Here is a 56,060-nt window from a genome sequence, read left to right on the forward strand (position 1 = left end):
TGCAGGTTCATAGAAATTTTAGAAATACCCTGTCAATTTCTGCAAAAAGACATCTGCAAACTTAACAGGGATTATGATGAATTTATAGATCAATTCGGGAAGTATTTCCATTTTAACAATTTAAATCTTCTGGTTCTTGAACACAGGATGTCTCTCCATTTATTTAAGTCTTTAATTTCTTTCAGTGATAACTTATCAACATAGAGGTATGCCCCCAAGGGAGTTCCCGTTGTGGCTCAGTGGTTAACGAACCCAACTAGGAACCATGAAGTTGCAGGTTCGATCCCTGGCCTTGCTCAGTGGGTTAAGGATCCCGTGTTTCCTTGAGCTGTGGTGTAGGTTGCAGGCGCGGCTGGGACCCCGAGTTGCTGGGGCTCTGGTGTAGGCTGGCAGCTACAGCTCCGATTGGACCCCTAGCTTGGGAACTTCCATATGCTGCGGGAGCAGCCCAAGAAATGGCAAAAAGACAAAAAAAAAAAAAAAAGTATGCCCCCAAGGGTAACCACTATCCTTCCTCTAACATTATAGATTCATTTGTATACTTTATATAAATGAAATCATACAGTATGAACTCTTTATCTGTCTCCCTACATTCAATATGATGTTTGTGAGAGTCTTCCTTATTGGGTACAGCAGCTCATTCTTTTTCAGGGCAGTGTAGTGTTCCGTTGTATGAATGTACCACAATTTGTTTAGCCCATTCAACTGTTGACAGATGTTTGGGTTGTATCCAGTTTGGGGCTATTACAAATAGCGCTGCTGGGAACATCATGTGGGTGTCTTTTGGTGCATCCAAGTGTATTTCTGTTGGGCATATACTTAGAAGTGGAATTGCTGGGATTTCCATATATTCTACTCATATTTATTGCCTTTTTCCTGACCAGAACGTACGTTCCTCGGCTATTTTATTCACCGTTATGGTCGTAGCACCTAACACGTTGCAGGGCTTCAATAAATAACCTTCCTCAGAACCAGCATTGGTACCAGCTGCCCCATCCTGGGCTCTCGCGACTCTGAACGCAGGCTTTGGGCGTTCAGTGAGTTCGCATAAGGAGGGAGGAAGAGCAGAGCGGATCCTTCACCCACCTGCGCGCTCTCTGTCCCACCCGCCTCCCAAGTCCCTGTTCCTCATCTGGCGAGCAAATGGCTAGGAGGGGCTGGCCCCACGCGCCGGGACACCTCTGGGCCCAGGGCGGGGCAGGGTGGGGCCTCCGAGCCCGCCCTGCCCCGCCCGGGGGCCGCCCCAGCTGCAATTCCCAGGCGCCGGGTTAGAAAAAGCCGGGCTAAGCTCGGATGCAGACCCAGGATGCTGCGCTGCCATGGCCTCCCGCCCGCGGCTCCCGCCGCAGCCCTCGGCCTCGAAGGTAAGAACCGTCCCGCGTCCAGCTGAACTGGTCCTTCGCTGGATTCTCTCGCCGGCCCTGGGGACCGCCTCTCTCCCCCGGACGAGACTCAGGACCTTGCCGGGGGCGTGCCTGTGCGGGGCCGCCCGGCTCCCCGCGCCGGTTCCGCCCGCTGCACGCCCCACCCCCGCCCCCGACGCCGCTGTGGGGCCGCCGACCACGCCCCCTCCGCCCCCCCGCCGCCCCCGCCGCCCCCGCCGCCCCCAGTCCCGAGCCAGCCCTATCTGGTGCCAAGCGACTGGGGAGGCGTCGTGGACGAGCGCCAGCTGGATGCCCACCTGACGCAGGCCCTGGGCCGCGAGGCGCGCCTGTGGCAGGGCGGCCAAATCCAGGTACCGGTCCCCGCGTCGGGCCTTCCTGGGAGCGTGTTCATCCCCGTCCTCACGCGCACACGGTTCGCGGCCGGGTCCACTTGCACCCGCGCTCAGGTGAGCAGCGCCTGGAGCGCGCACCTTCCCCAGGTGCGTCCCCTCGCACCAAGCAAGAGGCGGGATTCGCTGACTTCTCCCACTGAGAGGGTGCTTCGGAAAAGGGCTTCTTTGAGTTGGGGAACTCTTCGTAGGACCCACAACGGGTACGGGAAGAAGATCTGAATGGGGGAGCCGCTGGGCATGAGGGGCTCTTTACTGACCGAGATTGGAAGTTGAGGGGGCTTCTCACCGCCTTTCTGATCAACTTAAGCAGACGGTCCAGCCCCTGGTGGACAGAGACCGGCCACTAGTGACTGTCCCTTCCCTCCCCCACCTCCTCTTTCCAGCAGGTGGAGATGTGCAAAGCCTTCGAGGGAGTCGTGTTGTGGCTCCTGAGAGTTGAGAATATCTTTGGCTTCTCCCAGACCACTTTTAACCTGGCTCTCACTATCTTCAGCCGCTTCATACTTTCAGTAAAGGTTAGGAGGTCCCTGATGGATGGTGACAGGTGTTGGGGGGCGGAAAGGGAACTCTGTTCCCCATTGCTGCCTGAGAGGAGACTCATGCCAGATGTCCACACTGAGCCTCATACGCTAAGTAAATTGTTCCAACTGGAATTGGAGCCCCTCCACCTCCTACACTCTGCCCCGTCTTGCTCAGTATTTTGGGTCCATTAGGGGTTGACTTGGGGAGCCTAAGAGGACCTAGTGGGGAAAGGACTCCCTGTATGATGATGTTGGGTGTGCTTGTCTGGACCCATCCACAGCAGCCTCAGGCCAGGATGAGACTGTGTGTTCCCTAAAATGCTGCCCTATTTCCCACCTCCAGACAGTCCTCTGATAGACGACTGCTGGCTAGTGAGTCATTTGTGGTTCTGAAACCAGGAGGTTTTCACTGATCATGTCTGAAAATGAAACTAACTTCCATGTGGATAAATACAGTCTGCCTTTTAATTTAAAAAGGAAAAACTTGATTTCTTTACTTAAAAAAAAAAAAAAGATACTTTACAGTTAATCTCTGGCATTCGTATTCTGCTCAAGTGTGTTTCTTCCCCACTTCAGGTAAAAAGGCGTTTATTCCATTGTGTCACAATTACTTCCCTGAGACTTGCTGCCAAAGTTAATGAAGAAGAGGAGGTATGGGTCCCTGGAAGTTCATTCCAGGCTACTTTTGAGGGATATGGGTGTATAACACTGGAAGTTTCCTGTAGGGTCTGTGCCCTTGGGAATGCGCATCCTGGAAAAGTCATTACCTTTCCAGGATCTCAACTGTCCCTTCCTTAGGCTCGTCAGATGCTGGGACCCCACAAATGGGGAATTAGAAGAGCTGAATTCTCCTGGTCCAGCAAACCCAGAGGGCTTACCTCCTGGCAGATTTATCTTGCCTCATGGGTTGATGCAGGATGCCACTTCCCACTTAGCAGAAGAAAAAGGCCATATGGCCAAAGCATATGGCCAAATGGCCACCCCCAGACACTACACCTAAGAAAGCTGCTTAAGGACTTGGCTGTGTCCCTGGTTTTCAGGGACTATGGGACCATTCTCCCAGAAGGCCAGGAGGGCCATGTGCAGTGGGTGGAGAAGAAGCCCCCAGAAAGGCTTCACCTTGCTTGAACTTCTGTTTCACTGTGGCTTCTGTTCAGGAGAGAATCCTGAACTTTCTGAGGCCTCTGTCTCTCCCTCCCTCCAACTTCTCCTCCTTTGGGGATATGGAACCCCTGCTATTTCTACAAGGTCTCACCCTGAGATTGGCCAATCTCAGGGTCTAAGCAGGCAGAAAGAGTCTCCTGTGTGTCCAGTTCCAAATCTTTGGGAAAAAAAATTTAAATCCTGTTTGTTAGAATATAATGTAAGCCTCCCCCCAAGATGTTTTGTCCAACTAAAAATCAAGTAAATAACCTTTATAAAAGAACTGTTCCTAGAGGTTGTAGTAAGATTTTGTTAATTGAAAAAAAAAAAGTAGGACGAAGTCTTTGATGCACTTGGTACTTGAATGTTTATTCACAGACAAACTTTTGTAGTCTATGTGGAAAAAAGTCAGTTTTTCTGGGACTGACCTGCCTTCAATAAAGGCAGAAAGGAATGTGTTTGTACCTATGGTGTTGCCAAAACCCTGCGAGGTTTTATCAGCGTCTCTTTCTCATAGAGAGAAAGGCATACCCTCTATGACAAGGAATTACGGTAGGTCTGGAGATGGAGAATGGGTTGAGGCCACAGCTGGAAAGCTTTGAGTGCGTTCTTGCAGCTGAATGGGGGAGACAGCACAGCCCCAGCCTGCAAGGCACCTTCGGGTATGAGCTGGAATGCAGTTGGGGATCAAGACCTGTTGGCAGCAGGCGGCCATGTGATAGTCACTACACATTGTCCCAACGACCTGGGGACTTGACAGATAGCCAAGATCTGGTTTGGTTTTTCTTCTGGAAGCATTTTTCTGTGGTGGGTCACTGGCAGACCACTCTCCTAGGGTCATGGATGCCCAATCCCCAAGGAAAGGAAAACAAAAGCTACCATGACATGGTGTAGGGCTTTGGCCTCTTTATTTTCTTTTTACAGTTAGTTCCGCGCGTAAAAGACTTCATAAAGCACTATGGCTCTGGCTACTCCCCGAATGAGCTGCTGAGGATGGAGCTGGCTATTCTGAACAAACTGCACTGGGATCTCTACACTGGGACACCGCTGGACTTCTTGACCATAGTAAGTATGAGGAGTTTCCCTGGACTCGTCGTGCCTTTGGAAGAGCTGTTCACAACACAGGACGGCAAAGCACACGTCCTTGCACATGCAGCACAGTGAGGTCACCCACAGGGCTCACGACACACGGACAAGTGACATTGTATCTTCAATCCAACAGAGTTCTGCCAGACTCCCACTTCTAAAGACATGAACTTTACAAAGATATTTAGACGGCACTATTAGAGTGAGTTTCTCTTTTAAATACACACTGCAAAAATATGTAACTTTCCATTCTATGAATACTGTACATAAAAATCTGTCTGCTTTTGCTACACTTTACACACATTCATTTAGCTGTCTTTATGCACCTACCCACAATCCTTACTGAGGCTTTAGACCATATTGATCCGGCACTTAAAAAAATGTCATATTAGTTTGTGTTTGTTTTAGTTGGAGGATGATGGTCGTCCTTAAGGATATGGTTCCGTTAGTAAGGCAAAATTACGCAATGTGGAAACGTCATGGGGTTTTGGTCTGTTATGAAGCATGAAGATTAAATCACTAAGCATTTTGAAAACCCGCCACTGTTGCCAAGTTGCAGAGTTTCTTCTCCCTTCCAGCAGATACAAGTAACTTTTCTGTGATCTTAATCTTGAATGGACTGTTTCTCTGTTTCAGAATTGAAACACTGTCAGGCGGGTACTTGAGGCTTCTAATGACCCTGCTGCAAAGCAGACTGTCTTTTCCTCTCCCAGGTTGAAGCTGAACTTGGCCACAGAGTGGGTATTAAGCCTCGAGCCCCTGCGGGGCCATGAATGGGAATGAAAGGGCTTGGGCAACATTTGATGTTCCCTGATGGAAATTTAAATTGTTTGCACTTTGGGTCCTTGGTATCTGAAAAGTATGGGCCTCTCTGACCTAATCTTAAAAACCACCGTCTCCAGTTCCACACCCTGGTGGTCCTGGGCTGGCCCCACGTGAAGGAGCTGCTGCCTCAGAGGAATCCTTCCCTCCACGTCGCGTCCCTGACCAGGCAGCTGCAGCACTGTATGGCGGGCCACCAGCTGCTGCAGTTCAAGGGCTCCACACTGGCCTTGGTCATCATCACCTTAGAGCTGGAGAGGCTCATGCCCGACTGCTGCGCTCCTATCTCTGATCTGCTAAAGAAAGCACAGGTAGACATGGACTTGGCCCCAGACCAGGCTCTCAGTTCTGCCCCTTGAGCTGAGGCACTCTGCCCCCCGAAGGGTACCCGTGGCCCTTCTCGACCCGTGTGGGTTTCAGAAGATGCTCTGGCCATGAGGACTCTGAACACGCATGGTATTCCCTCTGGACCTGAGTATGGGACCCATTCCTTCAGCAGACCAATTAGACAGGGAGAGACGCTTTGTCCCAGCGGCAGCCCCTGTAGCCAAGAGCATTCAGGGACCTGCCCGGCTCAGTGGGATGCAACACTGAGCTTAATATTGGGGAGTGTAAATTTCAGATCCCACCCCCCCACCCCCCCACCCCCGCTATATGGTCCCAGGCACTGGGCTTCCATGAGGCAGGCACTGGGAGGCAGAACTGCTTAGGATGGACAGGGTTAAGATGGAATGTGTTAGACGAAGGACAGTTTTAGGGAGGTGGAAGATGAGATGGTGGAGTTTAGGTTCTTAAGTTGGGTGGTTGGACTTTCCTGAAATTGCTGCCAAGTTGGCACTCAGTTGCTCATTCTTTAGAAGGTAAAAGGGTTCTGCCTCAAGAATGACCACTCTGTTTTAATTACAGGTTGGCATTAGGCAGTGGAACCGCTGCAAAGAACTTGTAAAGCAGCAGCTGATACGTGTGTAGTCACCTTCCTGCACAGACAACGTTCTGTTTCACCTGCCAGCCCCTGTGCCCCTACCCCCGTGCCCTTGAGAGCATAATGGCAATCCCTCCTTGCATGGACTCCTCTATATTCATGGCTTTATGGATCCTATAACAAAGGAAGAAGGCCCTGAAAGAGAAACTGAGAAAATGTTCCTGAATCTTGAGAAAAAAAAATAAGGGGGCAAAAAAGATGGGTCTGGGTCCTTAAAGGGAAAGGGAGTCTGACAGATTGAACCCCTGCCTCCCTTGCCACTCTGGGTCCCAGGGAGAAGGAATAAATGCTCCTGCTGCAGTGCGGTTTTGCTCCTTTCTCCAGCAAGGGCTGTATCAGGGCTGGAATATGAGGCCAGAGGTAGGCTCTGCGGAGGGCTGGAGGGCCAGGCTGGTACTGACAGACACGTTCTAGCTGCTCCACCTGCCAGGGCTGGCCAGGGCCTTCCAGTTCCCTAGGCTTATCTCATGAACATGTGCAGCGCTTCGGGTCCCAGCATCCTGCCCGCCCCTGCAAAAATGGGACAGTCTCTCTCCAGATACCTGGACCTAGCCATGATTTAAGTCTTTTGTTCTAAGGACGTGATGATCAAATAGGCTTTGTTTATGTACAGAAAGTAACTCGATGAAGCTTTAGTCAAATCTCTTTTTACTCCTAAGCAAAGGAGTCTATTAGCTTAACAAGGGGAATTTTTGAGTTAAAGAATGACACCTCCAGTTACCCTTAAGCTGGGAAGGCACAGCTCCCAGACGCTGGTTGAGGTGAGCAGGTTCAGAGGCTGAGTCTGCCCCCAGCCCTGCGCTGCCAGCAGGAGGAGAGGACTCGCAAGGCTGTGAGGGGAAAGCCAGCTGCCCTCGGATGCTGTGACACTGCAGAGCCATTCTCTAGGCAGGGGCATCCAGTTGACAGAGATGCCTGCGGGGGCTGTGTCAGTAGTGCTGGGGATGTCACGGACTAAGCCACACACGTAGAGGTGTTCTGTGAGGTCCCTCCATGGAAGTTTTTTTGGGTAAATGTGCTAAGCCATAGGGCGTGTGATTTGCTACGAGGTTCAAAACAGTCAAGGACCAGAGATAATAATAGTGTCTGTACGGTAGTCAGTTCACATCTCTACCATTTGTTGCGACATAGCTACTTGCTGGGGCTTTTGGTAAAATACACTTTGATTCCTTTCAACCCCATCTGAGTCTTATTTCACATGGATACCATGCATGTGGACTTTATGATAGAGTCAAACACACTTGAAATTCCATCTCCCAGGTCCTATCAGGAACCGTCCTCTAGTCCAGCCCGGAGCAAGACACTGAGTGGCAGCAGGCTGCTTGTGGCCACAGCTCCCTCTGCCCCCCTCCTCCCACTGTGAGGGGGCACTGTCGTTGGTGGTGGCTTGTCCTACAGGCCCACGCCAGCTCAGGCTGTCCCTGACATCAGGACACTGCTGACAGGTACCCAGACCCCTTAACCCAGTAGCTCTGGATGTAAAGCTGCATCCCTGGAGGTAAACCAGCTCTCAATCCCTTGGAGAAAGAAGGTAGAGCTGTGAGCCACAGTCCTGGGATAAGGGACCGCCTTGCTGCTTCATCTTTCTGTAAATAACCTTCCCCTTCTTTGGGGAGGCAAACTTCCGTATTGCCCAAGTACCACTCGTGAGGTGGTGGTTGTTGTTTTGAGTTTCTGTGCTGTCCAAGCTTGCCTGGGGGTCCCAGGTCCCATCCTACTCTCCTCTAACACTTTTTTTCCCCAAGGTTAGGAACTCAGATCAGAGATTGGGGGGGGGTCACTGTGGTGGCAGAAATAAGGACACACTCCATCCTCCTACAGGGGCTAGGGGCTGGTGAAGGGCTGTGGCTGCAGAAAAATGGAGATGGGAGAGGGCTCAGAGGCGGAAGGGCTAAGAGAAGAACAGGGTAGATGAGCATCACAGACCTGTCTGAAACTTTTCAGATATTTCCTCCCCCAGTTGTGTGAGCCAAGTTTTATAATGTTTCTTCCCGCGGTGTGGCCCTACTGCCCCTGGCTTCCTCGAGAGTCTGTCCTTCACAGCTTAGAGAAGACTTTGCGTCTCTGCCACCTGCCTCCCCATGGGGAGAGTTGTGCCGTACCTTCTCCAGGGCTGCCTGCATGCCCTTCTTCCAGCTGGGCTGTCAACGTCCCCACTTTGGTCCCCTAGCTCCTCACTTGGGTCTTGCCAGAGATAAGCCTAGTGTCCAAAAGAAAAAGCTCCCCAACAGGCGGGCCCAGGAGATTGCCATCGCTTCCTTCAACCACCAGTCTGCCCTTCCTCAACCACAGATTCGCCTCCTTGCCAGGGCACCCCATGTCTACATAACCATCTCAAGGCCACCCTCCCACACTGTCAAACTGCATGCTTTAATATTGGCCACATTTCCCCTGTTCCTCCATCACTCCATCAGGTTTCCAAGGAACAGCCATAGCTCAGAAATTAAGGGTGCAAGATACCAATATTCAAACCCCAAATCCTCCCAGCTAAGAGCTGTATGACCTTGGGTCATTGCTCGACCTCTCTGTGTCTTACCGCTAAGATGGCGAAAATGATACCTAATCATACGATTATGGTGAAGATTAGAGGAATTAATATATGTAAGGCACCTGAGAGTCATGACTGGCAGACAGGAAGAACTCAAAGGTTGGCTGTTCCATGTCAAGCCTCCACAAGGATATAAACTCTCCAAGGGCAGGGTCTGCCTTTCCTCATGTGCTACCTGACAGTCACCTGGTAAAGATGCATTGGCCACAGGCTACCTCTTCTCAGTCATAACTATCTTTCCTCCAGTGCCAACCTATTCAAGAGCCTTTCACAGATGCCCATGGCAGGATTCATTATTAAAACATACCTCCGACAGAGGCTGATCAACTCCACAAAGTTCACAGATAAGACAAGCTGCGTTTTAAACGGGATGCCGTAGCAGATTAATAGGCTAGGAAACATTAAATCAGAAAAGCCACTGCCCAAAAAAAGACACCACAAAAACTCAAAATAAATGCAAAATTTAATGGAAAAAAAAATGAGTACAAAGTGAATGGAAGGGAACAAAAACAGTCAATGAATGAAGGAGTAAATGAATTAACCAGTGAGGCAGTTTTAGAAAAGCATGTTAACGTAACAGAGTAGCAAGCCACACTTCCCTCCAGCCTCATATCCAGTTATCTGAGCCCCACTTCACAGGGAACCCACACGAACATACACGAACACATATGCGGCCGGTCTGCACAAGTACAGACCACCTAGACTCAGGTTCCCCATAACTCGGGTGACCGCACATCCCAGGGTGCCTGAGACGGTTACGGCTTATGCCTGTTGACCTGGCATAATAATTAAGAGCATCTTCTTTCACTCGCAAAGTCTCAGTTTGGGCAGTAAATTATATGGTGATTCTACCCCAAACCAACTTGGTTCATGAAAGACATGATAGTAAAAGCCAGTGTGATCCCACTGACAACCCTAACAATACCAACAGACACCACTGCAACAGCAAAGGAGGGGCGGGCAGGCCCCGCGACAAAGGCCCCATTCCATGGGGGGCAGCTCGGTAAATAACAGCAAGTTTCAAGCTTGCCGTGTGCACCAAGGATTAATTTGGTCTCAGCTAAAAACGACAAAATTCCAAACACAAACAGCATGGAAGAAAAGTGCAGCGGGGCCCACCAAAGCCAGTGGGACCTGGGAGGCAGCTCAGACCTCAGAAAACGTCACAATGGCAGGTCTCCCCCAAGATGCTGGGAAGCCTTGGGCCCAAAGACAGGTAACCAGCCCCACCTCTGGCCTCCAAGGTATGCCTTGGGGGTGGCCCGCAGGCGGCGGTGGGCGGATGGCAGAATCTACCTGCTCTGAGAGTCCCCAGATTGGCCCACGAACCAGGAATCTTCATTTCTTATATAATCGAGGACCCCGCTGGGTCACTGGGCCTCATCTTGAGAAATACATTAGTTGACAGAGGCGATCTTAAAGGTCATACTCCCACCAACTAAATACATTTTCAGACACATAATGGCCCTAAAGTTAAGCTGCTTGCAGTCCACATCTGCCTCAGATAGGCTGATGTGTCTTTCTGGATACCCACACTGAAGCATCAGTCCTCCGTTACAAGCAGAGGTGGATTCACTATGACACGAATGAAGCTTAATTTTCAAGGCCCCTTCTAAAGCCTTGTACCGACCTTATATTCATATCCCTTTTTTTTTTTTGTTCTTTGGGGGGGGGTATGTTTTGGAAGAAGGCTTCTCAAAGAGTTCAAGCTTCCAGCCCCTCTAAATCTGTATCCACCCCTGGTCAGGGCAGAATCCTTGGAGCCAGAGATAAAACGTGAGCGTCACTAAAACCTGCCCTCCTGGTGAGGAGAAAAAGGCCTGCTTTTCCTGGCCGTGCCTCAGTGGATACACACAACTCACCCTCCACCCTTCTCTGCATGGCAGTGGGGAGCCAGGACCTAGTCCTGGACATCAGCAAAGCAGGAAGCCAAGGCACAAAGAGGGAAGCCACGGTGGGAGGAAAGAAGGAGGACACAAAAAACAAACTGCCGATCCAACCATACATGAGCGCGGCTTCCTAAGGCTTCCAACTCAGGAGAGCACTAGACTGTGAGCTCCTTGAGGCTAGAGCTGCGTGTCACTCTGGGGAGCCTGTGCCCAGCTCAGTGCTTCACCAGCATTCAGTGAAATCCTCCCTTTAGCCATGCATTTCTCGCATCCCATGTTATCAGAGCGTATTTTCAACCCTGACAGTCTCAGTGGCTTGCAAACCAACAGGAACAGAGGAGCATGTGTGGACCTGGGATGGGCTCCCTAAGAGGGCAGCTAAAGGGGAAAAGCTCCTCTGCAGGCAGTTTTTTTCTCACATTGTTCACGAACATCAGACACCTTCGTCTCTTCGTCCTGTGACTCCGCCAGGAAAAAGCAAACAATGACCTGGAAAAAAGAAACCTTCTCCCTCTGAGCACGCTTTGCATTCGGAATCTGCAGGGTTGGGGTGGGAGTCTTAGCAGGAGTCACACACTGAACACACACACGTGGGGCTGGTCCCTGTTTACACGTGGCGCCGCTGGGGCACACGGACAACGGCTGCGGGCTGCTGTTCCATTTACATTCACAGTGAAAACACGGGCTGTGGTCTGGTGCGTGACCCGCTTCCATCCGTAAAGAAATTCCAAACACTGTCATGACAGGATGTTTATTACCCACCTCTCCCTGTATTGTATAGGGATACTTTATACATCAGGAAGGCTGAGATGTTTTTAGTTTTTAAAAATCAGGGTATCTGTGTTACTTATGAAAATAATGGGAGAGGGTATTATTTGTCTTGATGCTGGTGCCGAAATAAAAAATTTAGAAGTGCTTTAAAAGTTATTATTATCATTAGGTTCTAGGTTAGAAAAATTAAAACGAAGGGGAATCGGGCGGATCTGCAGCATTGATACCGGCCTCGCCTAGGGCACTGCGCGAGTTGCCATCTTGACGCTGAACAACTAGGCCGAGCATCGCCGGCGGGGGCCTTCGCTGGAGCGGCACAAAACTGCTCCATCAAGGGATAGTGACACTGTAAATGGAAGACCAGCCACTGGCTCTGAAAAAAATAAACCTCATCAGTTTGGGATTCCAGCATTCATGGCTTTGACGAATTTGCATAGAGAGGGTGGCCCCTCCCCAAGGCCCGGGCAGCCTCGGGGGGGACAGGGCTGGGGGACAAAGCAGGGCTGTAAACACTGGAGTCTGTACCGGCTCCCAGTCCGTCCTCACACCAAGTTATGGGAGAAGGGTCACAAGGTGTAACTCAAGCAACTTAACACATGAAAGTCTAAAGTCCGCTCTTGACATGTAAGTCTGTGCGTGCGTTAACTGAAAAATAAAAATAAAACAAACAGAACAGAAACAGACACATTAAAAGATACGCCGACGACCAAATCAAACAGAAGCAAAAGACAGCAAGGTGGACACTGGGAAAGGACAGTCAGTTTGGCATTTGGGACGAGCAAAGCAGAGAACTCGCTTCGGTTTATGGCATCCCAGGCTGAGCGTCCAGATCCGACTAGGAGGTAATTTTACAAAAAGGGATTAAGGTTTGACGAATAAGTACAATCGGTCAAAGCCATTCAAGTAAACGGGCGTCCCCAAAGGCCCCTCTAAATGCACTCCTGACTCACCCCGGTGCCCTGACCAGGCCGGGGGAAGGGTGCTCCCGGCCACCCCATCTACCCCGCTCCCGGCCTCCCCGAGGCCCGCACGGGAGGAGAGGGCCCTCTCCCAGAGGCCAAACTGACTGAAGCTTTCTGGAATGTCCCGCCAACAGAAAAGACCTGTTTCCAGGCTCAGGTCACATGAAAAAAGCCTGGAAACCTGACACCAGTGATGATGCCCTTGAACCCGGCCGACCCCACCCCACTGACCTTACACCCTAACCCAGCCACAGGTCCTCGTCCTCAGTTTTCTAGGGGTTTTTGCTTTTTTTTTTTTCCTCTCTTTAGGGCCATGCCCACAGCATCTGGAGATTCCCAGGCTAGGGGCTGAATCCGAGCCACAGCTATTGGCCTACAGCACAGCCACAGCAACGCCAGATCCCAGTCACATCTGTGACCTACATCACAGCTTATGGCAACGCCGGATCCTTAACCCACTGACTGAGGCCAGGGATCGAACCTGCATCCTCGTGGATGCCAGTCAGATTCCTTACCACTGAGCCACAACGGGAACTCTATTGTCTTCAGTTTTTCAGAGGTTTCTCCACATCTCGCTTCCTAGGGGACTCTGCCTTTTTTTTTTTTTTAATGGAGATGGCCTGGGCTAAGCTGGCAGGAACAGGGCAAAGTCTCTTGGGGTGCCAGCACCTGGGCCACAGACTGGCATACTCCTTCCAGGAGAAACCAGATTTCTGAGCTGCTAGCTTGAAATCCACACAGGTTCTAATTCACAGAGCTGGACATGGGACCAGGGCTAGAAGCAAAGGCAAAGCCGAAGGGAAACTGATACAGCTGAGGGGAGTGTGGGGCCGGGGTCCTCCCTGAGGACAGGCAGGGGCTTATCTGCCCCAGAGGTGCCAGCAGGGGGATTGGAGCCATGAGTCAGCAGGATGGGGAAACTATAGCAAGAAGCCTCTCTGTCCCAAAGCAGAAAACAGGCCTGAAGACTGAGAACTAGCCTCTAGTTCCTAAATGCCTGGCTCTGTCCTCCTGGCCTCCCCTGAGGGAGGAGCCCTTTAACTTTCTTTTCCTTAGGTGTGTCTGTGCCTCTGTACAGGTGTGTCCTGGGAACTGTGTGTATTGGTAGCCATGCATCTGAGTCTCTGTGTGTGATGCGGCAGGAGAGACTAAGACAGCGTACCCGTGTCACGCATGTGCGTATGTTAGGGAACGCGATGCTGGGGGGCAGGGGAGGGCTAACGCCACAAGCAGCATCCCAGGGCCACAGCTAGCTATGCACTGCATGGCTCTAACCACAACGCTCCACTGCCACCAAGGAAAGAAGGGCCTGGACATACACATTCTCGAACATTCCAGGAGGAAATGAGATTCCAAGAGGATAAGACTGAGGGCCGAGATGGATACGCCTGCTTAGTTTCGAGGTAGGCAAGAGAAGGAAGTTACCGACACAGGCCAGGAGCAGGGAGAAGCAGGAATGGACGAGATCCCCACGGGGGGACGGGGTGTGGGACGCTGAATGAAGTGAGGTGGGAGAGGAAGCCAGGGCACCCGGGCGCCAGCTCTGAGTATGGAAACGGGCCATGAAAAACGCTGAGGAGGAGGGACTTAGGGCGGCCCCCACCTGGCCAGGAGGCTGCCAGGCCTCCTGGAGGCTGGGAAAGGCCTCCTCTCCATCCCCCACCCCTCTCTCTCCTCCCCGTCAACTCCTGACTCTCAGAAGAACAACTCCAGCCTCTCCTCGAGGGGCAGCCCCTCTGCCCAGCAGGACTCAGGGAGCCCCTACCGGGAGCTGCGGCCCTTCCCTCAGCAGGCCGTGATCACAGTGTCCAGGGGGTCAGGCCTGGCTGGGCTCCACTGTCCTCAGTCAGCACCTGCCTGTCCACATGGGGACCACGTCCACAGCCTCAGGACGGAGGGGCGGCACCCCGGCCGCCCAAGGAGAACCCACAGGGGCTTTGGGATTCTGTCCAGAAATGCTGCCATGCCGAGGCCCTGACCCTCTCCCGGCCTGAGAGACGTTCCCCAGGAGCCTACACCCTCTCAGGGGCCACTCCCTGCCTGGGCGGCCGGCCTCCTCCACCCAGCTCTTGAGGGGCTGCAGGAGAAAGACAGTGAGAGAGAGAGAGAGAGAGTAATGGGCTGTGGGATGGGGGAGGGAGAGGGGCCACTCATGCACCAAGACAAGGGTGGGCGCCTGCGCTTGATTGAGGTCTTGGTCCATGAAGGCCACCAGAGAAAGAAAACGAAAGATGAGTGAGACTGAGGTGAGAGAGCAGGGGAAAGGAGAGAGCAAAGGGGTGAACCGGTGAGAAAGAGGGAGACAGAGGGGGCGATGAGAAGGAACAAACCAGAGGGGGCGAGAACAAGAGAGACGAGAGAGGGGGTGGGGACGAGAGAGGGGGTGAGAACAAGAGATGAAAGGGGGTGAGAACAAGAGAAGGGGTGAGGACGAGAGACGAGAGGGGGTGAGAACGAGAGATGAGAGGGAGTGAGAACAAGAGAGGGGGTGAGAACGAGAGGTGAGGGGGGTGAGAACGTGAGAATGAAAGGGAGCGAGATGAGAGCTGAGAAGGGGCGAGAAGGAGTGGGAGTGGGAGTGGGAGCGAGCCCAGGGCCAGGAGCCCACCACCTACTTCTTCTTGTCCTTGTCCTTCCTCAGAGGCTGCTGCGAGGTGGCGTGCAGGGCCTGGGACTGCAGGGCCTCCACTGCAGCCTTCCTGCGGTTGAAGGCACTGGTCTCCTCCTCCAGTTCGCGGCGCTTCTCCTCCACTTTGCGCTTTTCCTCCTGGTGGACCCGCTTGAGGTGCTCAAACTTCTCGTGGAGCTGCGAGCAGAAGGAGCAGAGGCCAGGCTTCGCGTGGGCCCGGAAGGAGCGCCGGGGCCCCCCTGGCCTCGCCACAACCCCCGGCCCGGCACCCACCTCTCTCTCCTTCTCCTTCAACTCCAGCTCCGTCTCCTTCACTTTGTTGACAAACATCTGCCTCATCTCTTCCTCCTTCCTCTGCAGCTCACTCAGGAACTCCTTCCTCTTGGCCTCATACGTCTCCTGGAGGCTGTGGGGACCCGGGGGAAAGAGGCCAAGGGCGGGATTACGGCGGGACCAGGACGGGGTAGGCAGAGCCAGAGAGGCAGAAGCACTTGGGCACGCTGGGGCCAGGGGGAAGGATGCTGGCATCCCCGGGGCCTCGCTCCCTGGCTCACGAGCCCCCAGAACAGGTGCCCGTGTGGCAAGTCTGGCCGTGGCTGTGGAGACAGGCTGTCACCTGAAGGGCTGGCTGTCACCGTCGCTGTCCTGGAAGCCCAGCTCCTCCAACTTGCAGCGCCGGTAGAGCTCGTAGTGCCGGCTGTGCGTCTGCTCGCGGAGGTCCTCCATGTTCACCCGGATCAGCATCTCCCGGAGCTTCACAAAGTCGCAGTGATTCTCGTTCTCCACTGAAAGCAGAGGGCATGTGGGCATCAGCCGGGCATGCAGGCAGGCGGCGTGGGGAGGACAGCGCAGGACCGCGGCTAGAGTGTCAGAGGCAGACTCCAGAGGGCGGACGGGTGGCAGATAGTCGCGCGGAGGACGCAGGGCAGGGGGCGAGGTTCGGGTCTGGCTGGGGACGCGCTCTCGCCACCACACTCACCTTGCACCACTCCCCATGGGTACTGCCGTGCTCGCACCAGCTTGTTCCCCACCTTCACCTCCTCCGTGCTGCCCACCACGGCAAAGGGCAGGTGTGCCTGCAAGGGGTCCAAGTGCACGTGAGCGCTGAGCTGACTCGGTTGACGGATGGCCCCACCCTCACTGCCCCTGGGTCCCAGGGGAGTGGGTTGCCCAGACCTGAACAAGGCCTGACCAGATACTCAATTCCTGGCTCTCCTTGGGAGAAGTATCCTGGAACCTCCAAAATAAGGTTCCTCATGTTCTAGGGTGTTGTTTCAGTCTTTGGACTCCCCAGGGGCCCCCAGAAGCTCCCTCGAAGGACCTGTGGGCCTGGCTCTCTTCCAAGTTCCCAAGCCGTGGCATCCTACCTGCTCACTCCGGCAGGTTTCAGATCCCCGCCCTGAGCTTGCCTCATGGGCAGCTTAAACCTAGGGATGCCCAGTACCAGGCTAACACCCGAGTCCTCCTATTCCGGGTCCACAGGACACAAGACTGGCTGGCTCCCAGATGCCCACCCGACTTTGCTAAAGAGCAAAGGCTGGCATCTAGGGGAACAGGAGTGGCCTGGGGCTCTGCCAGAGATCTGTGCCAGCTCCAAGCCCTCCAGCCCCAGAGCCCTGAAGCCCCGCCTCGACGCTCACATTCATGACTGCGTTGATCTCGGCAACAGCCTCGTCATCAGTGGGAAACTGGTAGATCTGGACCCCATTGCTGACCAGCTCGCCCATGATCTTGATCTTGAACTTGTGGAGCTCACTCTTGGAGATGGTGTCAGCCTTGGCAATGATGGGAATGATGTTCACCTGCCAGGATCGGGGAGAGGAGACAGCAGGCGAGTTACTCCCTAACTGTGGACAGCCCCGCTCAGGCCACAGACTTGGGCAGAGGGGCACGACATCAGAGAAAAGGAGCTGCTCCCAAGGGGAGTCCTGGCCTGAACCCAGCCAGCTGGGGCCATTGCGATGGGTTGACACAACTGGCTGCAGGGCTCATAGCCCCAGCTCCCTCAAACCTCCATTCAGCCCAAAATTAGTCCCCTGTGCATGCTCAGCTTTGACCTAGTGTGCTCTGAAGGTCTTAACTAGCATGGAGCCTAACAGGAGCAATGGCAGGAGGCTGAGCTCCCCACAAGCAGGAAGCCAAAGGAAGACCCCAAGATCTCCCAAGCCAAGGTTACCCCATTCTTCCCGGTGAAAATTAACTCTTGTGGAAGGTGACAGGTGACTGTGAAGCTGCACACCCTCCAGGACCCCACGCGGTTCCCACCGTCCCCATGAAACTGCCCTCGCAACACCCACTCCCCCTTCCTACTCCAATTCTGGGCCTTAACTCTCCTCTCTCTGAGGTCCTCAGAAGGACCCCAAGGGGAGCCACGACAGGAAGGACAAGGGACGTGAAGGGGGCAGAGGAACTAGGAATTAAGTGAGATGAGATGAGCAGAGAATTGGGATGCCCTGGGGAGGGGGTCAGAGGGCCAGAGGGGCTAGGGGACACACAAGGGGGGCGGGGGTAACCCTAGGGTGATGGGGAGGTGGCCACGAGCTAGCAGGCTGAGAATAAGAACCAATTCAGCAGGAAAGAAGGGGCTCAGAGCCAGACGCAGGGGACAGAGCTCTGCACAAAGAGCCCAGAGCATCGGGGGTTGGTTGGAGGCACAGGGACAGAGAAAATACAGAGAAGACCAAGCCAAGAGGGTTGTCTGCAAGGCCCCAGCCAGCGGAGCCCTGAGGACCACAGCGCAGAGTCGCATGCAGCCGCCTCACCCCACCTCCGGGGAGGACCGGGAGCCCACGGGACCAGCGGGAGGGCACCAGACCTTGCTGTCCAGTTTCTTCATGGTCACCAGATCCAGGGACTTGAGGGAGTGCCCGGTGGGCGTGATGAAGTAGAGGCAGACGTGGATCCTCGTGTCGTGGTAGTCGAAGAGCGAGCGGCGGATCTTCAGCTCCTCCTGCAGGTAGTTTTCAAACTGCGCGTCGATGTAGTCGACGATGGGCCTGTAACTACAGGGAGCTCCGTCACAGGCAGGCAGGCAGGCAGGTGGCAGGCGGCGGAGCGGCGGCAGGGCCCCGAGCCAGGCCAGCTGCCCCCCGGCCTTCTCTGAGGAGACGGACAGCGTCTCCCTGGGATCCCTGTCTGGGTGCCGGTGGCTGACCCCTTCTCCTGGTCCCCAAGGGGTCCTCGGGACCTCAGATATTCCCCAAGCGGCGCTCCCTTGGCCCCCACGGAGCGCGGGCTGGGCTACTGGTCCAGGGGCAGCGAGGAGCGCGGAGTCCTCGGGCGGAGGGTTGGCACCCCACCCGCGTGGGCGGCGCCACAGGGAAGAGACCAGGCGGGGCTGCCCTTCCTGCCTCTTGCCTCTCATCCTTGTTGATCTGATCCCCGAAGCCCACGGCGTCCACGATGGTCAGCTTAAGCTGCACGTTGCTCTCTTGGAGGTCGTAGGTCTGAGGCCGCAGCCGCACGCACTCCTCGTGGTGACTGGCTTCCTCGGTCTCGAAGGTCGTGTTGAAGAGCGTGTTCATCAGTGTGGACTTGCCGATGCCCGTCTCTCCTGGGGGGCGGGGAGGTCAGAGGCCAGAACAGGGGCCCTCCCTGGCAACCCAGCCAGGCTGGTGGGGGGGGGGGCTCAGGTACCCTCGGCCTCCATGCAAGACAGAGGGGCAGCCCCCCCCCCCATCCCTCACCGTCCCCAACCCCAGGAACCATCCCTTCTCAGTGGCCTCAGAAAGAAGAGTCAAAAGGCTGACTCAGGAGTTCCCATTGTGGCTCAGCATTAAGGACCCGACTAGCGCCCATGAGGACGCGGGTTCAATCCCTGGCCTCACTCAGTGGGTTAAGAATCCAGGGCTGCTGTGAGCTGTGGCGTTGGTCGCAGACTCGGCTTGGATCACGCATTGCTGTGGCTGAAGTGTAGGCCAGGGGCTAGAGCTCCGATTCGACTCCTAGCCTGGGAACCTCCCTATGCAGCAGGTGTGGCCCTAAAAAGCAGGAAAAAAAAAAAAAAAAAAAAAAAAAGGCTGCCTCAAACATAATATGTGGGTGCATGGGACACGTGAGCTGTTTCCTCAGGGAGCAGGGAAGGGGCGCGTAGGGTGCTGTGAGATGCCACTAGACACTGGCCTCTGTGGGCCTCAGTGGGACCAACGTGGTCACCAGCTCTGCACACCAGCCCTTCTGGGCCCAGGACGGTCATGGGGCCAACAGGGCCGGGGTCTGGAGCCACTAGCAGCTCGGCCTAACTGTCCGGGTGACCCCCCAACTCCATGTAGCATTAATTAGGAGCAGGGAGGCTCAGGATAAGCAGATGCCAGGGCTTGGGCACCTGTGGAGGGTCTGGCAGAGCTCTCTCTCCCCTCTGAGAGGCCCAGGCCCTGAGGCACATAGAACCTTCCAGAGCCTCCCTGTTAGGGGCTTTATTTGTTCAGGTGTGTGCCATATGACAGTGTAATGGAGGGAGAGTCTGATTTACCACAGTGTCCGTGACACATAGTAGGAACAGAAATAAATGTTTTTTAAATAAACAAACAAGTGCATCTAAACCACTGTGATAGGAATTCCCGTTGTGGCGCAGCGGAAACGAATCCGACTGGGAACCATGAAGTTGCGGGTTTCATCCCTGGCCTCACTCTGTGGGTTAAGGATCCAGCACTGCCGTGAGCTGTGGTATAGGTCATAGACTCAATTCAGATCTGGCGTGGCTGTGGCTTCGGTGTAGGCCGGCAGTTACAGCTCTGTTTCGACCCCTAGCCTGGAAACCTCCATAGGCTGCGGGTGCGGCCCTAAAAAGACAAAAGACAAAAAAGGTAAACCACTGTGATAAATATTCTTACTGTACGAAGCACTTTCAGGCACTTAATCGCATTTACTCTTCACAGCAACCCTGAGTCAGGCCCTGGCTCCACCTTGATCCTTGACCCTGACTCCCTCGACCCCGCAAAGTGTCACTCTGCCTGAGAGTCCCCCTTGCAGCTCGACAGGTGGCCAGGGCAGCAGCACCCCCTCTCCCGGGAGGCCCTCGTCTGCCCTCTGCCTGAGGCTGCCCCCGGCCGGGCCTGACACTCACCCACACAGAGGATATTGAAGCTGAAGCCCTGAGTGACCGACTTGCTGACCAGCTGGTCGGGGAGGCTGTCAAAGCCCACATGGCCGCCCAGGGAGAGGCTCCGGGGCTCGGGCTCTGCATTCTGCCGAGAGAGGAGAGACAGGGGCAGTGAGCCCACTGGGGAAGAGGGAGAGGAGAGACAGGGGCAGTGAGCCCACTGGGGAAGAGGGAGGCTAAGCCTGGGTCAACCCCCTGCCCGCCACCACCCTGTCTGAATTCCTGGAAAATCTCAGGACACACCCTGAGGGCACCAGAGCTCCAACTCCAAGCCAAGTATCCACAGAGGGAGCCTCAAGTGAAAAGGCCTTCCCACCCACGGCCCTGCGCCTCCTGGGCTGGTGAGGAACGCCTGGGCCTGAGGTGTCTCCTGGCAGATGGCCCAAACACCTACGGTTGCTACTCCAAGGGCTCACTGCCCTCCTGCCCTGGGGGAGGCCCCACATGATCCCTGGACCTTAAACCAGGATTTCAAAGAGTTCTGGTCTTGGTGCAGCAGAAACAAATCCGACTAGGAACCATGAGGTTGCAGGTTCGATCCCTGGCCTTGTTCAGTGAGTTAAGGATCTGCCATTGATGTGAGCTGTGGCGTAGGTCATAGATGCGGCTTGGATCTGGCGTGGCTGTGGCTGTGGTGTAGGCCAGCAGCTGTAGCTTTTATTAGACTACTAGCCTGGGAACCTCCATATGCTGCAGGTGTAGCCCTAAAAAGGGGGAAAAAAAAGATTTCAAAAGGCCAAGACTGAAGGGTGTGCATGTTCCTGCAGTCTCCTCCCACTGAAGCAGGACTCAAGCACAGGTAGGTCTGGCCTGACCCGCTGACGCTCACACTGTCTGGGGGCCTCTCCCATTGGGCTGGTTTCAGGGTCCCCCACAGACACCCCTTGCTCGTCACGCACCCAAGGGCAGAATGCACACATGGGCCCTGCTAAAGGGGCCAGTACTCACTCAGACCCACCACTAGGTCTCAGGACTCCGAGGCCTCTTCTAGGGACTCCCAGGCTTGGGTTCCTGCCACCCTCCTAGCCCCACCCGAGTCCTAGCTGCTTGAACTGAGATGCCAGATGAGAATGTGGAGGCCTGCCCAGAGAGGCAGGCAGCGGGCGGGAGCGAGCAGGGGCCACTGGGCTGCCCACAGCACTATAAAAAGAACCCGCCAGGACCCGAAGTAGAGGGTCAGGGTCAGGCTCCAATTTGTGGGGATGGACTCTCTGCCTCCCTGGGAATGGGGCTGGAATGTGGTCCTCGGAGAGAAGGTTCCCAGGCTCAGCCATTCTGGGCTTGGCCCCTCTCAAGGGCAGGCCCCAGTCAGCTCCGTGGAGGGCAGAAACGCGCCTCCTCTGTCCCCGAGCCCCTCTGCCCTGAGTGCCAGCCAGAGCCGGGCAGGTCAGGGCAGTGGGTCTGAGACTCCTGCCATCCAGCCCACAGCTGCAGAGCGGAGGAAACAGGCCTAAGTGAAGATGGTCCCAGGAGCACTGACTGTGACAGTGGCAGCCCTTATGCCATATAGAAACGGGCACAGTGAGCAGAGGGGGCTGAGGACCAGAGAGCAGGGCCCCAGCTCCCTGTCCTCCAGCACAGGGGTCTTCTGAGCATCTGAGCTCCCCCTGACCTCCCTGTAGCCTCAGCCTGAACCCTGCAACCACTCTTTCCTCCCAACCAGAGCCCCTGGCACTCAAACCCAACCCTCTCTTCTTCATCGGTTCTGCCCATCGGCCTCTTCTCCCCACCTTCACCCCCCACCCCCCGCCAGCTCAGTCACTGCGACCCTACATGGAACACTCTCAAGTGTGCACAGGAGCAGCCGAGACCCTTCGTGTCCCCTCTGGGCGGTGGTACTATTCCCTTGAGCAAGTCAGAGTTACCCCCAACCTGTTCTCTCCAACGACCCTCTTCCCGCGGCACCTCCCCTTCTCCCTAGCCCCTGACCCCAGGGGATTACATCACCAACTTCCCAATCAAGCCTGGCCCCCCAAAGGCAGCTTCCCTTCACAGGTGCCCACACCAAAACCAGTAAGTGGATGTGCTGGGCCAGGGCCGAACCCCCCAGCATGGCGCTCGGGGCCCCTCACCATCCGAGGCCTTTCTTTTTCACAGGCTCAGTTCCTGCCCCACTGGTAACCTTGGAACGTACTTCCCAAACTCAGTCCCTTCCCTGAGCTCCAGAGCTCTTGCGACCTCTTCCCTGGCACCTGCTCGGACCTGGCCTCTAAGTGCTTACATTCCAGACCCCTGGCTGGGTTCTGACCCCATGTCCTTACATGGTTAGCTGTCCTTTTTAGAAGCGACGTGATTCTCCAGCCTCCCCCTGAAGGAGGCTGCAGGAGGGCAGGTTTCGCATTCTTCCCACCCTCCCACCACTGTGCCCGACCTGCTAGACAACGCCAGCATTTATAAACGGCCAAACCCGTCTTCGCCGCCACAGCACCAGGGGCAGCTGCCCCCTCACACAGAGCTTCATTATTCAGCCTCTGTTCCACCTGCTCGTGGCAGCAGGGATCAAATGGAGGACAGAACAGTTAGTCTAGAGCTTGCCTCCTTCCAGGCGAGACTGAAAATCTCCAACATGTAAGGCGTGCTGTGCTCGCAGAGAAGACTATGTGTTTATTCATCCTCTTCTTCCAAGGGCGACACCATCAGGATGCAATCCAGCGCCCTGTAGTCTGCCGCCAAAACCCACCCCGTCAGCTGTGTCTGGAAGCCACACATGTGCGCATGCGCACGGACACGCTCTGCTGCAGAGTCCTTGCACACAAACAGAGGCCATCCTATTCCTGGGGTGCCCTGCCTCTCTCACTTTGGAGTCCCAGGCTCCAAAGCCTACGAGTGGCCCTCAGGGTCTCACACTGGCCCGCCTACCACACTCAGCAAGCCCTGCCTGCCTTCACTTACGCAGCTGGGCTCACCCTGGAGGAATGTGCAGCGGACAGGGCCTCATCTCCAAGGGGTTGTCCAGGCTGCACTGTCACTGCAAGGCCCGGAGACCTAGAGCAACTGATGCCTGCTCAGGAGTCGCTGCGGCCACAGGAGTGTCCATATCCAGCGCATGCGTGCACACACACACATGTCCACACACGGAAGAATGGCCGCTAGTCCTCACGGGAACAGAGTGTTCGTCCCCGGTCTCGGAGGCTGGTCTGACCTCCCGGCTCCACTGAGGTGTGACTCTCACGAACGCCAACCTCCCTGATCCCATATTTGGCATCCACAACATGTGATCCAAGGGGCCTCACTCACTCCGAGGCGCCCGTCCCACGTGTCTCTGCTGACCTGCACAGGGTCCCAGCCCAGGAGGAGCCAGCAGCCTACAAAGCACCACTGGCACGTCTCAGCCACCACAACTCAGAAAGGAACTTCAGGGCTCCCACTGGCTACTGCAATCTGTCGGGCAAGACCTCAGCTCCAACGCCGGGGCTGGGTTCTCATGGTCCTGAGCCAATGAGCATGATCCCACGATGGGTTCAGGCAAAGGCGAGTGACCCAGGGTGAGCCTTCGTGACCATCTTGAACCATGAGGGGAGCCGGTCTAAGACCGAAGCCCGCTCACGGAGGATGGCAGAGCCAAGGAAAGCACTGAGGAGAGAGCTGGTGTCCTCCCTCCCTCTGGGCGTTTCCCTTTACCGGGGCCACAGCCAGCTTTCCTGCTGAAGCTAGCTGAATGGGGCCATCTAGACTTGCAATGGAAAGCATCCTGACTGCTGCAGGCTCCCAAATAAAACTCTGAGTGCGGAGGAACAGGGAGAAAGCAAGGAGAGGAAGGACAGGGAAGGAGAAGTCGTACCCCAACCACAGGAAGGAATGGATGTCCAGTGATGACACCAACACCTCCCTGAGGACCACCTGCACGGGCTAAGCCAGGAGAGTCCCACAGGCCCTTGCCCGCCCTGTGTGGCAGAGACCATTATTACCCATTTTACAGGTAAGGAAACTGAGGTGCACAGAAGCTGAAGAACTAATCAGGGCAGAGGAGGGGTCTGAGAGCAGCCGAGGCCTGGCCCCGAGACACTCAGCTTTACTACCTCCGCTGCTCTTACAACACTCCCAACTCATTCATCTAGCCACCCGACACATGCTCGCTGGCACGTCTGCTGTGTGCCAGGCACTGGGATGGCTGCCAACGAAAAGATGAGGACACTGAATTCTTGACCACGGGGCTCAGTCTAATTCAGTCTAAACTCAACCGGCTGGAGAGGCCAGGCAGGTAATGTGAATGGGTGAAGGGGAGCAGGACGGTAATAATGACAGCAACCACACCTACCAGTTATCGAGGGCTCACCATGTGTGCTTCTAATTCCATCTCGCTTAGCCCACCCATCCGCCCTATGAGGTAGGCTGCCTATTATCTCCACGGCACAGAATCAACAACTGAGGCACCAAGAGATTAAGTAACTTTCCCAAGATCACACTGCTCAGGAGGGTGAAGACACGATCTGGATGGAGAGGGTGCGACAGCAGAACCCACACTTCCAGCCACGTCACTCTGCTTGCTGCCTATTGGACGAAAGACTCGGTGACTGGGCTGAGTGTGGGGGCCTGCAGAGAGAGGCAGGAACCGTGGGGAACTGCAGAGGCTGTGCTCGGCCCATGATGGCTATGGTTTCATGACTCCAGCCAACTAGGGGAATGCACACCTCGTGCTGCCAAATCTTCCAATTTTTTAAAGAGAGAATCCAGAAATCTAGATTTTTGTTTGAAACTCATTACTTTTCGAAGATTGGCAACACCTACAAATTGAGACTATCATGATGGCCCAACACAACACGTCTGGGGGGATGGACCTGACCCATGGCCTGACGGTCTGCAACCCCGGCTGGCAGGAGAGTGACCTGGAAAGACAAAACACTCCGTCTCCACTCTTGGGGCATGGGGACCCACAGGAGGCTGCTCCGTGGAAGGAGCTTTCAGGCTGGATGACTTAACTCAGACCCTAATGAGAGGAGGACCCAGCTGCTTCTGGCCCTTTCCATATGCCCAGCTCCCAGGGGTGCCAGCTCAGGGGGCTCAAACAGTCCTCAGAGCTCCAGCTCCAGGACAGAAGTTGGCAGCTCTGAGCTTTACACACACAATGGGAAACTCCACAGGGCCATTATCCCCCCTCTAATCACTAACAAGCTTTTGGCTCCTGCGCCGGGCTCCGGGCTTCTATGTCATCATTTCTTTGCAAACATCAAAGACAGCAACCAAAATAATAACCGCTCAGGCTGACTGCGTTCCTCCATGCCCGCTCGTCCAGAACAAAGTGGAGAATGGCGTTTTGTTATGTAGCCCAGTGGATAAATAGGATGTCCTTTTCCTGACCAGGCAATGCTGTCTGAGCTTTCTGGAGCAGCCCGAATCACCAGGCAAGAGGAGCTGGCTCTTGGTGGGAACTGGGGAGAAACTGTGTCTTGCGCTTGCCCCCTCCCCCAAAAGACAAAACTTTTTGTCCGGAAGTACTGGGAATCTGTTCGTCAGAACCAGCAGAACTGAGGCAGACATGGGTGAAAAAAGCCCCTGACACCAAACCTCCCAAACTAGGTTGGTTGTTGGGCTGAAAGTAGAGGTGATGCCCCACCGTCAGTGTATGTGGCTCCTGAATCCCAGACAAAGAGCGGCCCCCACCCCAGGCCTTCCACAGAGTTCTCTCCAAGTGCCATGGATATCGGACAGGATGTCCCCCCCAGGCTCCCAGGCCTGACACCCACTGCCCTGAGTACCCTCCAGGCAGACGGGAAGCCTTCTCCTCACAAGAGCTTGAGCTCTGGGTGTGTGGGGGGGGGCTATTAAAGTCCTTGTGCAATGGACACAGGAGTCACTGTGCCACCGGGAGACTTCTCTGCCCATGGGCCTGGCACAAACCACCCTACCCCCGGCTCTAGCTTATGCTCAGCAGCCTGGGCCTTAAATAGCCAGAGCAGAGGCCTCTGGCCAGAACCGGTCATAGCGCAACTGTCCTTGAGTCCAAGAGGAATCCTAGGAATTTTCCCAGGAAAGGCTTAGGCTCTGGTCCCAGGATTCCATAGCAAGCCTCTAAGTCCAGGTCAGAGGTTACGGGAAATAACCCAGGGATGTACATGGGAGGGCAGGGGTGGGAATGCTGCGGCCTTGGGCCAGGAGGGAAGAAGAGACACAGGATATACCTGTCCCCGGTCAAGAGGACACGTGAGAACCCAAGTGGCCCTCTCCTAAGGAGGCAACAAAAACCTGGGGAGAAGACACAAGCCAGGCTCATGGTGACAGCACAGTGGCAGACACAGTAACAACGGCAAGATGGCAGTTGGGCCCCAGGAGGAGGCCACCAGTCACTCTCTCAAGGCCAGTCATCCGGGCCCCTATCCTGGGAAGTGAAGGGACTTTGGAAGCAAACGACCGGCAAGAGTCCAAGGCCACCTCACGCCCTGACCCCAGCACTCCAACCACTGGGCTTCTGGTCCCTCCGAGAGGCGCTTCGCTCCCTCTTCCTGCACACAGACAACCAGGCCTGCCGCTTAGTCCCCCGGGATGGTGGAGCGCACACTTCTCTGGTCAAAATGAGGTTTCCAGGAAGGCAAGTTACTGGTCTCTGGGCCCACTGTCCCTGAAACGCTCCTGGGCTTCGTCATCCTCCTGAGAGGGAACAGTCCAACCCACCACAGAGCAGATGCGGAAGGCACTCTAGGCTGCAGAAGGTACTGGAACCCCAGGTGGTCACTTTCCCACTTGCGCAGGGACTCCGGGGGCAGGGAAAGCCACACGGTCTGGACAGCTGGATGGAGGCAGCCTATGTTCCACAGGGAAGGAGATGCCACCCTTGGAAAGAGGAAAGTGGGCAGCAAAGGTGACCATGACCCCCGCCCCCGGGGATGGATGCTGGTGTGTGAGAAGGGCCTGAGCACCAACCTGAGGCTCAAGGCAGAGCTGCTCCACTTTCCTGTTGCTTGTCTCCCCACCGCCACACTGGCAGAGTATCAGACTCACAGTCCATGCCCACGGCCTGTGCTGAACCTCAGGGCCCAGAAGGTCCAAGCCCAGAAGGCCCCTCACAGAGGAACTAGCACCTGTGATCCGAAATCGGCTCCCATTCCTTCCTCCCCGGCTTCTGTCCCTGCAATGGAGCCTCAAAGATAGGGGCCAGGAACCATCCAGAAGCCATGTGTCCTGAGGAAGAGACTATCCAATCTGCCCCACTAGCACCCAGGGCAACTGATGGTTCAGGCCAGGGGTCCCCTGCCCTGCCGTCCACCACCTCTTCCCAGCGGCGGCTCCTCGTACGAGCCCTGGGCATGCAGATGGCACAGGTTGCCCCAACTCTATCACGAGGACATGTTGCCCTTGGGAGGCATCCTCACCAGGCAGTTGTGTCTCCCTCTGGCCTGCTTAGCTCCACATTGAGTTATCTGGCAAAGTTTGTGCCTTGGCGGCCATAACGGAGTCCTGGGACCCAAGCTGGCAGCACAGAGGCAGGAAGACTGGAGAGGCTGCAGGGGACACACAGAGGCCAGCCAGTCCTCAGGCCCTTTGCTCTGTCATCCTGCAGCGGCTTTCTTCTGGTAGCTGGACTGGAGCCACAGAAACACGCATGGTGGTTACTGCCCCAAATCCGTACCTTCCCCCCAGCCTATCTCAGGGCTCAAAACTCAGAGGGCTCCACCTTCTCTGCCATCTCAAGGGGTCCTTGGGGACTGAGGTTGGGTCTCAGGCCCCAACGTGCCAATGACCAGCATTTGCATCTCACCCAGCCATGGGCTATTGGCATCAACAAGATGATGGACAAAAGCATCCAGTGGCCTCCCTGCCATCCAAAGCTTTTGACAGATGTCTGGTCCTGGGTTCCCAGCCTTCATCCATTCTCCTGTGTCACTGGCATTGCAGTCAGTCTCCTTCTCACCCCCCTCTCTGTTCCGACTCTGGTCTGTCCCTTGTCATGTGCTGTGTTGGCTCACCCACGCACTCCCACCCGTCTCCCCGCCCTGGCCCATTCCAATCCACATCCCAGGCAGATCTTTCTTAGGTCAGCACCCACGGCAAGGTATGGTGCTAGGCAGGCCAGACCCACCTCCCAGGGCAAGGGCTCTGCAGCTGGTGCTCACTTACGCCCCCTCCAGACCTCCAGGCACTGAGAGCTGCACAGACACCCCTTGCTGAGCCCTCATTTTTCCTTCAGAACAGCTCAGCCAGGAGGTTACTGGCCCTTTGTGCAGGGGCAGGCGCTACCACTCCATGACACCCCGCCAGGGTGAGAGCCTGCCTCCTGCCTTCCTTCCCTCCAGCTCTTGCTTCAGGGGTGGAACAGGCACTCCCGGGATAGCCTGCTTCTTGGGGAAGTGTCAAGATTACAGGGGTGACAACAGAAGTGACAGATGGCGCTGGGATAAAGTGGAGATGGAGGTGGGGGCGGGTGATCGGCTGGGAGGGGTGCCAGGCGTGAGGCTGCCATGCCGCACACTCCTCTCTCCCCCTCAGAGCTCCACTTCCCCTGGGCCCTCCATCCCCCCTCACCACGGAGTCTGAACCTTGCCCATGAGAGTCTAACAGGAGAAACACAGGAGCCGGCCCCTGAGACCGAAAAAGAATAAGCCCCAGAGCCTGGGACCCAGGCTGGAGAAGGGGCAGAGCATCGTGGACAGGAGTCTGGCTGCCCAAGGAGGGCAAGAGGCAAGAGACTCCCCAGGGGCTGTCCCAGACACGCTCATCCAAGGAGATTTCAACCCTAACTCTGGGGCTCACCTAGGGCTGGGCCAGGCCCAGCCAAAAGGTAAAGGCTGCTGAGCCTGAGCTGTTCGCATCATGCTACCTAGAGAACAGGAACCCGGCACACACTGACCTCAAAGCACCGTTCCATCTGCTCGTCTAAGCTTCAGGTTGGGAGAGTTCCCAGGCCCTCTGGGGCTGGTCTGACCACTGAGCTGGCCTCAGCGGCATTGTCAACCTGCCACAGTTCAAGCAGATCATAGCCTCCCGGCCACTGCTTAAGACCCAAGTCAACCATGGGGTTGGTGAGACAACTATGCACATGCCCCCAGACATGCCGTAGACTGCGATTTATCTTCCACAAACTCTCTGAAAACATCAGCATGGTTATGCTCACTGGATAGCGGGGTAAAGGAAGAAATAATTTGCCGAGGATGACAAGGCAGGAGAGGAGAATGGAGCCCAGACTCCTACATGAAGGCCAAACCCCACCCAAGGTCTCCACCCAAATTCAACTGTGTCCAAGTCCTCCCAGGAGGCTGACGGCCCAGAGCTCGAAGGGTGTGGATGGCGTCCATCCATCCAGCTTAATCTGGCACAGTAACCAAGGCCCCTGAGCCGGGACGGTACGCCTTGCCTTGAGTCAGCCCCCTCTTTGCGTCCTGGCCCACTCTGGGCATTAAGAGCCGGAATCCCCACAGATGTGGTTTAAAAGCTACCATCTCTCAGGGATGGTGGCCCCTGGAGAGGGGGCCCTGTAACGGAGCAAACCCATTCGCTGCTGCCTTCTTACACAGAGAGCCAGTCTTCAAAGCCACATGCGCGCTGGGGAGAATGTACCCTGTGATGTGCCTACCACGTGCCAGTCACTGCTCTGACTACCTGACCTGGATCCTCTCATTAAATCCTTCTAATCACCCTATGGGAAAGGCAGTACTCTTATCCCATTGTACAGGTGAGAACACTGAAAGCTTAAACAAATTGCTCAAGGTCACGTGGCCAACGCGAGTCCAGGATTCACATTGGGGCGTCTGATTCTAGTTACGCTACACACCCCTTCCATCCGCAAGAGTCCTGTTAGAGCAACCTCTGGCCACGGAGAGACAGAACCCAGACATAACTTTCTGCTCAGCAGGGCACAGAACATGCACACAGACACGCAGGGAGAGATGTGTAAACACACACAGGTCTCTTGGCCTCCAGCTAACCAGCAGGTCTGTCGGGATTCACGTGCAGCCCTCCTGGGGTACATAAATTCCTATTTACTGTGCAGGCCAAGCTCTGAACCTGCTCCGCCTGTATTCAAACTTACTGAACTGACTCGCAGCCCCCTCTCCACTGGAAATGAAACACTCCAGTATAGAAATTATGAAACCAAGAGTCTCTGCTTTAGTTACCCCTATTTCCAAAGTAGACCAACAAATGTATTTTCAGATGAAAGAGAAAATTTACATATATAAATTCGGATGGCAGTATTTATAGCATTAATTACGTAAGTCCCGGATCCCTTATTTAGCCCCAGAACCAATTCCTTATCGGTCATATATTTAGCATTTCCCCCCACCCCCAACATCTCCCGACTCTCCCTTACAACGACCAGGGCCTCACATGCTGGCAAGAGGACACAGCTTCCTTCACTGTCAGAGCCCAACCTCCCAGACACACCCAAATTCAGCCTTAGAATCAGGGGACATGCAGCCACGACCCCCGAGAGTCCCCTCTCCCCTCGGGTGAATTATAAAAGCCTTTAGAAAATAGGCTACAGGCCGGCTCGGGCCCGGAGAGACCTCTGGAGGGACCACCAGAGATGTGAGCCCTGCAGAAGGCATACCCGACCTGGGGCTCAAGCAAACATCCACTGGGCTGAATCTGGAATCTCTCCAGTTTCTGGGGAATGGCTGCCTCCGACCCTACCACTGAGGCCGGACCTGCCTGGAATCGCACCCGGGATCCGGCCGCTTGGGTTGGGGTGCAGGCTGAGGTTGGGAGACGCAGGGCCAGGACCTTGGGTCTTCAGGACCCAAGTCTGCAACTGCCCTTGGCTCACTTGAGGGACTCCCTCGGACCCCTAGGGCTTCATCCTGAGCCCAGCCAGCAGCACCTGCGCGGCCAGGGGTCTCCCCCGCCGTGCAGAAACAGGCAGGGAGACGGGGCTTTGGAAGAACCTGGATCCTCCCCTCCGGCGCCCGGGGCTCCGGTCTGTCCTCGCACCTGGCCGGAACCAGGCGGATATTTATGTGCTCCTTTCCGCGAAAGGAGTCCGCCTCGCCTTCGCCCAAGCAGAGCGACCCCGCCAGCCGCCCGGCGAGGCGCCCCCGCCCGACGCCCCAGGTCCCGAGGCTAGCGCTGCTCGGAGAGCCAGCTCGTGCGCCCCCGGCCCGCCCGGAGTCGAGGCCGGCTCGCGCGGCACTGACAGCCCGGCTCGCGCCCCCGGCCAGCGGCACGCGGCCCCCTCCCCGCGCCTCTCGCGCGCGCCGCGGCCCAGCGGGGCCCTCACCGAGAAGCGCTCCAGGTCAGTGGCCGCCATGGCGAGCTCCGCACCGGGCAGGCGGGCCGGGCCGAGCACCCGGGCCGCGACAGGGACCAGCCGGCTGCGGGACGCGCTCCGCCCGGGCGGCTGCGGCTGAATGGATCCAATATGGCCACTTCCTGGAAACTCCCCTTGGCGGCAGCGGCGGCGGCGGCGGCGGGAGAAGCCGCGGAGCCGCCCCCGCCCCCGCCCGCGGGACCGGCCTCCCCGCCTGGCCCCGCCGCGAGCGCAGCCCGAGCCCCAGCGCGGGCACGGCCGGGGGTCTCCGCGGCGAGGCGGGAGGTGCCAACTGCGAGGACTGCTGGGACTTGTAGTCCCGAAGTTGGGGGGCCAGGAGGGCCGTGCCTGGGGACCCGGGCCAGTGCCCGCCGGCCTGCCGCGTGTCCCTGGGAGGCTGGGGACGAGGCCGGGAGGGAGTGTCCCGCGCCTCCGCGCTAGGAAGCCCGCTCGGTGCCGAGAAGAGTAGGGTGCGGCGTGCGCCCTCGAGGTCTCCCCCAAGCCGCCTCCACCCGGTCAGAGCCTGCAAATACACGGAGACCACCAGCCAGAGTGTCGGCGGATTGCGTGCGGCCCGTCGGGTCCAGGAGAGGCCGCCTCAGCCTCTTATGGCCGTACGCTGGGCCCCACCTGATGCTCTGGTCCGAGCCAGGGCGGCACCCGGGGCGGGACCCGCGCGTCCGGCTGGGCGGCCTTCCCGGGCCAGGGACCAGCCTTCGGCTCCTTGCGCAATGAAGTTGCAGGATGCGCAGTTCAGGCTCAGATTCGTGCAATAGACAAGCCGAGTTCGGCATTCAAGACATCAGATAACAAGTGACCGTCACCCTGCCTACCCCTAAGGGTTTCGGGCGAGGTCTTAATGGAGTCTGGGCACCGCGCAAGGAAGACTGCAGCTCCCAATGCATGCGCATTCTCTCTGCGAATCCCACTACTCAAAACACGCACAAAACTTAGAAAACTAATACCTCTGCCCAAGCCAAAGGCCTTCAGGGGACTCTGGTCCTATTCAATGACTAGCCTTCTAAAATCCAGCTCCGAATCCTCCAAAACCCTCCTTATTTTGTCATTCCCTCTGCCTCTCTGTCTGCTCTCTCTTTGGGAAGGTAGCAAGGCTTGTCTCCTGCTATTTCAATGGCCTCAACCTGGGTGGGTCCACCCTCCACACCCTTCCCACCCACCAAGATTTTCCTGAGAAACAGCCCAGCCTGTCCCTCTGACTCAGGAACTTGTCGTGGTTGAAGGTGTCCGAGGACCACATCTGGGCTTGGCACACCTGGCTTTAAGAGGAGCTCCTCCCTGCCCTTCCACTGGCTTTCAGGTAGTTGACCCTGTCCCCTTGAAGTAGCTTTCGTCTTCCTTCTCTCCAGGGCACATTGTAGCAGGTCACTAAGGTGAAATGACATCTTGCTGGTCCTTTCTGATTCAGTGTTCACTCTGTGCCTCCCTCTCGCAGTGTCTCCCATGCTGTATTGTAGTTATCTGCGAGAAACAGGCAAAGCTGTGGTTAAGGGTGCTGGACCCAAGGCAAACAAACGACCTGGGTTGGAATCCTGCCTCCATCCCTTGCCAGCTTTTTAACCTCAGGCAATTTACTTACCTGTGCCTCCCCTTCCTCCTCCTAAAACTGAGGCTAATTAGAGTACCTCTGCCACAGGATTCAACTCAGGAAAATAAGGGCTCTCCTCTACACTTGAAATAAAATGCTTAATCAAATCTCCTTCTCTAGACTACAAAAACCTTAATTTCAAAGCCCAGAGAGAGAGAGAGAGAGAGGGAGCGAGATGTGTGGTCAGTTGGTGTTGTGTTGATCAGCCTGGACCAGATCTGCTATTTCCTTTTTCTTTCCTGTAACTGGCAAGAAATCTGTCCCGAAGACCATTTTCTGCATCACAACTCTCTGGAATCTGCCCTAAATTATCTCAAAAATGGTCTTTCCCCCAAGTTGTGCATTTTTTTCAAAATAATCCACTTCTGCAGCCCCAGCTGCTGGCTGTGAGAAGGAAAAGCGAGATTACAGCTGACTTCCTTCTCTTGGGATGTGGTCACTGTTAGGAAAATTTACATCTCCTCCCCGAACCCCAAATTTCTTTTTCTTTCGTCCTCTTCTCCTTCTCCTTCCTGTTCCTCTTTTTCTCCTTCCTCCTCCTCCTGTTTTGTTTTGTTTTTGGCTTTTTAGGGCCGCACCCATGGCATATGGAGGTTCCCAGGCTAGAGATCTAATAGGAGCTACAGCTGCCAGCCTACACCAGAACCACAGCAACGCCAGATCCAAGCCATGTCTGCGACCTCCACCACAGCTCACGGCAACGCCGGATCCTTAACCCACCGAGCGAGGCCAGGGATCGAACCCACAACCTCATGGTTCCTAGTCAGGTTCGTTTCCCGGGCGCCCCGGCGGGAACTCGCTCTTCTCTCCTCTTCTCCCTCTCCCTCGTCGTCATCTTCCTCTCTGCCCCCACCTCCTCCAGTGCGGCTGCTGGTCAGAACTACTGAAGGAGGGAGAGTGAGTTACCTGTGGGGAAACAAAGGCAGATACAGCAATCATTTCTCACACGAGGTAAAGTGGTATTTCTCATGGCAGCATTTCCCAGTGTTCCTTACACACCTAGGAGAAGGGGATACCTGCTAACACACACACACACACACACACACACAATGGTTCCCCAATTAAATAATAGTACATGTGCAATGCCAAGTTCCAGACAGGACAAGGTTTCTGTAGAAGTCCTCAGAGCTTTGGGTGACACCGTCTGAGAGGTAAAGGGACAATGCAGCCTTCCTCAGACTTAGTTCCCCGCCCCCCCCCCGCTCCCCCCCCCACATATACACCTAGCACCGCACTGAAATTTAACCCCACAGGCCTCACTGTTGCTGGCCTTTTACTTTTGTTTATAGTTTCTTTCTGTCACACAAAAGTGTAGAATATTGATGCTGTCAAGTGTACTCGAAATTTCCTTTAGCGTTTTCATCATAAAACCCCTTTTAAAAATCTTCCCTATCTTAAATTCATGAAGTTATTCTCTTTGGCTCTCCGTATAAAACGTTCCAAAATTTTTTGTCACATCTAAGTCCATCAGCGATTTGCTTGTGTATGTGACAAAGTGGACTGTGTCACCATCACTGATCTACAAGGCAAATTGTACCGGGATTCAGCGGTTAGCAAGCCCAACTAGCATCCATGAGGACGCGGGTTCCATCCCTGGCCTCGCTCAGTGGGTTAAGGACCAGGTGTTGCCGTGAGCTGTGGTACAGGTCAAAGATGTGACTTGGATCGCGCGTTGCTGTGGCTGTGGTGTAGGCCGGCAGCTACAGCTCTGATCGGATCCCTAGCCTGGGAACCTCCATATGCCTCGGGTGCAGCCCTAAATGACAAAAAGACAAAAAATAAAAAATAATGCAATGCAAATAATACCAAAGACTCTATTTCTATATGTGTGTAAGTAGGTCTGTGGATCGGTTAGGATAAGGTTCAGTCGCTTCAGCAAGATAGACGTTTCTCACTTTATCCAGAGAGGCAGTCTAGGTGATGCGACATTCTGTTCACACTTTCTGTTGCTTTGCTTTGAAAAGTCTTGACTTCATGATTCCGTGTGGTGAAATCTGCATTCCAGACAGTAGGAGAGGGTGAAGATAATAAAGAGAAAATTGAGCAAACACTCTCAGATGGTTCCAGAAGCTGCCGTGTGGCACGTCTGCTTACATCCTATTGACCATAGCTAAGAAATAGGGTCTTTATTCTGGCCATCAAGTGCACAGCAAAAAATTCCATAAAATATTAGGAGAGTAGACATTGGGAGGTGGCAGCCATCACTGCCAAGTCTGTGTTTATTTATTCCGTTTAGTGCGATGCCCGAAAGAATATTTTTTTAATGTTTTAAATGTATTTGTTTATTTGTTGGAAAATTAAAACATAAAAAAATGATAAGTTCTCTTGTGGGGAAGCCGTTAAAGATCTGGCAGTGTCACTGCAGTGGCAAGGGTTGCTGCTGTGCTGCAGGTTCGATCCCTGGCCTGGGAACTTCTGCATGCCGTGGGTGCAGCAAAAAAAAAAAAAAAAAAAGACAAGCAAGTAAACAATCAGCTATATACCACCTTTCAGAGTCAGCCACAGAAATGAGCATTACATTACAACGTTTTATAAAGCTTTCTACGCATATTTATAGACAGGAGAAAAGACCACAGAAATATTTTATATGAACTGTACCATCATACAGATGCCATTTTAATAAAAATTTATTTTTATTAATAAATTTTCCTCGAATTTAAAAGAAGTGGAAGTGAAACTGAAGGAAGAGTTGAGCTTCAAATAATGCTTCTTGACCACAGGAGATATTACTTCCTAAAAGATACCTCTGAGGTTAAGCAAAAATTGTGAAAAACATTAAGAGCTTGGGGCCAGTGTTTTGAAATTACACATTTCAATATTATGTGTGTGCATATGAGTGTTAGCTCTCATAATTCTTTCCATCTCTCCACCTCCCCTGACCCTGCCTCCTGACATTTACTGCTTATATTATTATTGATACATTGTCCAGGTTTACGATAATCATACTCTGTTCTAGTTAGTTGGTATACATTCCAGATTTAAATAAATTCAATGTTCATCACAGGTTCTTTTATCAAGGATTCTCTATTTGCAAGCTCTTTATTTCATTTCATCTCTAAATGGCCTAATTTCATTGTTTCATTTTTGGTTTTGTTTTGTTTTGTTTTGTCTTTTTTTGTCTTTTTAGGGCCGCACCTGCTGCATATGGAAGTTCCCAGGTTAGGGGTCCAGTCGGAGCTGTAGCCACCAGCCTACACCACAGCCACAGCAACGCCAGATCCAAGCCACGTCTACAACCTACACCACAGGTCACGGCAACACCAGATCCTTAGCCTACTGAGGGAGACCAGGGATCAAACCTGCATTCTCAAAAATGCTAGTCAGATTCATTTCTGCTGAGCCACAATGGGAACTCCTAATTTCACTGTTAAGCTGTTTTCTCAAGGAGGGTTTTAGCTGTGTGAGTCTATCCAGCTGTTGCTTTTACACTTCCACCCTTGGTTGGATTTAATATTCTTGAACCTCACCTTCCTTCCCATAGAATGTGGCAGGCAGCTTTTGCTCCTTTTCTTCTGGTTAGAAGTCTGAGGCCAGCCTGCATTTCTATTCTTGTGGCTGACTTTTTTTTTTCCTGCTTGTTTGTGTAAAGAAGTCACTCTTCATTCTTTTTTTTTTTTTTTTTTTCCAGTTCAATAACTAAAAACATGTCTTAGTATTAAACATTCTGAGCAGAGCTTTTCTGGAACATAGTGTCTTTCAATCTGCAGTTTTAGTTTTGCTTCTTCTGTGTTAGAATTCTCTTTTAGCTCTATTTTTGGTTTCTCTTCTTCAGCAATATCAATGAATCCTTATATTGGGTCGTCTTTATCTGTATTCCATTTCTATTAGTTCTAATTTCTTAAATCACCTTACCTTGTTTAGCTGCCCCAGCTCAGTCATTGGAGTTTCAGTGGGGTCAGTTCTCTTTCTTGTTTGTTCTTATTTGTTTATTCTATCGTGGTGTTGCTTTTGTTCTCAGTTTGTTTCCTTTCCATCAGTTATTTTGTTTTATCATCCCATCTTGGAGCCTCCAATTTATTAAATTCATGTTCTTACTAAGGTGCTTTATATATAAAGCAGTGGTAAGAAATTTCCTTTTGGGGGGAGGGGAGGAGCCCTAGTCTTTTGCCCACGGTTTTCCTTCTATGTATCATTTATAATTCGCTGTCATGCGTTGGCATCCATTTCTTTCCATCTTGGTTTCGAGACTCCGTCCAGATCTTCTTTATGCTGCCAGAATATGACAGCAAGGAGGGGTTGCTTACTGACCATCTTCTCATGTTTGAGACCAGTGTGTTTTTCCCTCTGACCTAAAAGACAGGCAGGGCACGTAGAGTCTGTGAACTTTTTGGTCGTCTGAAGAGGACAGCTCAGTCAAAGCAGGTGCAGCCTTTGTTGGTATAGCTGTGCGTATCCCTGTCCTGAGGTTCTGATGAATGTCCAGCACAAGTCTCAGGTCACCTGCTGGGGATGGCGAGGGGGACACCATACACCTTTTCCAAGGAAGGAGGATAACCCAGGCTTTGGATCAATTTCTCAAGTTGGAGTGTTGATCTGGAGTCTGTATTTCCACTGGCTGAGTCAGCCCCATGGATCATGCGCCAAGCTTCCTCTATTTCAACCCAGCATGCTTTTTAATATTGCTCATTCAGAAGAGGAAGAATATAAGGGTATGACTCATAAATGGTTCTTTGCAGATTCAGGAGCACTGGGAGGAATGTGCAAGGCTTTTGTCATCCTCTGGGCTTTGAGGACAGAATAGGGAGCAGAGGTGCGCTGTGCCACTCCTTGCCACTCAAAATCTTCTGATTCTTTCTTTGGATGCCACATTTGAAGTGTATTGTATTTGTTGCTGATAGTAAATTTCCCCTGTGATTTTATCTACTTAATTTTGTTAGGAACTGGAAAAGAGGAATTCTTTAGGGAAGCTTTAATCTACTGTCTGCATCTAGAAGGGCCCCTATTTTTTTTTTTCTTTTTGCTGCACAGGCAGCATGTGGAAATTCCCAGGCCAGGGATCAAGCCTGCGCCACAGAGTGACAATGCTGGATCCTTAACCACTAGACCACAAGGAAACTCCGTCCTTACATATTTTTAAAGCAGCATTGCCCATCTCTGGCTTTCACATCTGACTTGTTATCAGGGGCTGAGAAACGATACAAAACAGAGCAGATCCAAGGAGCCTCCTGGGTCCTAAGCACTGAGTTCCCAAGTCCTAGGTTATCCCGAGCAGGCAGACAAATGCTCCCATTTTGCAAAATATGATTCTTAAAAGCCAGATTTAAGAATTATAGTCAAATGGCAGTTCTGCCAGCTTGAGGCCTAGACCAGCAGTCCTGGCTGGAGAGAAGGAACCATGTTCCAACTCCTAGGAGACTGACCAGAGTTTGCACCAAGGCTGGACTGTAGCATCCATGTGGCACAGAGGCAACGAACAGTGGAAAGCAGCCCTTCCCTGGCCTCATGGGTTTCCGGCTGGCCTCTGCCCCAAGCTTCACCTGGAAACTGCATCCCACAGATGGGACAGGAAGCACGTCAAAACACAGGCCTCCCTGCCTTCCACAAGAGCACGTGGCATGGATGCTTTGGAAAGCCCTGGAGATGGGAATCTCTGTCTGTTTACTTATTTATTTAGTCTTTTTAGGGCTGCACTGTGGCATGTGGAGGTTCCCAGCCTAGAGGTCAAATCGGAGCTGTAGCTGCCAGCCTACACCACAGCCACAGCAACGTGGGATCCTTAACCCACTGAGTGAGGCCAGGGATTGAACCTGCATCCTCATGGATACCAGTCAAACTTGTTTCCACTGAGCCATGATGGGAACTCCTTTGTCTTTTCAAACAGAAGATCCTCCCGTGGCACATGAGTCCCTGGATCTGCTGGGAGAGCACCGAAACCATGGGTCCCAGGGATACGTCCAGGTTTTGTAGAGCCTGAAGCGTATGGAATTTGGAAGGCTTTCTTTGAGAAAAAAAGAATACACAATTATAAATACAAGATTGAGTATGGAATTAATTATTGAGAATGAGAAACAAACAGGACTTGGAAGGAACCCATACATGCTGGACTCTTCAGCTTCATGTGTTTCCAAAGGTCCAGGGTGCCTTTAGTACATGGACCACAGAGACACCCATGGGTGCCTAGACTCTGCATCTACAGGCACTTTGGAATCAACCCCCACGGTCCAGAGCTGCCCAATGGGAAGGAAATCCTACTCCAAACCCAGCATGGAGGGCCCAAGGACAGGGGTTGCTATCGACTTTACAAGAGACCCCATGTGACCTGTCAGAAGATTCTGTCCGTGCCTCTGCCCCTACCCCCATGCCAACATCCCCAGTAGGCACAGGCCTCCCTAAGGTAGAAGCATTTCAGCTCCTCCAAGGTCACTGTGACCAAAATGAATTCTCTGGGAAAAAAATGTGTCAACCCTCCAGTAACCAGAGAGCTACAATCTACATAAATGGAAGACCCAAGATGCTTGCATATGGAGAAGCCAGGTGACAGTGCTGCTGGCCAGCCCATTTCCACCTGGTCTCCATCCCTGCAGCCCCACCTATAGGCAGGGTACCAGCAGGTGAGAGGTGGCCTCACATGATGACAAGCTGGACCGAGAGGATGAAGTTAAAATGCTTTGCTGCTTTGGAAAAATGTGCCTTTCAAAGAGCATGAGGGAAGTGGAGAAAGAATCCTTGATTCTGGCCAAGGGGCCAAAGGAAGGGTTCGGGAGAGGAGACAGTTAACCGCGGGGAAGCCAATGGCAGCTCAAGACAAAGGGAAAAGGTCTGGAGAGCAAAGAGCCCAGAGGGGCCCTGGGGAGCGCAGGGAAGAGAAGAGCCTACCCTCTCCCGAAAGAGTTCCATTTCATCTGCTTTATACATTGGGTTTTCATTTCAACGAAGGATTCTTCTGCAGCTAAAAATAGATTGGAAAACCACATATCTGGGGGAATTTACTCAGACGAAATGGGTCTGGAAAAGGCTGCTGCTGGAAGGAATCCAAGGAAACCGAGTGTGAGACAGCTGAGAGGTAGAGTTAGACCTGGAACCAAGGGACTGGCCAGGGAGATTGGAGGAACGAATCCAAGGGAGCTGAGAGCAATTACTCTACCTTGAATTAGGAGTAAAAAGTAAATGAGCAGTAAAGAAAACACTTGGAGTTCCCTGGTGGCCTAGCGGTTAAGGATCCAGGGTTGTCACGGCTGTGGTGCAAGTTCGATCTCTGGCCTGGGAACTTCCACATGCTGTGGGTACAGCAAAAGAAAAAAAAAAGAAGAAGAGAAAACACACAGAGAAGAAAGAGGTCAGCTGGAATGAAAACAGAAGGGGAAAAAGAGGATCTGATTTATGTACAGAACCTAATCTAGAAGAACCGAGGAGGCCAAGGCCTGTAACTCAGCGGTTTGGGTCCTACTACTGGTTTACTAGGTATTCATCTTCTGCTTGTCGGCAGGGGCAGGCTAGGGGTGAGCGGGATACAACAGAAGCTTTCAGGAAAGCAGGCAAAGGTTTGAGGGGACACTCCTCCATTCCCTAGTGTGTGTCAGAATGTCTGCGGCGGGACCTGGGGCCTGGAAGTCCGGGCCCTGGTGTAGGACAGGACATTGGAGCTGCACAGGCAGGATGGTGTGGTGGTGAGAGTAATAGCCCCCAAAGACATCCATGACCTCATCCTCAGACCCTGTGAACATGTCACCTTCCATGGCAAAAGGGATTTTGCAAATGTCATTAAGTTAAGGATTTTTTATTTATTTATTTATTTATTTATTTGGTCTTTTTGCCATTTCTTGGGCTGCTCCCGTGGCATATGGAGGTTCCCAGGCTAGGGGTCTAATCAGAGCTGTAGCCGCCAGTCAACACCACAGCCACAGCGACGGGGGATCCGAGCCGCGTCTGCCACCCACACCACAGCTCATGGCAATGCTGGATCGTTAACCCACTGAGCAAGGCCAGGGATCGAACCCACAACCTCATGGTTCCTAGTCGGATTCGTTAACCACTGAGCCATGACGGGAACTCCTAAATTAAGGATCTTCAGATGAAGAAGTTATGCTGGATTACACAGTTGGGCCCAGTATAATCCCAAGAGTCCTTACAGGAGGGAGTCTGGAGTATCAGAGAAGGAGCTGTGACAGAGGAAGCAGAGCTGAGGGTGAGGCAGCCGCAAGGCTGGGAGTTCTGTCAGCTTCTAAAACTGGAAAAGACCAGGAAACCTGTTCTCCTGCACACCTGCCGAAGGACCGCAGCCCTGCCAGCACCTTCGTTTTAGCCCAGAAAGACTGCTGACCACCAGAACTGTAAGAACAAATTTAGGAGTTCCCGTTGTGGTGCAGTGGTTAACGAATCCGACTAGGAACCATGAGGTTGCGGGTTTGATCCCTGCCCTTGCTCAGTGGGTTAAAGATCCTGCGTTGCCGTGAGCTGTGGTGTAGGTTGCAGACGCAGCTTGGATCCTTCGTTGCTGTGGCTCTGGCGTAGGCCAGTGGCTACAGCTCCGATTCGACCCCTAGCCCGGGAACCTCCATATGCCGCGGGAGCGGCCCAAAAAAATAGCAAAAAGACAAAAAAAAAAAAAAAAAGAACAAATTTATGCTTCTAAAGCTACACGGTTTGAGGCAACTGGTTAGAGCAACAACAGGAGACTCTGCAGATGGCACTGTGTGTAAGCGTGTACACTCTGAATTCAAGTTTCTCGATTCAAATTCCAGGACCACCACTTGCCAGCTGAGTGACCTCAGGCATGGTACCTTATGTTCTGTGCCTCAGATTCCTCTCGTGCAAAATGAAAATAATGATCATTTCCACCTCATAAGGGCATTTTTTTAAATGTTTATTTTTTGCTTTTTTAGGGCCATGCCTGCAGCATATGGACATGACCAGGTGAGGGGTCAAATCAGAGCCGTAGCTGCCGGCCCACACCACAGCCACCGCAATGGCAAAATCCAAGCTGCACCTGCGGCCTACACCACAGCTCACAGCAACGCTGGATCCTTAACCCACTGAGCGAGGCCAGGGAAGGAAGCTGCATCCTTATGGATACTAGTCAGGTTCATTACTGCGGAGCCACAATGGAACCTCCCTCTTTGGGGATTAAATGTGCAGTGCTTAGAACCATTCCTGAGAGAGTAAACTTTCACTAAATGTGAACTGCTGTTAACACTATTATTATTCCATGGTCATCATAAGACTCCTTTTCACCATCCTGCTTACACCTTCCCTACTCGGGACACAGAAATGAAGCCTGATGGCAAGACGAAGCATGATGTCAAAATCACAGCTGTTAGGGCTGGGCCAGGACCATTCATTCACTCATTCAACCATTTGTTGAGTGACTGTCATGTGCCAGCCACCGTTTCAGTGCTGAGGACAAAGGAAGGGAGGAAGGGGACAAAGGACCTCTTCCTTGCATGGCTCTTACCATTTGTCAAGAAGAAAACCTTTCCTGGATGGCCCCCTAAAAACTTCCCCTGCAGTCTCACTGACCCCCAAAAATGAGTCACATAACCACCTTCGTTGCAGCCCAGAAAGACTGCTGACCACCAGACCTGCTGACCAACAGAAGTTCTGAGATTGCCGAACAGTGGCTCAGACTTAATGTGTGTCGGCTGTATTACTGAGAATATTTAAATCTGCTGCAGAAAGTAAGAAAAGCAAAAAAACAAAACAAAACAAACATGCAAAATGCATCAGATCTGGTAAGTACAGATAGTAAGTTGCTAATTTGTGACATGTGCTAGACTTAGTATAAATGAAACATATGGATATTGACCACAGACAAGGAGGATACAAGAACACAAAAGTGTTATTTGTACATCCCAGAAAGGGATGGGGAAAGTTGCAAGGTAAGGATCATGCTCATTCTAGATTGACAGCCATCCTCCCAAGAGACCCCCCCCTTGGTGACACCCATCATGATCCCATTCTGGCCCCTCGCTTGCTCTTCCCCAGCTGCCCACAGCGTCATCCATGCGCTGTGGGTGTAGCCAGGGGTACTCGACTGTGTTTCTCCAATAGAGCTGGTCGCTGAACCCTTTTGTCCAGTCCCAACTCTGGCTGTCACAGCCGCATGGTCCGTGGGGAAGGATGATGCCTGAAGGGGCAGGACGGGGAGGATGGGAGCTCGTCGTGGCACACAGGATTCAGGCAGTGTGTGCCTTCCCCTCTGCTTACACCACACCCTAAGTGGATCCACCTACCTCAATTCCCCCTTCCCCTTGGTTCTCGCTGCAAGCTTCAAATCGAACCCTGGGAGTTCCCATCGTGGCGCAGTGGTTAACGAATCCGACTAGGAACCATGAGGTTGCGGGTTCGGTCCCTGCCCTTGCTCAGTGGGTTAACGATCCGGCGTTGCCGCGAGCTGTGGTGTAGGTTGCAGACGCGGCTCGGATCCCACGTTGCTGCGGCTCTGGTGTAGGCCGGCAGCTACAGCTCCGATTCAACCCCTAGCCTGGGAACCTCCATATGCCGCAGGAGCGGCCAAAGAAATAGCAAAAAGACAAAAAAAAAAGAAAAAAAGAAAAAAAAATACAAATCGAACCCTGAAGCTAGGTGCTTGGACCATCTTAAACTGCTCTCGGAATCTTTCTGTTCGTGACCTTTGGACAGCTTGCCCCATAGGGCACTTAGAAGCCACATGGAGTCAAGATCCTTTCCCACAAGACAAACAGTAATGATTCATCCCCAGAGCTGAGCGCCTTGCTATCTAAACAAATCTGGAGTCCTGTTACACAGAAGGGGAGAACGGCTGGTGGTGGGTGCCTGAAGTCAAAGGAGTCCATCTAGTCTGGCCTCCTGACTCCAGGTCAGATACACGAAGTCCATTTTTCTGATCAGCTGCAGATTCGGGGCCTTTAGAATTTGTTCTCATCTATGAAATCCTTCGTGGAGAGGACAATTTTCCCAGGGTCCTGCTGGTCCAGACTACTTTTTGATTTTGGGGGGGGCAGGTGGTGCATAGGTGTAGCATATGGAAGTTCCTAGGCTAGGGGTTGAATTGGAGCTACAGCTGCCAGGCTACCCACAGCCACACAGGATCCTTAACCCTTGAGTGAGGCCAGGGATTGAACTTACATCCTCATGGATATTAGCCGAGTTCGTTTCTGCTGAGCCACGACAGCAACTCCCCAGACGATCATACAGTTTTAGAAGTTCCTGGACTGGCTAAACACTGCGGTCATGTCTTCATTCACACAACAGAGCTTCAGGGAGCACTTCCCACGTGCCGTAGGCATGAGGATAGCAAGACACAGTCACTGCTTCCCAGACGTCAGGAGAGCAAACATAAAAATTGTTTTTAATGATAATATATGGCTGATCTTGGCCACCCTTTCAGAATCCTTCCTGGGCAAAGCAAGACATGTTGGGAGTCCAAGAAAAGGCACAGCACCAGTATCATGAAGCCCAAAGCCCGAGCCGCCTTGTGCCAGCCACCTGCTCCAGTCTCTCACTGCCAGCCTCTCTTTGTCCCTCCTGTATCTGTCTCACTCACCCAGCCTGCCAGGTGTGAGGTATGCCTCCAGAACCCTGGGTCCTGGTTCATGCCATCGCTCCTGCTCTCCCTGGCTGGACCATCCAACCGAAGGCCCCCGGGGACACCTGACAGCTCAACCTGGCTCCCACCCTTCCAGCATCTCTGCCTGGGCAGAGACTGTACCCTCAGCCCAGGCTCCCCAATGGGGCTATCGGTGCCCCCTGCCAGGGATCCAGAGAAGGATGCAAGGATGGAGAGGGAAGAAGTCTCCCAGAAATGACATTCAGACACACAAATTTGCTCTGGTCACAGCAGCTACAAACCCAAAGGACAAGGCCACCCTAGGCAAACATGCTCTCTAGGAATGAAGCCAGGGCCCTGGGAGCGACACTAACTCTTCCAGGCCTCCACTGAGAGGATGACAGCAGGTCAACTCACACTACAAAAAAACCCATCTGCTTTCTCGGCATGCTCCTGCACTGCCTGGCCTCCTACAAGAGAGAAAAAGGATCACAAGCCCTGCTGCCTGCCAGCACCAGCTCCTGATGGTTGCATGCGTGGCAGACCTCCCAGGTTGCTTGGAAATCCCATGCTTCTTGCTAGTCACCCCACTGGCCCACTCCCCATGGCAGTGGCTCCAAACAGCACACACTTTGCCCTGCTCCATCCACCTTCACACTGTTTCTCTTTTTCATTCAGTCAACAAACATTCGCTAAAGGTCTCCTCTGTGCTAGAACCATGGGGATAAACCAGGCATGGACAGTGTGGAGTCAGAGAAATACAGACACGGAGTTCCCATGGTCACATCATGGTTAACGAATCCAACCAGGAACCATGAGGTTGTGGGTTTGATCCCTGGCCTTGCTCAGTGGGTTAAGGATCGGACGTTGTCATGAGCTGTGGTGTAGGTCGCAGACATGGCTCAGATCCTGCGTTGCTGTGGCTCTGGTGTAGGCCAGCGGCTACAGCTCTGATTCGACCCCTAGCCTGGGATACTCCATTTGCTGCAGAATTGGCCCTAGAAAAGACAAAAAGACCAAAAAAAAAATAAAATAAAAAATAAAAAAAAAGAGAGAAATACAGACACACAAGAAGCAGGCTACGCTGTAACAAGCTGCAGGCACAGGCCAGCTTCCAAGCCCTTACCCCACACCCACCCTCAGAGCTCACCCAGCCGCCACGCATGCGTCCAGCAGCACTGCCTGGACCACCTTCCCCTGGAATCCAAGGAAGGAGGTCCCCAACTCCTCCTGGGGGCACCCCTCTTTCACAGTGTCCGTTCTTCCTTCCTTTTCCCCACGTCTTAACTCTCTCCCTCCCTCTCTCCTCCTACTGTCCCATCTGGCTAATGCCCCCAAGCTGCATCATCTAAAAAAGGCTCTCTTGACCCCCATTCCTCCCATGTCCCCTGCTTATCTCTCTCCTTCCCTCTCCTGTCCAACGTCTGGAAGGAACAGTCTGCTTCTCAGCTCACTGGTGTGTCTTATGTCTCCTGTCAATCTGTCTTTTGCCTCCACATCGCCAAACAAACTGTCCTTCTCGAGGTCACCAATGACCTCCTAAAGGTCAAACTCAGGGGCTTCTTTACAATTCTGATTTTATTATTCCTCGCACCCCGCACTGGGCTCCAGTTACTCTCTCTGTGAGATTGGATCTACTCACGGAGAAAAAGCCAACTCTCTACAAGGACATAAAAAGGAAAGAGTGGGCTGGGAGGCCCCTGTCCAGCCTCCCCTCCACTCCCAGGCTGACCAAGGCTTTCCAAATGTTTGTCCAGGTATAAACAAAAGCAGAATCCATGCACATTTAGAGTCTGTATTTTAAAAAAAGACAAAACAAAACACATCAGAAACTATACATCTCATTCTACATGCTCCATCCCAGCACTGATTTCCCGCCGTGGGCCTGGCTCTAGCCCCCAAATAGCTGAAGGGCATTTTCAGCCCTTGGCGCTTGGCAAGAGCAACACTCCTGAGTATCTCCACTGCCTCTGGACTTTGAGCCCATCAGGTCTGTGGCTTGCGTCTCTGAGTTTCTGTCCTGTTTCCGGCCCATGGAAATGTTTATCTTGTTTCAGTGCAACGCCAACTTCTGAATTTCCTTTTCCCACATTCATCTATCATTGTGTTGGCTTTCAAAGCAACACTCTCAACGCCAGTTCTCTTGCTCAGCGAGTGACTCTGCTGAAGCCCACGTTCGCCGCTGTCACTGCCATGCTTACAAACTTGCAGCGGATCCCACCTCCCCCAGAGCAAAAGCCCAAGCCCTTATCATGGGCTGCGAGGTTGTATGGGATGCAGCCGCCTCATGCTTCCTCTTCTCTTGCTCTCTCTGCTCCAGTCACACGAGAGTCCCTGCCAGCCTTCAAACAGTCCACGTGCCTTCCTTTCCTGTAAGCACCCCCCCCCAAGCCACATATCCACGTGGCTCACTTCTTTACTCTGAGTCTTTTCTCAGGGGGAACAAAGAAATGTTCAGAATTTTAAAAGGTACAAAGCTTACCTCATGTTGAGTTTGGGGGAATGCAGATATAAGATCCACGAGGTTAAGTAAAATTCTTCAGTCTTCGATTTGATTTAGAAGCTCATGAGAGTTCCCTTGGTGGCTCAGCAGAAACGAATCTGACTAGCATAAAAAAAAAAAAAAAGTTTATGAATTTATGAAGTATTTTCTCCATCTCTCTCTCTCTTTTTTTTTTTTTTTTTGTCTTTTTTAGGGCCACACCTGCAGCATATGGAAGTCCCCAGGCTATGGGTCTAATTGGAACTGTAGCCACCAGCCTATGCCACAGCTGCAGCAACACTAGATCTGAGCTGCATCTGAGAACTACACTGCAGCTCACAGCAACGCTGGATACTTAACCCACTGAGCGAGGCCAGGGATCGAACCGGCATCTTCCTGGATACTGTTTGGGTTCCTTACTGCTGAGCCATAATGGGAACTCCTATGACATATTTTCTCTTTAAAAAATGTATTTCCATGAGCAGAAGACCTAAATAGACATTTCTCCAAAGAAGTTATACACATGGCCAATAGGCACATGAAAAGATGCTCAACATCTCTAATTATTAGAGAAATGCACATCAAAACTGCAATGAGCAAGTTCCCATGTGGTAGAGCAGGTTAAGGATCCAGGAACTTCCACATGCTGTGGATGCATCAAAAAAAGAAAAAAAAAATACAGTAATGTACCACATCACACCATCATTTGAAAAGTCTGCAAACAAGCAGAGTTCTCATTGCAACTTAGCGAGTTAAGGACCTGACATATATCCATGAAGATGTGAGTTCAATCCTTGGCCTCACTCAGTGGGTTAAGGTTCCAGTGTTGCTTCAAGCTGCAGCATAGGTCACAGATGCCACTTGGATCTGTGGCATAGGCCTGTAGCTGCAGCTTCAATTTGACCCCCAGCCCAGGAACTTCCATATGCTGCAGGTGCAGCCTTAAAAAAAAAGTCTACAAAAAAATAAATGCTGGAGAGGATGTGGAGAAAAGAAACCTCTCCTACACTGTTGTTGGGAATGTAAATTGATGTACTATGGAAAACAATATAGAAGTTCCTCAAAAAAACTAAAAATAGAACTACCATATGATCCATGAGATCCTAGGAATCCCATTCCTAGGCATATACCCAGACAAAACTATAATTCAAAAAGATACGTGCACCCCTATGTTCAAAGCAGCACTATTTACAATAACCAAGACATGGAAACAACCTAAATGTCCACTGACAAAGAAATGAGTAAAGAACACATGGTATATCCACAATGGAATATTACTCAGCCATGAAAAAGAATGAAATAATGGCATAGGCAGCAACATGGATGGACATAGAGATTATCACTCTAAATAAAGTCAGACATATAAAGACAAATATCATATGATATCACTTATACATGGAAACTAACATATGGCATATGGAGTTCCCATTGTGGCTCAGCAGGTTAAGGACCTGATGTTGTCTTTCTGAGGATGCGGGTTTGATTCCTGGCCTTGCTCAGTGGGTTAAGGATCCGGCATTGCAGCAAGCTGTGGCATAGGTCACAGATGTGGCACAGATCTGGTGCTGCTGTGGCTGTGGCGAAGGCCCCAGCTGCAGCTCCCACAGCCTTTAGCCTGGGAACTGCCACATGCTGCAGGTGCAGCCATAAACATAAATAAAATAAAATAAGGCACAAATGAACTTACGAATCAGAAACAGACTCATAGACTTTGAAAACAAACTTATGGTTACCAAAGAGAAAGGGGGTGGGGGAGGGCTAAATTAGGAGCTTGGGACTAGCAGATATACCTCACTACATATAAAATACGTAAAAAAGGTCCTACTGGATAGTGCAAGGGACTCTATTCAATATCTTATGATAAATCATAATGGAAAAAAATGTATTTCCAGATCTGTCTACTGAAAAGGGCTAGAAAATGACCAGTCCAGCAACGATGAGAAATGGCTTATTCCAGGCCTAGGACAGGAAACATTCAAGATGAAAATGGAACACCTTCTCATTTCAGAGGTCAAGGAAAAATGATGTCAAGAGGCTCAGGAGCCAAGTGAACAAAACTGCCACTGGCAAATGGAAAGATGATGTGAGCATCATGAAGGATAATAACTATAATGAAATGAAACACATCAAATATGTTTAAATTCATGAGTAAAATTTTTAAAGCTCACGGGTTGCCTTTGGAAGATGCTAAGGATCCATTAGTTTAAAAGATGGTAAATAACGGGAATTTATTCAATCTTTCCCATAGGAGCCTCAGGGTAGCTGAATGGTAAATTAGGAGAAATTTCTAATGCAGAGATCTTGCAGCTGGTAAATGTAGGAGGAACAGAATATCACCTTGCTGCAATCCCCAATAAAACAAGGCATCTAGGCAAGAATCTCAATGGCTGCTATGTTATAAAAGAGAGATAAGTAGACATGACATCTTCCAGAAGTACACATTAGCGTCTATGACGGTAGCCCCAAAGTAATCGAACTTGAATCTGCTCAAGACTCTAGATTCAACTACTAATTCACGGGAAGTACAGGAGATAAAAGACTACGTCAAATGTCACAACAGGAATGCAAGGAGCAAAATCCAGATTGTGGGAAACTTTTAAGAAAAACAAAAACAAAAAAGTTCTTTTTTAATAAATAAACTGTAAGGAAAAACGAGACAGGGGAACCATAGATTAAAAAAAGACTCAAGAGCAGTTCCCTTGAGAGATCCCAGCATGGCTCAGTGGTAACAAACCTGACCAGTATCCATGAGGACATGGGTTTGATCTCTGGCCTCGCTAAGTGGGTTAAGAATCCAGAGTTGCTATGAGCTGTGGTGTAGGTTGCGGACATGGCTTGGACCTGGCTTTGCTGTAGCTGTGGTATAGGCCGGCGGCTACCGCTCCAGTTTTGATCCCTAGCCTGGGAACCTCCATATGCCACGGGTGTGGCCCTACAAAGACAAAAAATAAAATAAAAAATAAATAAAGAATGAAAGAGTCCACACCTTTCCAAAATACATACTTAAATATTTGCTGACGATATGATATCTGGAATTTGCTTCAAAATAATCTGGGAGTGGTAGTAAATGACTAGGAGTGTGGGTGAAAAAAAGCCTGACCCTGAGTTGATAATTACTGGAGCTGGGTGATGGGTATATGAGGGTTCATTGTATTATTTTCTGCCCTCTTGTTTGAAGTTTTCAAGCACAGAAAGATAAAAAACAAAATTATTCCCTAAGCGTCCTTTCCTAGGAAGCTAATTGATCGCATGCTTCAACAGGTACCAAGAAAAAGAGAAAAATGAGACACTCAGAAACAGTGTGTCCAAGCCAGGACAGCCGCCAAGGGCAGGCCCAGGATGAGGGCTGAGAGCTGTGCAGCAAGCCTGGGCCCCCAGGCCAGAGAGACCCGAGGGCTCCCGGAGCGAGGTGGGGGCTGAGGGGAGGCATTCAAAGGATAGAGAGTATGACTGATGGCCTGGGAAACCCACAGAATGCCAAAAAAAAAAAAAAAAAAAAAAAGCAATTATATTCCCAGAAAAACAAACGAACAAAAATAGACAAGAACGGCAGGACTCAAATATGAAGCAAAGTGAAACGCAACACAGAGGTGAGCTGCTGGGAATGGGTTTTCACGGTTACAATAAAATTTTTAAAAATTATTTTACTTTTAGAATCAACTTAAAAAGAACTTATGGAAGATTCCACTACAGTTAAATGGAATATAAATGTTATTAAAGGGCATAACTTATAAGTCAGGGTGTAGGGAAGGAATGTTTGGGGCGTAGAAGGTGGATGGTCGGATGGGAACGCTAAGGTTCCCATCTTACAAAGTGGTAAATCAGGGGGAAATCTGTCCTCGATTGATAAGGAAAGAAATTAAGGATTAAGAATTTTTTTTAGGGAGTTCCTGTTGTGGCTCAGCAGTTAACGAATCCGACTAGGAGCTATGAGGTTGCAGGTTCCATTCCTGGCCTCACTTGGTGGGTTAAGGATCTGGCATTGCAGTGAGCGGTGCAGTAGGTAGCAGATGTGGCTCCGATCCTGCGTTGCTGTGGTTGTGGTGTAGGTGGGTGGCTACAGCTCCAATTCGACCCCTAGCCTGGGACCCTCCATAGGCTGTGGGTGCGGCCCTAAAAAGACAAAAAAAAAAAAAAGAGAGAAAGAATATTTTTTTAGGTTTCAGAACAGACCTGAGGAAGAACTAGGTATAATCTGGGATGGAGATGGGAGACAAAAGATAAAAGAAATTAATTAAACTCTCATTTACTATACTAGGACATTCAAGATTGATGACTCAGGAGACTTCAGTATAAGCATGATATTTGGAATGTGGATGTAACCACCAGAAGTACCAAAACCCAGGAGTTCCCTGGTGGCTCAGTGGGTTATGGATCTGGCAGTCGTCACTGCTGTGGCTTGTGTCACTGCTGTGACATGGGCTTGATCTCTGGCCCAGGAATTTCTGCATGATGCAGGTATGGCAAAAAAAAAAAAAAAAAAAAAAAAAAAGGTACCAAAACCCAGAATTGGCCAAAAGAGTTTCTGTAAGGAGAAAGCCTGGGGATGCAAAACGCCATGTCAGGGCATAAATGCTTCGAATTATAAACACCTCCGTGCAGGTATCACTTTGATCAGAAGCTGTAACACAGAGGGTGCCATTTTATTTTATTTTATTTTTACTTATTTATTTTTTGTCTTTTTGCTATTTCTTGGGCCACTCCCGTGGCATATGGAGGTTCCCAGGCCAGGGGTTGAATCGGAGCTGTAGCCACCAGCCTACGCCAGAGCCACAGCAACGCGGGATCTGAGCCGCATCTGCAACCCACACCACAGCTCATGGCAATGCCGGATCATTAACCCACTGAGCAAGGGCAGGGACTGAACCCGCAACCTCATGGCTCCTAGTAGGATTCGTTAACCACTGCACCCCGATGGGAACTCCCAGGGTGCCATTTTAAATACTTTAGAGTTGGAGTTCCTGTCGTGGCACAGTGGTTAACGAACCCGACTAGGAACCATGAGGTTGCAGGTTCGATCCCTGGCCTTGCTTAGGGGGTTAAGGATCTGGCGTTGCCGTGAGCTGTGGTGTAGGTTGTAGATTTGGCTCGGATCCCGAATTGCTGTGGCTGTGGCTGTGGCCAGTGGCTACAGCTCTGATTAGATCCCTAGCCTGGGAACCTCCATATGCCACAGGAAGCGGCCCTAAAAAAAGGCAAAAAGACCAAAAAACAACCACAATAAATAAATAGTTTAGAGTTTTACAAAGACAGCCAAGTGATATGCTTAGATCAGTGTTCTAAATAGATTGCTCTGGCTGCAGAGAGAATGATATGCAGAGGAGCAAGGAGTTTGGGGCAAGGTGGGGCGGGAGGACCACGGCAGACGTCCAGACTGGACATGACGGCAGCCTGGCACAGGGATGGAGAAAGCTGGATGGATTCAAGAAGTACTAAAGAGGGTGAATGCCTGGTCAGGTGGTTGAGGGTCCCTTTTATGAGGGAGGGAAGGGGAGGTTGGGAAGGAAGAGAACCAGTCCAGCTTAGACGGTAGGTCTGAGTTACTGGGGATGCGTAAGGTCCTCAGCAGTTTCAACCCAATCACCTTTTCCATCCTGTTTCTACTCTCACTCACCCCATCCTCACCCTCCTTTTTCATCCTGGGATTCTTGCTGTTCCACAAACATTCTACATGCCTTTGCGTTTGCTGGCGTCTTTTCGGAGAATGCTTTCCTCTCCCTTCTCAGTCTGCAGAGCTCCTCATCATCAGCCCACATGTCTTCTCAGAAAGGCTTTAGCATCTCCCAGGGAGAAGGGCTTCCCGCCTGGGCGCGCAGCATGCCCACAGATCCCCGTCTGGCCCTAAGCGCATCCTCTCGTAGATCCCCGCTGACGTCACCTTCCCCACCAGCCACGGTTTACAGCATAGAGGAAACATCGCCTATTATCCTTTCTCTTTTTACCTTTGAAACTAGAAGTATGAAGCTATCTCACCTTGTTTGCCAACCCGCTCAGCTTGGCGATGACAACACAGAAGGCCGTGCTGCAGATGCAGGCACTGCAAGGTGGTGGGGGGTTCCGGGAAAGTTCAAAAACTACTGTGGGCGGAGGACAAGACGGACCAGGAGTTCGGTGAAGGAGCTGACCAGAAACAGCCCTCCCCAGCAGAGAGAAAATTCCCTGCTGGCCTACCATCTCAACACAGAACAGACCTCACAGAAGACCACCTTAGATCTGGCTACCTTTACACTGTTGGCGAATTTTTGCTCCCCAAAATTTGATGCATATATCAGGATGCTCCAAGCTGCAGCCACAGCTATGGGCTTTCACTGAGATATGCCTGGGCCAGATCTTGTCACAGCCTTGAGTTATCTGCGTCCTAGGGACCCGGGGAATGTTACTTCGGGATGAAATCCTCCACTCTGGGAATATTTGGATAAACCCCCCACGTCTTCCTTTCCTTCTGTCTTAGTTTCCTGGAGCTGCCATAACAAATTACCACACACTGGGGAGCCAAAAGCTGTAGAGATTTGTCCTCTCACAGTTCTGGAGACCAGGAGTCTAAAATCAGGGTGTCGGAGTTCCCACTGTGGCTCAGAGGGTTTAAGAATCCAACATAGGACTTCCCGTCGTGGCGCAGTGGTTAACAAATCCGACTAGGAATCATGAGGTTGCGGGTTCGGTCCCTGCCCTTGCTCAGTGGGTTAACGATCTGGCGTTGCCGTGAGCTGTGGTGAAGGTTGCAGACGCGGCTCAGATCCCAAGTTGCTGTGGCTCTGGCATAGGCCGGTGGCTACAGCTCCGATTCAACCCCTAGCCTGGGAACCTCCATATGCCGCGGGAGTGGCCCAAGAAATAGCAAAAAAAAAAAAAAAAGAATCCAACACAGTGTCCATAGGGATGCGAGTTCTATCTCTCACCTTGCTCAGTGGGTCAGGGATCCAGCATTGCCATGAGCTGTGGTGTAGATCTTAGATGTGGCTTGGATCCAGTGTTGCTGTGGCTGTGGTGTAGGCCAGGGGCGGCAGGTCCAATTCAACCCCGAGCCTGGGAACTTCCATGTACCGCAGGTGTGACCTTAAAAAGAAAAACAAAACAAAATAAGATCAGGGTGTCATCAGGCTGTAGTCCCCTGAAAGCTCTAGAAGATACTCTTTCCTTGACTCTGCCGGCTTTGGGGGCTCCGGGCATTCCATGGCTTCCCTGGCTGCATTGCTCCAATCTTTGCCTCTGTCTTCACTTGGCAGTCTCTGCTTCCGTGACTTCTGTCTCTTATAAGGACCCTTGGCCCTGGATTTAGCACCCACTTGGATGATCCAAGATGAGAGCCTTAATTTAATCACATCTGCAAAGACCTTTTTTCCCAAATACTAGTCCCATTTATAGGTTCTGGGATGTAGACTTATCTTTTGGGGGGTCCACTATTCAACCTACTGTATCTTCTAAATGGAAAATGGCAAAGAGGGAACAGCATTTGTTAACTTTGAGATGTAAACAATTTGTCTTCATGGAAACACACACAATGTTCTTTAAAAATTTAGAGTGAATAGTAAAACAAACAAACAAAAAAAAACCTATGACAAAGAAACAGCAGCAAAAAGCCTAATCCCAAACAACAGCTTTAATATGATTGTTTTTGTCCTCACTGTCACAGCCACAGAGAAGGCTCTGTGCAGACTGTGGTCTTATTGTCTCTCCCCTGGAAACTTTCTAAGGCCCAGTATGTTGGGCTCTGAGGACATTAGAATATTGGGACATTTTGCCAAATGTTTCCCATTAAAAAAGAAACGTTTCTTTTGCCCAGGAAATTCTATTATCATGGTTCAAGAAGGGAAGCTTGGAGAAGGAAGAAAAAAGGGGAAGGAACACGGCGTCTTGCATGAAGAGCCAAGCAGCAGGCTGCAGCCCCTGTGCACTGAGAGAGAAACCCTCAATGGCTAGGGTTTCAGAGACAGGATGGGGAAGCAGAGCCTTCCCCCTGCCGAGCACCCCCAGCACCTCTGTATTTTGGATCCTTGCTTTTGCTCCAGCCATTCTGCCTGGAATTGAATTCCTGCAGCATCAGGGTAGACGTTTGTGTTGCTGACTGTGCTGTACTCACTTCCATTTGATCAACATCTGCGAAGGTAACCAGAAGTCTACACTTAGAAAAATCCAGGGCGGAGTTCCCTCTCTGGTGCAGCGAGTTAAGAATCAGACTGCAGTGGCTCAGGAAGGCAGCCCTCTCTGTGGCATCATTCTTAGTTCCTGAAATTATGGGGCTACATTAACCCGTCGGAACATATCCAGGTTGTTTACTGACTCCCATCCCAAGGTGGAACCTTCATCATCAACCCCAAGGAGAGGTAGGTAGATAATAATCTCTGACTCCATTTTGAAAAGAAACAATAGGAGTGCCCATCGTGGCTCAGTGGAAACAAATCTGACTAGTATCCGTGAGGATGCAGGTTCGAACCCTGGCCTCGCTTAGTGGGTTGAAGGTCTGGCACTGCCATGAGCTGCGCTGTAGGTTGCAGATGCAGCTTGGATCTAGCATTGCTGTGGCTGTGGTATAGGTCAGCAGCCATAGCTCTAATTTGACCCCTAGCCTGGGAACATCCATATGCCATGGGTGCGACCCTGATAAGACAAAAAAAAAAAAAAAAAAACAACAAACAGCTCATACAACTCAACAGCAAAATAGCAAACAACCTAACTGAAAAATGGGCAAAGACCTAAATACGCATTTCTCTAAAGAAGATGTACAGATGGCCAACAGGCACACAAGAAAATGCTCAACAACACTAATTATTAGAGAGAGTCAAATCAAAGCTACATTAAGGTACCACCTCACACTGGTCAGAATGGCCATCATTAGTAAGTCAACAAATAAAAAATGCTGGAGAGGGTGTGGAGAAAAGGGAACCCTCCTACACTGTCAATAGGAATGTAAATTGGTACAACCACTCGGGAAAACATTACTGAAGGTCAGAAAACTAAATACAGAACTACCATACAATCCAACAACCCCACTCCTGGACATACATCTGCACAAAACTATAATTCAAAAAGATACATGCACCCCTATGTTCATACAACAACATTCGCAATAACCAAGACATGGAAACAACCAAAATGTCCAT

At 52.1% G+C, this 56,060-nt stretch overlaps 2 protein-coding genes and 1 long non-coding RNA gene across 9 annotated transcripts; 2 read left to right on the forward strand and 1 right to left on the reverse strand.

The window, feature by feature from the left end:
- On the forward strand, positions 1,320 to 4,338 carry CCNI2 (cyclin I family member 2). Its single transcript, XM_021085158.1, has 4 exons — positions 1,320 to 1,364; positions 1,451 to 1,831; positions 2,161 to 2,292; positions 2,875 to 4,338. Exons 1-4 carry the CDS (start codon positions 1,320 to 1,322, stop codon positions 3,094 to 3,096), a joined length of 780 nt encoding a protein of 259 aa, XP_020940817.1. The 3' UTR covers positions 3,097 to 4,338.
- SEPT8 (septin 8) lies at positions 4,325 to 31,651 on the reverse strand. Of its 7 annotated transcripts, none has more exons than XM_013995121.2 (10): positions 31,378 to 31,632; positions 20,196 to 20,316; positions 18,488 to 18,683; positions 17,946 to 18,132; positions 16,771 to 16,932; positions 16,110 to 16,206; positions 15,747 to 15,915; positions 15,404 to 15,536; positions 15,117 to 15,307; positions 4,325 to 5,642 (listed from the first exon to the last, which is right to left on the reverse strand). In XM_013995121.2, exons 1-10 carry the CDS (start codon positions 31,405 to 31,407, stop codon positions 5,480 to 5,482), a joined length of 1,449 nt encoding a protein of 482 aa, XP_013850575.1. In that variant the 5' UTR covers positions 31,408 to 31,632; the 3' UTR covers positions 4,325 to 5,479. The 7 variants fall into 7 exon arrangements, with proteins under 7 accessions (XP_013850575.1, XP_020941100.1, XP_013850576.1 ...); XM_021085441.1 differs by having other exon boundaries at positions 17,946 to 18,126; positions 31,378 to 31,544; XM_013995122.2 differs by having other exon boundaries at positions 4,325 to 5,645; positions 17,946 to 18,126; positions 31,378 to 31,518.
- LOC106509563 lies at positions 5,430 to 6,631 on the forward strand. The gene is made up of 2 exons (XR_001307213.2): positions 5,430 to 5,660; positions 6,256 to 6,631. It is a non-coding gene; the product is annotated as an uncharacterized LOC106509563 (long non-coding RNA).

The sequence above is a fragment of the Sus scrofa genome, chromosome 2 (genome assembly GCF_000003025.6).
Source record: "Sus scrofa isolate TJ Tabasco breed Duroc chromosome 2, Sscrofa11.1, whole genome shotgun sequence".
In the NCBI taxonomy this organism is placed as follows: Eukaryota; Metazoa; Chordata; class Mammalia; order Artiodactyla; family Suidae; genus Sus; species Sus scrofa.

What these genes read in the sequence shown, in the direction of transcription:
- SEPT8 (XM_013995121.2), bottom strand. Translation starts at nt 31,407, where the DNA reads ATGGCGGCCACTGACCTGGAGCGCTTCTCG. An exon ending in CCCATGGGGAGTGGTGCAAG is followed by an intron (nt 15,916 to 16,109) that starts GTGAGTGTGGTG and finishes CTCTGCTTTCAG; the next exon opens with TGGAGAACGAGAATCACTGC. An exon ending in GGTGACAGCCAGCCCTTCAG is followed by an intron (nt 15,537 to 15,746) that starts GTGACAGCCTGT and finishes GGGTCCCCACAG; the next exon opens with CCTCCAGGAGACGTATGAGG.
- CCNI2 (XM_021085158.1), top strand. Translation starts at nt 1,320, where the DNA reads ATGGCCTCCCGCCCGCGGCTCCCGCCGCAGCCCTCGGCCTCGAAG. An exon ending in CGCAGCCCTCGGCCTCGAAG is followed by an intron (nt 1,365 to 1,450) that starts GTAAGAACCGTC and finishes CCCCCGGACGAG; the next exon opens with ACTCAGGACCTTGCCGGGGG. An exon ending in CCACTTGCACCCGCGCTCAG is followed by an intron (nt 1,832 to 2,160) that starts GTGAGCAGCGCC and finishes TCCTCTTTCCAG; the next exon opens with CAGGTGGAGATGTGCAAAGC.